General features: G+C 36.1%; 1 protein-coding gene across 1 annotated transcript; it reads right to left on the minus strand.

Moving 5' to 3' along the window:
* Window positions 1-34,755: 34,755 nt before the first annotated feature.
* Window positions 34,756-42,703, minus strand: LOC114264357 (valerianol synthase TPS8-like). Its single transcript, XM_082901363.1, has 7 exons — window positions 42,488-42,703; window positions 41,591-41,855; window positions 40,061-40,439; window positions 38,163-38,381; window positions 36,840-36,978; window positions 35,550-35,801; window positions 34,756-35,440 (listed from the first exon to the last, which is right to left on the minus strand). Exons 1-7 carry the CDS (start codon window positions 42,659-42,661, stop codon window positions 35,150-35,152), a joined length of 1,719 nt encoding a protein of 572 aa, XP_082757489.1. The 5' UTR covers window positions 42,662-42,703; the 3' UTR covers window positions 34,756-35,149.
* Window positions 42,704-72,089: the final 29,386 nt, after the last annotated feature.

Genomic DNA, 72,089 nt, shown 5'->3' on the forward strand with positions numbered 1-72,089 from the left:
TCATCTCCTTTTTGGCTCAAACTTCGAGGTAGGGATATCCTACTCCTCTCTATGGATTTTGTCTTTAAATTTTAGTATTTTGAGATGTTGGGGTTGGTTTGGTAATTTTGTGAAAGTTTGGGGCTTTTGTGTTAATTTACAGAAGTTGGGGTTTTATTCATAATAAACCTAGATGCATGTTTGGCATAGAGAAATGGAATAAATGTTGAATCATTGATGAAAATGGGACCCAAGGGTTGAAATGGTAATTATGGATAACGACCTAATTACATTGTTTGATTAAATGGGATAAGTAATTGTGAGAAATGAGGAAATGAAATGTTGATTGAATATCCATTGTGCATTTATTTTCTGTTTAGAAATAACTGCTTTGGGCTATCGGTGGAGGATAATCGTGATTGTTGTAGACAATGCATGATGATTAGGCAAACGGAAACTAATCAATGGAATGTGTCATGGAATTTGATGGTTGATAGAATACATTAACTGTATGTATTGAGTGATTGTATATAGAACCATTGTGTTTGTATACGTTATGTGTAGAGGAGGAGATGGGGGATGTACTCCGCGGTTTAGGGGAAGATGGGGGATGTACCTCTAAACCGAATAGTATTGGGAGAAGATAGGGGATGAACTCCGTAGATACAACTCATATGCTTGTCTAGAGAAGTGAAGATAGAGCTTATATGCTTATCTTTGTGAAGTGTGGATATAGCTCATATGCTTATCTGTGAATATGGGATATTGTTGTTATACATATCTGTTGAGAATGTGGATATAGCTTATATGCTTATCTGTGAATGTGGGATATAGTTTTTATATACATCTGTTGGGAATGTGGATAGAGCTTATATGTCTATCTGTTGAAAACGGGAAAATGAAAAGAAACTTGGACTCATAAGTCGTATGACATAAATATGTGATTTATGTGAATGTATCAGTGTTGGCCATCTATCAATTACTAATCTTTTAGTCATTGTTCATGGTTGGTTTAGTGTATTTCTGCTGGGCTGTGGCTCACCCTATATGGGAATATCATTTTCAGGTACAGGTAGCATGCCACCTCCAAGGACATAGCTTGGGAGGCTAGAGGCGGACATACTTTTGTCGTTTACTTTTTGATGTATTACATGTAATTCAAGCCAAGGGCTTAATGTGTAATGAGTTAGTACTCTTTTGTTGTAACCAAGTGTTAACTTGGAAAGCTGTAAGCCCATAGGGCATTTGCTTTTGTTGTTAACATGTAATACTTTTTGTAATGAAATTCTGATATATGGAAGAATGTGGAACTTTTACATATCAATGCATGTCTTATTTGATGGGTTTAATGTTATTATTTTGAGGGCGTTACAGCAGAGCCTGTGAGCATGGCCTCAAAGAGTTGATAGCACCTAGAAAGAGTTGAACCTGAGACATGGAGGGAGTATACCCCCAGGCCCCAAGCTGCTCCCACTAGCCCCAACCCATAGGGGTTGTCAAATGAATGACAAGCTGAAACATTTCGTCCTCATAATAAATGGAATTTGTTTGTTTTTGTGGTCAACATTTTAGAAATGGAATTTGTGCTCTCAACATTTTAGAATTGTGTTGTGCTCCCGATTGTTTTTGCGGTCAACATTGCTCTCGATTGGTTGCACAACAATTAGTTAGGAGCTAAAACATTTTAGATTTGTGCTCCTAACACTAGTTGCATGCGAAGAAAGAAATCATAGTTGTGCTCCCGATTGTTTCTTGCTTCTTTTGCTCATTTTCCCTGGTGATTGGTTCCATCCACTCCAATTTAAACTTTAGTGCCTTCTGTTGGAATGTGTCCCACATCACCTAGAGTTGTCCCATCTATGCTGGTTATAAGGCTCCAATTTCTCTCTCTTTGACACGTGTTTTAGAGAGAAGTGTGGGCTAAGCTTTTCAATTTGGTATCAGAGCTTGATTGGGCCTGTGATTGGTGTGTCGTTTGTTCGGCTACTGTATGTTGTGGTCCAGGAGGGTGTGTTGGAATGTGTTCCACATCGCCTAGAGTTGCCCTATCTATACTAGTTATAAAGCTCCGGTTTCTCTCTTTAACACCTGGGTTTTAAGGAGAAGTATGGGCTAGGCTGCAACCAAGAAACAATATATAGATAAGATGAGTGTGGCTGAGATACTGATGCTAAGGTGGATGTGCGGCAAGACTAGACAAGATAGAATTAGGAATGAGTGTATTCGGGAATGGGTAGGAGTAGCACCGATAGAAGATAAGTTGAGAGAGAATCGATTAAGATGGTTTGGTCATATTCAACAGAGACCAACAGAGGCAATAGTGAAGAGATGTGATGTTGTAACGGTAGATGGAAGTGTTAGGGAACGGGGTAGGCCTAGATTAACGTTAGTTAGTGTTGTAAATAGAGATATGGATCTACTTAATTTGACTAACAAAATGGCCTTTGATAAGGCCACGTGGAGAAGAAGGATTCATGTAGCCAACCCCATTTGATGGGACTTAAGACTTGGTTTGGTTTGGTGTGGGCTAGGCTGGGCTTTTTAATTCTTTTTTCTATTTAGAATTGGAGAGTTCTCTTTCTTGCAACAATTAAAGCTCTCACCTTCAAGGTATTGTAGTCATTCTATTTATCACAACAAATGGCATGCCTGTTTTTAGGCAGGTTTTTATGTGATGATGTAAGATGCAGTTAGACATTAGTAGACTTCGTTATATCTTGAGGCTATGTGCTTGGAATCAATTTTCTCAACAATCTAATAAGATTAGTGGGAGGATTTTATCATAAGGCGGCAATGTAGTGCGTCATGACGTTATTAAAATTGCTTTCTTTCTTTCTCCCCCCCCCATTTTTTTAAAATATTCATATTTTTTTATATATATATTTACTTCTTCACTCCATTGTTTTAGCATACTAAAGCCTTTGGTTGATGCTCAGATGAAGACACAATAACTAAACTGAAAATATGGTTAGTACTATGTTGCTTGGAATGCAGATTGGTTCAGTACAAGGAATGTTGATTGGAACATGTTGCACATGCTCTTAAATGTGGTACGTTTAGGGTAGGCTTGGATAGATCACACTATTAGAAGAAAACTTTCTAGGAGTATTGTGGATCTTTTTCTTCATTTTATTTGGCGAAAACCCTATTCTAAATTTTAGTCATTATATTTGATTTTTTCCTTGTAAAAAAAACATTCAGGAAATAAATAGGAATTTTTTTTGGATTGCTTTGGATTGGTAAATTTGTCACATGCAAGCTCATTATGACTAACCTTATGTAACTGAATAAACCTATACGGTTCTTCCCCTAATTTTATTTAATTTTTTTTAATGATTTTGACATTTTTTATTTTATTTTAAATATAAAGTTCCCGATTCCTATTATAATAAAATTTCCTTTTATAATACACACTAGAGTGCATTTTCCTCTAAGATGGATGGTTATGTAATCATCTAATTATCTTGTGTTATTTGTGTCGTTATTGTTATGTTCAATCGAGGTTGCCTCATGTCATTTTGCGTCATGTTATAATACTCATCCACATTGACTTGGCCAAATTGAAAACCACCAGTTCTTTTGTGGAATTGGGTGTGTCCTTGCTTGATATCTTATCTATGCAAAGCCACTAAGTTAATAGTAATGTTTAAAATATTCTCTAGCAAGCTTGCATTCCAAACCTGTACCCACTCCAAATCCAATTTAACTCAGCTTCTCTTATTCCCAAGCATACCCCACTTAACCTTATCTCATTCCTATCTTAATAGGGTAGGGCAGTTCAGGTCTGCCAGTTGATGCTTTCCTTGCCCTCCTTTGCATCTATATCTCTCTACATTTCTTGGAATTTAACGCCACATTTTTCTCATGTTGCTTGGAATTTAATAATTGCTCTTTTATATATATATATATTCATTTCAACCATTTACATTATTCTGTATAATTGTTGAGTGCAAGCACATACTAGCTTCATTTTTGTTAATTTCCGTGCCTGTTTACTACAACACAAATATCGTTTTTGAATTCCTACAATTATCAAATTTTGTCCCGCACTAATTATTGTGCATGGACTAAGTAGTTAACTTATATTATCAGATTGAATAAGTCAATACTGGCTTCATATATTATGCATGAGTGTAACACATTATTGCTCTGCATATCGCTATCTAATAATTAAATTTTTTGCACATATGTTTATATATTTTGATTTACTTTTATGTTTGTTTGTATTTTTATATATTTTGAGGTTAATGTGTATCATAAGGTCAAAAGCATTGATACGGTGCATGATATAGAAAGTCCCACATAGTTGCAAACATTTTGAGAAGTATTTTTAAGTTTGGAAAGCAGTTTCAGTGTGATTTGTACATTCACATTTGCTCTGTATATCACTATCTAATCATTAATTTTTTTTTTGCACATATGTTTATATATTTTGATTTACTTTTATGTTTGTTTCTGTTTTTATATATTTTGACGTTAACGTGTATCATAAGATCAAAAGCATTGATACAGTACATGATATAGAAAGTATCCAGAGTCACAAACATTTTGAGAAGTATTTTGAGTTTGGAAGTATGAGTATCAGTGTGATTTGTACATTAACGGACTACTGTATCTTTTCTTTCTCTTGGTATTTTATATTGTAGATCCTTATTAGCATTTTGAATCCACATCTTAACCAAACCTAATGTTTCCTTTCTTACAAGAGTGGGTTGATTGCATGATATTGGTGGTTTGACTTTTTGTAACTGTTTATCCACCATAGAATTTATCAGAAAATGGGACATTGCAGGAGTTCATTTATTTTTAATTTTAAAATTTGATGGAAAAAAAATGTAGTGTTGAGAAAGCTTTAGAGTTCAGAATATTTTTATCCTGTTGCTAACTGTTTATCTTCTGTTTTATTTTATTTTCTTTCTTTTTCAGTTGATTCAAAACTCTCCATTCCTTATGGTTTTTGTAATTGTTTCTGTGGTACTCTGTCAATTATATCCAAAATGTGTTTTAACATATCTGTCAATCCTAGTTTGGTCTTTGTATATATATTGACATACGAGGACCCACACAGACTGAACAAGTATGGAATCGCATTTGTATGCACATACAAATGTGTAATCGCAACTTTATGTATTTTTACTTTTTCTAGCTCCTTGCCCTCTCCTAAACCAGAATCAGTTTGTTCTATATCTTCATCTATTCATCACTTGCTTCTTTTTAGGAGGCTTGATTTTGCTAGAAATGGATTGATTTTCTAGAAACTTGTAGACAGTTGATGGTGCATAATATAAATATTTATTTGGAGATTCTTAATTGTTCGATAGTTCTTTCTATTTTACATTATCATCGATAAATGCACTATACATACATTAAATTCTTGCAAAATACTTCCTGTGAATATAATTAAATTAACGATGTTTCTTTTTTCATTTGAAGATATTCTTCTTATTCATTTATGATGTCCCAGGTACCTCAAATTGGGCCATCTGAAGAAGAGACGATTTAGCTGTCGTGTCCAGTACCTGAACCATAATTTCCAACAAGCTCAAAGAAGGCTGATCATCCGAGTCGAGTTTCAGTTTTGGAAGCTCTATTTATGGAAGATGTAAATGTAATATCACCCGGTTCAGAATGCTTTGAGAGAGTCAATGTTGATCTTCATGGTAACCCAAACAAAAACTTTTTATTCATTTACTAGTGTGTTGGAACTGTTGGAATTGTGGTCATTGCATCTAATTTGTTCTGTAGGTTGTGTTGGCTAGGCCCATATACAAAAGCCATGATGTTAACAAATGATAACAAAAAATTCATTGCAATATTGGGACATCATACAGTTATACACATGCTATAGGTGCAATGGGTTAGCATTTATCTTATACAGTTAATGAAATACCCTTCTGACTTTTAATGAGTAGTATAGTGTGAGCAACTTAGAATCTAGCCCAAAATGGTATGATTCACTAGCTTTATACCATTTATCTTGGATTAGGGTACATGAATCTTTGTAAGCTAAGTCAATTTTTGATCTCACATTTTTTTGGCTTTTAATAAGCATAGATCAAGTCCATTCCATATACTACATCGGTCATTGTACGATAAATTCCATATACTACATCAGTCATTGTATGATAAACTATAGTTTAACTACTCTGCTTTAATTTCTTTTTTTGTTCTTTGTTACTGGTAGGGCTTCCAATGCAGCTTAAGCTACTCAAGATGGAGTTTGGAGCAAATGCAGATGGACTAATGCTTACACCATGTGACAAAGATATTGGCCAAGATTTGTCTCGGTCTCCAAGGATAATGAAGTATTTAATGATGAGAGTTGGGAATCTATCTATCTAGCTGATGTGCTAATCTACGCTAGATATGATGATACTGACCCCGACACTTTCGTGTCAACATGGTACTCTCTTGATTGCCCTTTGGACCCTTGTTTATTTGACATCGTCGAGAAGAAGTATTCCAATGAGACAACGTCATTGAGGTTTGAAAGGAAGCTCCTGTTTGACCGCATTAATTACTTGCTTTTGAAATGTTCTATCAGTTTGTCGACCCACTCCCGTGGGTCAAGCAGCCAATAGGGAAGGTGGGCCTTACAAGGCAGAAACATGGGATTGGTTACGAGCTGCATAAGTTGTTAGCAAGTGAAGAGAAGAGCATGCATGAGGACGTGACAGAGAAGGTGTTGGATAGGAAGATGCAGTGGCTCGATTCTGGGGATGGCATGGACGCGATAGGTATGGAAATTGAGAAATTGTTGATGGATGACCTAATAGTGGAGGTTGCGAATATGTTAAGTATGGATTAGAACTTGATTTTAGGTAGAGCTACAGACAAATGAATGGAATTGAACGAAATGGAATAGTAGGTGGAGAAGATGGGAAATAAAAGATTGAGAAAAATACTCGATGTTCATACCATATATTATCATATGTTTCTTTTTTACTGTTAAGTTTAGCTGTTGTAACATTTGAGTTTAGTAAATCTTTATGATTGAGGATGTTTTAGGATGAAAATTGTGGATGAATATAGGGTCCTTGATCAAGTTTAGTTTTTTTTTTTTTCCAATAAATTCATAGATTCTAGCAGCTACCTTCATGTTTTAATAATTCTCAAATTTTTATTTTTGAAAAAAAGGGAAGAGAGACATGGCACACTCTATCTACTTTGTTTTTTTATGCAATTACATGTCAAATTGAATAATTTTGGGTTGAAAATCTACCATTGCTTTTAAAAATATTTTCTAAGTGGTTCACCAATTTTATATGATTCACTCTAAAATGCATTCAGTTGGTTGAAAATCTACCATGGCTTTGAAAAATATTTTCTAAGTGATTTACCAATTTTATATAATTCACCCTATAATGGATTCAGTAGTGAAGTCAATTGAAAATAACTTATGCATAAAAGAAACATTAGGTCTATGTTGGACTATTATGTCACATGATTGATTTAATACTAATTTGAGCCGGCATTCAAATGAAAAAAAGAAGTTAATTATACTTTTGATCCCTGTAGTTTGATTCAAATTTTACTTTGATTTTTTTATACTTTAAATCTAATTTTAATTTGGTTATTTTGCTTAAATTGGAAGTTAAAATGAATGATTTTGCATTTATCAATCGTACAAAACATTAACCAAATTTGAATAGAGGGATTAAATTGAAATTTGACTTAAAGTGTATGTTTCTTTGTTATTGTTTGTCTAATTAATTATTTATGCTTCTAGTGTTCACCTCACTATAAGCTAAAATTTTGATTAGAGTAATGCTATAAAATAAATAGATAAGAATAAATTTTAATAGTTGTGGATAACCTACTTGTTGTTGTGTTTTTAAATAAAAGGTTGCAATTGTAAAAAAAAAAAAGAAAAAAAAGAAAACAAAGAGCACTGTTCCAGACGTTCAGGTAGACGACAAGCCAATATTTGGTATTGGTATATATAGATGGGTTGAGGACACCTGAGAGCATTATAGGCATTTTAGTGTTTAGCTTTGATGACATCAGCAGGTTCTGTGAAGTGTGTAAACGACAGTCAAAAAATGAGAAAATCTTGACATTGTCAGATAAAGTAGGGGAGATTATTGTAATTATTGAAACTACAGGGGAGATCTCTGTATTTGTCAGAAACCTCAGGGGAGGTAAGTGTAACATACCCAATAAATTTTGTATATATACTTAAGGGTTAATTTCATCATTTAACTAACTAATTTAGAAGTTGGCTATGTCCTCCCATTTCTATCCCACACCTCCATGAGTTATCCCATATATTAGGGATTACTAGTTCGACCGGACTATTAGTTCGGCTTTCACTTTTTTAACCAAACTTTGGACTATCCACTTTGTTAGACATGGAGTCTAATCCCATACATTAATCACACCAAACAAACACCCCTTGAGATTGTTTGGTATAGTTTATGAAATTGTTTATATATATGTATGTATAATAATTTAAAAAATTTGCGTCAAAGTAATTAGTGCAACTTTTATAGTTTATGAGACAGAAATAAACTTGAATAATTTTTAAAAGAAGTTGATTATTACAAAGTAGTTGAACTTGCTAGAAATGTAACAAAGAGACTTATAGATAACATGGTGTAATGATCATAATTTGAGAGTATTGAGGTCTTTTAATCTACTAATTTGAACCTTTTTCAATCGATTAATTTTGTATTACATCCCCTCATGAGACTCAATAGTCTTCTTAAATATAGAGCATGAGAAAATTGTCAATTCAAAGACTCATTTTTATATCTGAAGTTGGAATTTAGAATTGACTCGACACAAGTCTATTTTGGAAAGTAAGTTAAAAATTAATTTTTTAATTTTTTTGACTTCTTTTAAAAAAAACATATATAAAAATTAGAAAAGTGATGCGATTTAAAAAAACCAAAAAATAAAAAAACTAACTTCCAATCAACTTCCCAAAATAGGCCATAGTTTAATCACTTGACTTTATACCCCAAACTAAATACAACAAATAGCTAAGTCTTTTCCAATTGAAGACTATTACTAGTCTGTTTGGTGTAGTTTTTAGCAAGTTGAATATTGAGAATCATATAGTAGAATTTAAATAGACATTTTTTTCTTACTTTTCAATATTCACACGCACACACACACACATACACACACACATACACACACATATATATAGGGAAAATGATCAGAAAATCCTATTCCAAGGTTTGTTACTCTATTTGGTCCTAGAGGTTTTCCAATACACGTGCAAGTCCTATTCGGGTGAACAATATTTACGTGGGGGTCCTATTTTAGTGGTTGGTATGTTTCCTTGACGGATGTGCCCTTTCTGAATTTGTAAACGACATAATAGGGATCACATAATATCGCATCCCCTTTCCGCGTGATTGTTTTTGGAAGGCGAATCCCAATATTGGTGCAGATGGACGTGAAAGGGAGGACTGGGTTTGTGGTGTGACAGGGTAGTTACGTCGCACAAAATCATTTATTCACATCAGATTCTGGCGACATCGTTCTTCCGTTTGCAACAGGTCAATTCGTTTTCCACATATGTTTTGTTCTTCCATGCTATTGTATGTATATGTTTGTGTTTGTGTTATTTTGGGTTGTTCATATCCACTGTGTATGTGTCGTCAGTTCATCCACTCACATATTCAGATTCTTAGGGTTGACTGACATTGTCGTTTTTCTGTAATGTAGTTTCAATTGTATTTCAGGAATGGAGGCCGATTTGATGTTATTGTGTTGTTATCGTGCAACAAATGTTGCATATAGCTTGCAATCTCCGTTTTCGTTTCACTGTTTGGTCAGTTATTTGTGTGGTAAGTTTGAAGGGATGACACCGGAGAAGGTTTGTTTGTCTTTCAAACTCCTAGGATATGACAACGTGGCATTACAGAATGATACCGATATGCATAATATGATGTGTCTTGCTCGCTCTTTCCGATTGCAAGTTGTCGACGTTTCTGTCGAACTACATAGTGGTGGGGGCCTAGTCCGTACGAGTTCTGTCAACGAACACAGTTTCGACGTCTATTTTAGAGAAGTAAAGCGGCCAGTCATTAGTAACGATGTACACGATGATGATGATTTGTTACCTAACTTCTGCCCCCACAATGACAAGGTGTTTCTGTCAGCCCCATGGGCTCATGGTATAACGCATGTTGGGCAAAGTTTTGTAGGCAGTGCATCCGAGTTTCAATCTGTCCTTTGTAAGTATGCGGTAGAGTCTGGGTTCAAGTTCAACTATTTAAAGAATGACACAGTTCGGGTTACCGCAGTGTGCAAGATGTGGGACACGACTAGATGTCAATGGTCATTGCATGCTCGGGCCTTAAACGTTAATGGATGCTTCTACCTTCGCAAGTGGGTGAGTGAACACACATGTGGGGTGGCAGTCCGAACAGCGAATAACCAGAGGCTTGGGTCAGATTTGGTTTCCTCTGTATTCTCGGACCGTATCCGTGACAAGCCACTCACCCAGCCAGCGGATGTTGTATTTGACTTGAAGAAAGATTATGGACTGGAAATCAGTTACCGCGTTGCGTGGTTGGGTGTTGAGAAGGCGTGAGGCGACCTATTTGGTGCACATTCCATTTCGTTTGACCAACTACATTGGTATAGCAATGCCGCCATGGAACACAACCCCGGGAGTTATATCAATATTGATTACGATGAACACACCCACCGCTTCCAAAGATATTTTATATCATTCAAGGCATGCATTGACGGTTTCAAACACTGTCATCCACTACTATTTTTGGATGGGACATTTTTGAAGGGGAGGTTCAAAGGAAATTTGCTAGCTGCCACTACTAAGGATGGTAACCAAGGTACGTGGTTCACAAACTTACAATGAATTTCCTATGCACTGCATTCGTTATAATTGTCAAAAGGTGTGCATCGTTTTATTACAAATACTTCACATTTGTAATTATTCGAATATGTAACAAGAAGTTTAATAATAACTTATTATCATGTAGGCTTGTTCCCTCTAGCCATTGCGATTGTCAACTCTGAAAACGAGGCAAACTGGTCTTGGTTTCTGCAACACTTACGGAATGTTGTTGGCAACGACCGCACGCTCACTTTCGTGTCCGATCGCCATGTGGGACTTGTTGAATCCATGCCTAACATCTTCTCCAGGGCTCACCATGCCTTTTGTCTACAACATCTTCAACGCAATCTGAAAGACAGATTGAAGTATGCGCATAATCTTCATCGGGTTGGGTTGGTATGTAAATTACACAAATGCGCATATGCGCCCACTGTAGCTACTTTCAACGAAAAGGTGGAAAATTTCATAAATTCCAGGAAAACGGTGGTTGTGGCATTCTTGCAAGACTTAGATCCGAGGCATTGGGCTAATGCGTATTTCAGGTGAGTCCATTTGTTTCTTGCACACCTGGTTTGTACACGACATCGAAACATGTCCACACTCGGAATTAAGTTTTCACAAACTGATGTTCGCTGTTTTCCCCAACGCAGAGGTAACCGGTACGGTAAGATGTGCTCCAACGCAGCGGAATCGTTCAACAATTGGATCAATGTGGTGTGACACCTATCGATCGCACGTTTGGTTGATAGTATATGAACCCAGATAATGCGTCAAAGATCAAAACGGCTTGCCAAATCGCACAAATGGGCTGGGAAGATATGCCCGAAAATGGAGTCTCGCCTTGAGGACGCATATAATAAAGGCAGATCATGGGTCGTAAGCCAATCCAATGTCGACGTTTATGAGGTCCATTCACACCTGTCAGTAGTTGTTGACATTGGCAGGCGGACATGTTCATTTTTCCAATGACAAATCAATGGGTTCCCATGCCCCCACGCGGTCACTGCAATCCACAAAAGTGGCCACAATCTTTCAAACCTCATAGAACTATTCTTCCATGTTACCGGCTCCAGCAGTCTTACGCCAACAACATTTTCCCAATCCCAACTGTCGCGCAACCATTATTTACCATGGAAGACTACGTTATAAGACTCCCCACTGTGAAACGACCACAGGGGCGACCCAAGAAAAAAAGGATTCCATCGCGCGGTGAAGAAGTGCAATAGATACGTTGCAGCAGGTGTGGGCGGATGGGGAATCACAACCGCAAGACATGTAAAGAACCCATTTAGATCCACACGACACGTACTACTCCGCCACACAACCAACCATTCAGACTACAAACTTTATTAGTTTACCTCATTCGAAATAAATTAATAACTACTACAATTTGTATGGCCCATTTTCCGGACCACTTATTATGCTTAATATTGTGGGATTCATAAGATCCATCATTTTTCCCTTCCAAGCTTGTTTTCGTTTTCTTTTGTGTTAATGTGAACGTTCCGAGTATGGTAATACATAGTTTGGCATGCTGAAACTGTACCTATTCAAATTACTTTTTACGCTTATGTTTGCATTTTAACCCATCGACACATCAACTAACACCCTTACAAACATGAAACAATTTCAGTGTAATCATGCCTAACATAGAAGTTCATGTGCACGAATGACCTTTTGTCTTCAAAATGTCCAACAACACTTTTCAAACATACAATGCTCACATATTTGCCAACACTCCAATGTCCATCAGCAACATCATATTAAGTTCTTCAAAAAGACTACAACAAATTGGGGTTCATCGTAATATGTATGCACACCCACTTACAAATTATTTATCAATCACTAATTCGCGTCATAAACATGCACACGTACATATTAACATTCACATTACCACCTACAGGGACTTACATTGCTATCACAGTTGTAACTGCATACTTCGCCACGCCATGCACCCAAACAACCCATCACACATACCGCGGAGCATACCACACACAAACAAATAATTCTAACACTACAAATTCAAACCCAGTACACAACACATAATCATTACCTCCATGCAACTTACAAAACGAAAACAGCCACATTTTTTATTTAAATAATGTGAGACTACCATGCCTGACATGATCCCAAAAACACCAAACATAATCGACCAAACCATGCACGCTACCTACCTGCTAAACATAACGATCTAAACATCCAGTCCATGTGGCGCAAAGCAAGACAAAACCAAAACCAAACAAAAAAAGTAGTTCAATTGTTGATCCAATGCCTGTCAATCAACACTCAGCTACATGTCGTCCACTAATCCCCTCACAGGGTCATTCATGAAGTCCTTAGCCAGGGTGCCACGTAGAACAATGCAATTTTCCCCTCGCAACGAACGTCTCACCTCTTCGTGATGCACATACTGTCGCATTATAGCACAGACAATAACAGCACAGTCCAACCTGCATACCCGAACATTTGATAAACACAACGTCACAACATATATCTTCACAATTAAGTAAATATATATTAAAGGTGTTTTGACTAATTAAATTAATCGGTGACACGATACGTACGAGCCCGCTTTCTGCTGGGGGCAATCTAGGCTTTCTTCCAGCTGCTACTCAAAATCCTCTGTTGATGTTACATCGCCACCGCCATGTGCATTGATACGCTGCCTAACTGCTGCAAGCACACAATTTTTCTGCAAGCATAACAAACACGACATATACGAATTAACGGGCTATAACTTTAAAATTATGTGAAACACCAATTACCAATATTAAACCATAGAGTCTTCCACATTACCACAAACTGTGCCTTCTTGAAGTGTGCATCCTCAGTCCCTTTACGCGGCCTTAATGGATTGTAATGCTTCCATGTCCCAACTTCAGTATCATACACAACGAGAGTCTAGTGCGCTTTGTGGCATATAGGGAAATGTATGTACCTGCTGCATTGTGCAACAGTCATGTTGTCCAATATATACCTCACATATGAACTCTCGTTGTTATTGCCAAACATCTCCTGCATTGTGCAACAGGTCCAATTACCATTCATTAAATTAATCCAAACACATAAAGGAAACAAACAGAATAGTGCAACACTTACAAGACTTATATTGCTAAAAAAGTACGATGTCTCCTGGTTTACAGTTATTGCCATTTGTTCTGTAAGCAATATCTTCGCGTAAGCATCGATCACCTAACACACACCACCATGTACATGACAAAAAACACACAACTCAGTTAAACCCCCACTATGTCACACTAACAAACTTACGCACAACAACTGACCCCAACTCACATTTCCACACACAGCAGCTTTCGTTATGAGCGCCTTCACGTCAGTGAAATACACCCGTAAATCGGTTTTCCCATCAGCCCACATGATGGCCCTACAAAGTGCAAACATAATCACAACACACAATGCATGCAAGCAACAAAACCACAGCCACTAAAAATCACAAACCAAAATGCACCTGTCGCCGTGTTACGTGTATGCTTTATTGATCTTCCCCTTCTCCTTCTCCGACATCATCTTCCAAACACCAAGTCGGTGGTTAATATCAAAACCAGACCACTTACCCTTTGATGGGACTGCCGCGTCTACGTCAATAACATTTTCTACACCACCACACCCCTTTACTGGCACGGGGACGCCCACAAGCTTGAAAGTTGGAACATTATTCACGCTTTCCCCAAACCTTCGCCCAACTCCATACTCAAATTCTAGCAGTTTCACTTCCTTTCGTACTTTCTGTTTAATGTTCCTTACAAGTGAATTTTGCCCATATTCAGTCAATGGTCCGTCCAAATTGGTTTTTCGAACGATATCCATTTCGTTGACACCCACAACGCAAGGATTGAACGCAACGTCCAATATTTTGGGCCGTGCGACCAACGTGCCCCCGCCAGTCGAATCCCATTCCAAACTAACACAGTGCACATCTGGCTCTAATGCAGCCTTCATGTCGGTCATACCCGGTTCCATACCACCCTCTGCTGCGCCATCGAATCCTCCTTTACCCGCCACAAAATCATAAGCTTGCGTTACAGCATGTACTTCCCGTTCAGCAAGTTGATCTTCAAGTTCAGACACCTTTCTCAACAACTCCAAATTTTCCTTCTCCAGCCTGCTAATCTCATCATCCTTTGCCTTCACGACTAATGTGAATCCACCAACAATGTGCATAGCTTGTGTTTCATTTGCATTCCTCAATGTGTCAATCTCCTCCTACATTTTCACGATCATTTTGTCCTTATTCTTGTTCTCCGTTTCAAGGACTGCAAAATTACGTAATGCTTCTGCATCATTAACGTCACTCCCACCCTTCGAACATCCTTCACCAACAACTCCAATATGTGCCTCATGTTCAACACCTAGAGTTTCAAAGTCACTACTTGTCCTACCCACTGTCACAACAACATTTGCATTATCACAACACTGTCCGACATCACCGCCACCTTTACGTCCCTTAATAGAACCTTTTTTCACGTTACGTTCCGCATTGCCACAACCGCCCAAGACATTCCCAACAAATTCATTTTCAGACTCGCTACCTGATACATGTGACGTATTTCTCTCAGTACGTACCCCCTTTGCCCCATTCCTTTCATCTACATCTTTTCCCTTCAGAATCACTCGTTCGTATGACTCTACGTGCAACCGCGCAGCCAAAACCTGTCATACATTACAGATTCACAATTATATAATATTTTAAACGCGCAACACAAAATACATTATGTACAAACTACGCAAACAACACCACACAAACCCCTTCTCTGGATACCTGGAACTTGACATTACTTGTAAACACAACAGATCACATTTTTGCATGCAGATCACTAACATTCCACCTCAGGAATCTAGGAAATGTTGTTACGGTTTCAGGTTCCATAATAGTCGAATGCTCACACAGCCAATACTGCAACACAATCACATACCAAATTAATAAACTCCGACATCAGACACACACAAACGTATCATCCCATACCAGCAAAGCAACAACACATTGAAATCATAAAACATTACAACTAACATAACAACGTACACATATACATTAACAAAAAATTTTACGTACCAACAATGCCACCATGCATCCAGTCACTCTTTGCGGCGTACGATAAAATTTCCTAATCGACCCCATAGGTGTGTTTAGCCCTGCTCCTGTCCAATCATATGTCCGCACTGTTTCCAAATTATCAAGAAATCGAACAAATGCCCAACTAATTGTCTCCCCCGAAGTAGAGAAAAACAATTTCGCACAAACATACAAACTAAGCAGTTTAGCTGTGTCCTCCGCATACCTTTCCGTATTCCCTTGCATAGCACCCTAGAGCAACATCTTAACCAGCTTTGCAGTCACACATCCAGGGTTGTCGCATCGGCGTTGGATGAAATCAGATATTGGCTTCGGTCCGAGTGTCAAGTCAAGGAATTGGCCTCCACATTGCAGGCCAAAAATCAACCTTAAGTCTCCTGTTCTTACCTTAACAGGCACACCCCCAATGACAAACACATTGTCTCTGTGACTGTACGATCGAATAATTTTCATCACAAGCTCATCACACTTTCTGAACTCGTGTTCCGGCTTGTTCATTAGTATCGCTTCAAACATAAGCCAGAATGGTGTCCATTATAAATGTGGGTAATAAACGTCACGCAGCCCAATAGTTGACACCATATTAACTACTCCAGCCATGTTAGACCTGAAATTTAATCTTTGTTTGACATTTTTCATCGCCTCATCCATACGCCCTCCATTTGTCTCTTGTTTGAAAAATACACGCCCAACTGGTCCTACCCCAATTTTTTTTTGTGACGAACTCGATGCCTCTTCACCCCCTTTCCGCTCGCTTGATCTCGTCCACGGGCAGACGCTCCTGCCAATTGCTACAATCGACAAAGAAAACACATTATTAGCAAAATGACACCATTACACGACACACCCACCAAACTCGCATGCACAAACACCAATCGACACATTGTTCAAAACCATATCCCCTAAATCTGATAGCCCAAACCTATGCCCACATGTCACACTAACCTGCCCTTCGTAAAACACACACCCGATGCACACACATACATTACCATAGTAACGATGCCGACAGGATTCCAAACTGTTCCATTCCCATTACAGCGTCCAAACACATACAATGTCCCACATATAAATCCATTACGACACACAATCACGAACACACCAGCACAACTCACAAACAAAAAAAAACCACACACGCAACAAATCATAAAACACAGTTCGATAACGACCTATAAACCCTAACAACCCACTACACAAATGATTCAAAACAAGCCCAAACCTATGCCCACAAGTCACACTAACATGCCCTTCGTAAAACACACATCCGATGCACACACATACATTACCATAGTAACGACGCCGACGGGATTCCAAACTGTTCCATTCACAATACAGTGTCCACACATACAGCGTCCCACATACAAATCCATTACGACACACAATCACGAACACACCAACACAACTAACAAACAAACCCAAAAAAAAAAAAAAAATGACACATCAACAAATCATAAAACACAGTTCGATAACGACCCATACACCCTAACAACCCACTACACAAATGATTCAAAATAATTGTAACGCCCTCAAAATAATAACATTAAACTTATCAAATAAGACATGCATTGATATGTAAAAGTTCCACATTTTTCCATATATCAGAATTTCATTACATAAGTATTACATGTTAAAAACAAAAGCAAATGCCCTATGGGCTTACAGCTTTCCAAGTTAACACTTGGTTACAACAAAAGAGTACTAACTCATTACACATTAAGCCCTTGGCTTGAATTACATGTAATACATCAAAAAGTAAACGACAAAAGTATGTCCGCCTCTAGCCTCCCAAGCTATGTCCTTGGAGGTGGCATGCTACCTGTACCTGAAAATGATATTCCCATATAGGGTGAGCCACAGCCCAGTAGAAATACACTAAACCAACCATGAACAATGACTAAAAGATTAGCAATTGATAGATGGCCAACACTGATACATTCACATAAATCACATATTTATGTCATACGACTTATGAGTCCAAGTTACTTTTCATTTTCCCCTTTTTCAACAGATAGGCTTATAAGCTCTATCCACATTCTCAACAGATATGTATAAAAACTATATCCCACATTCACAGATAAGCATATAAGTTATATCCACATTCTCAACAGATATGTATAACAACAATATCCCATATTCACAGATAAGCATATGAGCTATATCCACACTTCACAAAGATAAGCATATAAGCTCAATCTTCACTTCTCTAGACAAGCATATGAGCTGTATCTACGGAGTTCATCCCCTATCTTCTCCCAATACTATCCGGTTTAGAGGTACATCGCCCATCTTTCCCTAAATCGCGGAGTACATCCCCCATCTCCCCCTCTACACATAACGTATACAAACACAATGGTTCTATATACAATCACTCAATACATACAGTTAATGTATTCTATCAACCGTCAAGTTCCATGACACATTCCATTGATTAGTTTCCGTTTGCCTAATCATCATGCATTGTCTACAACAATCACGACTATCCTCCACCGATAGCCCAAAGCAGTTATTTCTAAACAGAAAATAAATGCACAATGGATATTCAATCAACATTTCATTTCCTCATTTCTCACAATTAATTATCCCAATTAATCAAACAATGTAATTAGGTCGTTATCCATAATTACCATTTCAACCCTTAGGTCCCATTTTCATCAATGATTCAACATTTATTCCATTTCTCTATGCCAAACATGCATCTAGGTTTATTATGAATAAAACCCCAACTTTTGTAAAATAACACAAAAGCCCCAAACTTTCACAAAATTACCAAACCAACCCCAACATCTCAAAATACTAAAATTTAAAGACAAAATCCATAGAGAAGAGTAGGATATCCCTACCTCGAAGTTTGAGCCAAAAAGGAGATGAAGACTCGAAGATCAACGTGTTCCAAATCCAAACTTTTTCAGATTAAGTCGAAGCTCTCAACGCCCTCTATCTTTTTAACAAAGGCTCTAGGCTAGATTCACACTCTAGGGAGATCAAATCTTAGAGAGAGTGTAAGTTTAGAGAGAGAGAGTCTCGGATCTAGGGTTTGATCAAAAAAAGAAAGTGAAAAACTGAAGTTCAAAATCGCTACTATCCGCTGATATAAAACACGCTCAGTCGAGCGAAGACTTCGTCGCTCGAGCGACCAGACACAGAAAACTCTCACTCGAGCCAAGAAGTTCTCGCTCGAGCCAAAAACTCAGAAGTGCGCTCGAGCGAAAGAATGCTTGCTCGAGCCAATAACTCAAACCCTCAGGTCTGCCACCAGCACGCTCGAGCGACAGACTTCTCGCTCGAGCGAAGAACAACCAGACCGCTCGAGCGAAGAAAGCTCGCTCGAGCCAAGAAATGCAACTCTCAGGTCCAGAACCAGACGCAATCGCTCGCTCGAGCGAAGCCACTCTGGCTCGATCCACCAGACACGAACTCAACTCTCGCTCGAGCGACCAACTCCTCGCTCGAGCGAAGGTCTAAAAATCTGGGCAGCAGCACTAGGCTCCCAAACACAACCAACCTGTAACAAACCTGCCCAACACATCCTATAACTCAATATACAAAGTAAAGAGGATGCAAACAAGATAATAAACAACTACCAACATCCACGGACACATGTCCGGATCACTGTACAACAAGGGTAAACCCGGGATCGCTATAATAATAGTGTTATTGTTACTTACGTTTGGGTCCCATGGATGCAGCCGATACACAGATGAACTCTGACGCCTTTAAACCTTTACCACCGGACTCCCACTCGATCACGTCGACAACACCGCCACCTACCCAAATGTCACAGACGATTGTTTAGGGTTTCAACGTTGCATAAGATGTCTCAAACCCAGACGAACATGAATTTGAAAATACTACCAGAGGGTTTCAAATTAGGCAAGAATTCCCCCAAATAATATGACAACACAATATCCCAACAATCACACTTATCTGAGTTTCAAATTACTAGTTTCTAGAACACAACCCAATCGTCCCACACATGTGGCGTGATGTCACATTTTTCCATTCACGTCCGTCACACACCCCACCACACGCCCAAGCAAAATGAAGAATAATTTTCTCACTAAACAACACGGCACATAAAACACAAACACACGTGTGTTGATGCAAATCCCAAACACGTGATATCCAAATGTCACACATGACATACCCCACTAACAGGTTACTAAACTCTTGCTAATGTCACACCTAAACAAACCCCCAAAAAAGGTACTAGTAAACTTTGCGTAAACGTTACACTCAAACAAACACGCCTAAACTAGTGGCAGTCTCGTCTTTACGCATCAAATGGGACTAAATGGATCACATAAAATAATATGGGACTATTTGGAACATATTTTGAACATATAGGATTTATTGGTAACTCACCCATATATATATATATATATTAATTTATTTAAGCTATTTTTCCTTAACAAACCTATATTCATGAGACTCAATAATAAGAGTGGTGCTACATCCCCCAATATATCACCCCATGTTGACCTCTAATTCGTGAGACTCAATAATAAGAGTGGTGTTACATCCTCTAATATATCATCTCCATATTGACCTCTAATGGGATGGAAGAGAGAGAATATAGAGAGATAGAGAGCAGAGGAATGAGGAGTGTGAGTCCCTTTTCATATGGTCATTCCATGTCATTGTGGGTGGATTAGGAATGCTCAATTAGAGCTTTCAAATATTTTTCTTATAATAATAATAATGAGAAAAGGAAAGAGAAAAACATGGCACCCCATATCTACTTTCATTTTTATGCAATATTTTGTCAAACTTAATAATTTTGGGTTGAAAATCTACCAATTCTTTGAGAAAAATTTTCTAAATGATTTACCGATTTTAAATAATTCTACTAACAAATAGATTTGGTAAAAAGTCAATTGAAAATAATTTTAAGCATATAATTAAATTGTGTGCCTATGTTATATTATTTTATACTTGTCGGATTACCAATTTATTACAAATCAATGATATTGTAGGCACTCAAATGAAAAAAAAAAAAAATAAGAGGGAACCTCAATAGTTATCCTTATGAGATGGTCTGCTTAGAAAAAAAAAATATTTAAAAAATTACTAAGAATTTAAAATGTGTTGAGTTTTAATTTTTAGGTATATTTTTATAATTTATTATACAAAACATTTTCACATCAAAAATATTTAGAAAAATGACATTATTTGAGGATAGAGAGAGGAAAATAAAAAAGTGATCAAAGATAGATATCAAACTATCAATTTAGGTGAATTAATGTACAGTACAATAATTTTTTTAAAGACAAAACTATCTTTTTACTCTTTTCTTTTTTAGAAAATATATCATCCGTCACAACAAATACAAAAGACGAGAAACAAAGAATATTTTTAGAATAGAAATAAATTAGATGATATTATGACATATTATTACATCTTAACATGACAGTTGTTAATTGTAATGTTGTGACATTAAATGTATTAATCAATTTTCATTTGAGTTGCACTGTGGAAGGTGGCTGCGAAGGTAGTGGCATTTGAGCTGTAGGTAGAGAACCTGATCACATTAGATGACGTGAATGTGAATGTTCACATCAGATGACGTAGTGATAAAATGTGATGTTAAGGTTCACATCAATATTGCATCAAATTACACAACCACAAGCCTCAACTTTCATTTGAATATAAACATGACTATACGTGATGATGTGAATGTTCACATTAGATGATGTGAATGTGAATGTTCACACTAGATAATGTTGTGATAAAGGTGATGTTAAGGTTCATATCAGCATTGCATCAAATTACATAACCACAAGCCTCAACTTTCATTTGAATATAAACATGATGTGTGAATGTTCACATTAGATAACGTTGTGATAAAGGTGATGTTAAGATTCACATCAGCATTGCATCAAATTACACAACCACAATCCTCAACTTTCATTTGAATATAAACATGATGTGAATATTCATAATAAAAATGGGGCAGTTACATTATGTGTTGTCAATTATATGATGTTGATATTTAACGTTGATTGTCATTATCAATAGTAATCACCAATAGTAATCACAATCACAAAAGGGAAGAATATAACATATTATCACTGTTTAAAAATAAGAATGTTCATATGTTGTGAACGTTCACATCACTATATTAGATGAGAGAGAATTTTCCGGAAATGTGTTGTGAACGTTTACATCAGATGAGAGAGAATTCTCAGGGCGTTGAAACCATTAAAGAACTTTCCGAAAATGTGCCCATTTTATAAGATTATCAAATTTTTAATAAGTTTGATGAAAATGGAGCTTTTTTAGTTTAGGGTTTAGGGACATTAAATATCAACATTTTAGGGACATTGGTCTAAAAAATGACATAAATATGCAATACTACTGAATAAAGCATTAAATAACTTTTCGTCAACAAAGTTGGCTAATATTATCACACTCATAAAATTTTAGCTAATAAGAATTTAGGGTTTAAATCACTCTTTAGCCACCACGACAGATTATTGCATAAAAGATTATTATAGAAAAATCTTATTTGTTGATTTTAATAACACCCACAGTAAGTATCATAAAATTATGAGAAATCACTACAACAAAATGCATATTTGGCAACTAAAATTGTTTTGACAATTTTAGTCACCAAAAACATCAGATTAGGCGACTAAAAACCTGATTTAGTCGGCATTGATTGAATCTTTTAGCTACTAAATTATTTTAGTCGCCATATAGTATTATTGGCGACCAAATTTAGTTTTGGTCGTTGTTTGTTACAATTTTAGGTTACTAAAATTTGATTTTGTTGCTGTATAATTTCATTTTGCGACAAAACATTTTTGTCGCCCAAAAATGGGCATATTTTTGATGAATTTTTGACGACCAAACCTGGGTTAGTCATTGTATATTCAATATTGCCAACAAAAAAATTGAATTAAGTAGCCAAAGAAGTAGCTTTTGGCGACCAATTTTTAGTCGCTGTTATGGATATTTGGCGACAAATAGTCATTTAGTCGCTAAAGCTTCGAATTTTTTTTACAGGGAAACTAATTAATATTGGCGCCCATGTGTATATATTACACAGACACACTTTTTTCTTCCCTTTTGTCTCAACACACTAACATCAACACAGAGTAGTCGATACCAAACCCGTCGCTCACCACCGCTGATCATCACCATCGCAGGTGTAGACACCCCATTTTTGACCGACCTTGAGACTCAGACGTCACCAGTTGAGCGCTTGGTGATAGTGCATAATGTGCTCGTTCAGAAGTTTCAGAGTCTTAGCCGTGAGCCCTGCCTCCGGATTTCCGAACCCTCTTCTGTGTCTTGCCTCGGTTTGCGAACCAGACTCGATTTTCTCTGTTTCTTTTCCTGAGGGGAGGGAGAGGTCCCGTAGACCATCTTTTGTGGCTGTAGGCCATTTTGCCCATTTCGGAGCCCGGTTCCCGATTTTTCGGAGCCGTTGGCCGTGTGCCTCGGTTCGGGACCGCTTAACCACCTCCATTTGCTTCGATTTTTGGCATACTTTTTATTTTCTCCCTTTTGAGGGACACTGAGGTCTGAGAGACCCAGTTCGTGGTCGAATGCCACTTTCGGTGCTTAACAGGCAGTTTTCGGGGCCCCGAACTGCGCGTTCTGGCCCCCGAACATTCGTTTTGCATCGGTTTTCGTTCATTTTTGGCAGGTACCTCTGTTTCATCACCAGGAAGGCCGTAGAAGGGTGGGAGGCCAGCAATTGTTTTAGCAACCAGTTATATTCCTCCGGCGCCGTCCGACGCCTGTTTTTCTCACTTCCAAGCCAATGTTGACCACCCTAGGACCACTTTCTTGCACCCAAAACCACATATTTGTGATGTACACACCTGGGAGGCCACCAATATCATATGGCCGGCCACTAATGTTGCTTGACCCTTTTGAACCCCACCTAAAAGTGGGTTGTTCTCTCTCCTGGGTCACTTTCTCCAGTTTTTGACCACATGGTTGTGTTGTGCACACCTGGGAGGCCACCAATATCATATGGTCGGCTACTAATTCTCATTGACCTTTTTGACCCTTGGCCGGCCGGCCATAAGAGGTGGCCGGCCGGCCACCTGCAACTTGGAAAACTGGCTGGCCATGATCCTCAGGTTTGGTACATTACAAATATGTATTCATTTTCCCCGAATTTGGTATCCGGGAGGGCGTTGCCATTTTGGAGGGAAACTTGGTTGGTTTCCCCCCACTTTTTCCCTCCTTTTCTCCCCCTCTTTGGTCTATATAACTGGCCTCCAGCATTGGTCTTGAGGGTTGGAAAAATTACCTAAAAGCCTTGTATACACATCTCCTTCCATCTCTCTCTTTCAAGCTCAAACAACCAAGTTCTACCCCTTTTTCTTCATCACTACCTAGCATCACCTCCACTACTCCATTTCCAGAAGCTTGGGGAGCTTTCCAGAAGCTAGGAGGCATCACTTCTCAAGCCAAGAGGCAACCAAGGGTTGGTCTTCAAGGGTAAATATCAATTCCCTCTTTTTGAGCTTAATTTTGCAACATTTTTCTAGCTATTTTGCTTGCTGTTTTGAGCTCCGACCAAAACTGAAAGTACCCTTTATTTGAGCTTTATTTCATGTTTCATTAAGGGAATTTTGTCATTTGAGGTCCCCATCTTGCACTTCCTTCTTTATCCCTCCTTTAGGCCCTAATCTTGCATGTTATTTTTGGCCTATGTGTAATCTGTTTTGGGGCATGTCATAAACTGTAAGTGAGCTTATTTTGAGCCCTTATTCAACATTTAAGAAGGTCTCATCATTGTTTGGGACCTCCATGTGCCACTTGTCATTATACCCCTCTTTGGTCCCCATTTTTGCATGATTTGTTAGCCTATTGTGCTTCTATTTTTGGGCTCTTTTCAGAACTGAAAACAGTCTTATTTTGACCCATTCTTCATGTTTCATTAATGGTCTTTCATGGTTTGAGGCATATTTTATATACTTTGTGTTATATCTCTCTTTTTGGCCTCATCTTGTATAGCATTTTGGACATATTTTCATACCGTTTTGGGTCCGGACATCAACTGTAAAATGCCTTATTTTTGGCCCCTATTCAACATTGTTGAAGGGTCCCTTTGTGTTTAAGGCCAGCAACCTTCACTTGCTTCTTTGTCCATCTTTTGGCCCATTTCTTGCATGAGAGCTTAGCCATACTTGTGTTTGTTTTTGGGCTCTTTTCAGAACTGTAAAAGATCATATTTTGGGCCCCTCTTCAACATTGTTGAAGGGCCCTAATCTGTTTGGGGTCAGCAGCTGTGATTTGCTTCTTTATCTCACATTTAGGGCCATTTTTGCATGCTAGTTTTGCCCTATTTGTGTTTGCTTTTTGGCCTCGCTTAGAACTGAAAACATACTTTTTTTGGGGCTTCCTTGAATCTTTCTTCACATGTAATGATCAAATAATGCATGCATTGCATAGCTATAGGCCATTTCATGCGCCAAAATTCATGTTTCGGGACTCGTTCCATGCATCGGGTGTCATTTCACCTTGTTTCGGGGCTGTTTTGCCCCTCATTTTGCTACTGATTTTTGCATGTTTGCATATCATATTCCATGTGTTTGCCATGTCTCATTAGAGTGGCATTTCGGTACCTGAGGGTCGGTCCTCGGTTTGCGTGCACGCGTGCACGCATTTCGAGTTGTCTTGTTTTCATCTGATGGCCTCCTATGTGAGTGTGGCTGAGGCTCTCTCATGTTGGTGTAAGCCCATTATTGCATTGTGTATGCCATTTCATCCATAGCATTGTGCATGCTCGGTTGTGTATTACCTCGTGCAGCGTGTATGCCATTCCATAACATTGTGTATGTTAGGATTGTATCTTAGTTTCATTTCATGCATGTCATGCATATTGTATCGTGTTCGGGATAGGAGTTAGCCTGGGCACGGGAAACGAGGTATGTTTTGTACTCCGAGTGACGGAACGTGTCCCAATTCCAAGTCACCGACACTCCGGATTATCCATGATGGAGTTAGGTTTTAGTTTTGCTTTCATGTGCATTCATTCTACATTGAGTTGCACATTTCGACCCCTCGGCCATCATGCATCGATATGTGTGATTGGTGGCACGAGGATTGAGGCATGCATATATCTGTGAAAATACATTGCCATGCCTCTTTCCTGCTCTCTGTTGCAGCAAAAATGAAGAAACAATAACCTTTTCGGAGTTTGGCACGTATTTCAAGAATAGGCGCAAACAGAGGCTAATTGGGGCATCGTCATGGATTTCCGCGCAAAGGCAACCCGGGCATGCATCATTCATCATCCGGAATGGAATCAAGGCAGTCCCTGGCTTGCATGCCAGTTTATTTATTTTCTTAGTTAATTTGTTAATTAATTAGGAATTTGTACATTATTTGGATTGTAACATTTAGACTGTATTATTCTTTCATTTGGGACTGTATTATTTATTCAGACCCTCTGCGCGAGGGCAATGTTGTAATAAGTGTGCGTGAGTGTGGTGTATGTCTTCCAACCTCACGTCTTTCTTCCCTTTTATTTACCTGCTTATGATGGTTAGATTAGGGTATGTTTCAATTAGCATATACAGTATGACAGCATGTTTGCATCATTCATCTGTTTTGCATGCACCGGGCTCGGCGCATCATACTAACTGTATTGTATTTTCAATTCCAAGTTGAATACTTGTTAGCTGTAGCATTCCATATGCCATGTTTAGAATAGCCGAGCCTGCTATAGTTTGTATTTTTGCATGTGTTGCATTAGGCATTTCTGTATACTTAGGATCATGCATGATTTCTAATGTAGTTTCTGTTTTGGCTTGGAGTACTCGGTGAGTTTTTATACTTTAGCATCCTTGCATGCGTGTGAGTGACTGCCATGAATAGCATGCTTACCATGAGGCTATATGCTTATGTGATATAACTGCTTGAATGCCTGTGGGTGAAGGTTGGGTCAGTTGGATTGGGACAATTCATCAAATGTTTGTTTTAAGCCCACTAGATAGTGGCAAAACCATCTTTTCTTAAGTCCACCTGCGGGTGGCAAAATCTGCATTTTAAGCCTACTTGCGAGTAGCAAACCATCTTTCAAAAATAAACATGAAATGTTTTGTTCCAATTCAGGCGACCTAGTCTATACTTGTATGCTGTGCGCATCACATAGTACCTAGGCTAATAACCGGAATAAGAACACACAATGTTTTCAAAACTTGATATCATGGTTAGTAGAGGCTGATCTTTGATCGGGCGAGCGGGGGTGCTCACGAAGTGACCTTCCCCAATCGTACCCAAGTTCCCGAGCCGAGGCAACTTTGGTGATGACGGACACGTGGCCTTAGGCAAACGAGTCAGGGTTTCATAAATTTCCCAAAAATAAAATATTTAGGTGGCGACTCTGTATCTGGCAAAGCAGTCCATGTTTGGCACTTCTTTTCAAAAATCTGTTTCTCAAAAACGATTTGCCGGATTTGGACTCTTTGGTTCAGATTTAGAACCGTGACAATTTGAGAGTTCTGAGCTGTAGTGACCCCAAATGAACAGAACGGGAGCTCGTCCCTCCCGGGGCGTTCGGGGACGTCTACAGCAGGCCACCGGCGCTTGCCACCACGACCACTGCAAATCGGCCCCACCACTGATTACAGGTATGTGTCTGTCGTCTCTCTCCCTCTCTGACGATCTGGGTTTGTCTGGTTGTATCTGTTTCTCGCTGTCTCTCCCATCCCTTTCTCTTATGATGCAAGTAGGGTTTTGACATGTTTTTTTTTTTTCTTTCATTTTCCATTTATTTCATAACACAATTTTTTAGGGCTTTTTCTAATTTCGTGAATGGGTTTGGTTGAAATTTCGGATTGTGGATTTGGATTCTCGATTTTGGATTGTTGAACTATATCACCAAATGTGCCTCTGTTTCTTACCTATGCTAAACAGCATAATAAGCAAACAATTTGGTGCATGTTGTATCTTTTAATGCTCCAGTTCTGAACTCTTTACAGAATTTCTAAATTATTATTTTTTATTTGGAGCATTTTTTTTAATTAGATTTTGGGGCTATCTTATAGTGCTCGACAGTTTGGGCATCTAACATATCTCTATCTCTATTTTTGCCTTTGGTTAATACTGCAGCATGTTATTTTGGGAAGACATTTACATGAAAATGAAGCAGAGAAAATGTAAAACTTGAAGAATTCCTAGACACCATAAGTAATCAAAGATTGTTCCTAAGTCATCAGCGGTGAAAAATATGATAATGCAATTTTGACCTTTAGCCCTAGGGGACTCCATTTGTGCATCTTGTTCAATGCCTTCCCAAACAAGCTATTAAAACCATATACAAATTTATTTATATATATAAAAAAATAAGAAAAAAATAAAAACAAGTAGGAGTCTAATACAATTATATAAGTCATCATCAAAAGCCACTCAACATTTGTCTCTATTAACCCCATGAAAGAAGACCAATGAATTTAAAAGCTATGGGAAAATCATGTACTACATTAACCCCATGAAAGAAGAAATGATTTTAAAAAGTGATTATAAGACTCTAATATGTATAAAGTCGTGATTGAAAGAATGGTTACAAATTTTGTCAAGCTTTTTGTGTCCAAGTTCAACGAAATATTAAGGTCAAAGGAAATATAATGCATAAGTTTGATTACATACAAATAAATTCAAAAAATAAAGAACTACCTTCGATGACCGCAATGGAGAAACATATACATTATGAACACATACCCCATGACGGCGTGCTGATGACCAATCAACAAACACACTACGAAAAATTTGAGGTTTACACTGTGGTTGTTTTCTATAGTTTAAAATAATTTCTTTAAAAGTCAGCCTCAGTTGAGAAATCTGTGGCCAACACATAAGAAATTAGGATTAGAAAGTGTGATTAATCAATAGCCTAAATACTCTCATATCTTTCTAGTGTAAACCTTTGGAACTCCATAGAAACAATAGAGGATAATTTGGTCAATATGATGATTAAAGAACATGGTCGCCCTTTCACTCAGAATTTGTTGAAAAAAGACGATTTGGCTGATTTTCCCACAATCTGTGGCAGATTTGCACATCTGCTCTGTCTCTGTTTGCTGACTTGGACAGTTCGCTGCTGTTTTTGTCCATTTTGGCTGCTTGATGCTTGACTGCTATGCTTTGGTGCTAGCTAATGGTCGGATGGTTAGTTGGCTGAGTTGGGATGTTGTCTTGGTTGCTTAAATGTATTCATGCTTCTCTGGTGAGGCCTTGTTTTGTTGTTTTGTGTGCTGCTGTTTGGTTGTTAATCGGTTTGGTTGTTATTCATGTTGTGTTGGTCAGTAATGGTCAATTTTTTTACTATCACTAATCATGAAAGCTTTATGTGCCAGATCTCCTATGTTTTAGATACGGAAGACTATTTATTTCGCTTGAAAAGGAGAAGGAATTTGTTAGCTAGCAGATCGTCGTGCCATTATCAGACAAGAATAGAGCGTTTTCACAAAATTTTCACATCCTTATAATAATAATGCCTTTTAATTGATGAAGGTAGATATGATCTTTCCTTTGTCTACTGATTTTATTTATCAAATTAGATCTGATTATTCCAATGATATTTTATGTTTATTGTCACAAGCATGACCGAACAACATGCTTGTTGCATTCTGCATTCACTGAAATAGCCAAACAGAGACTCAGACAAAGGGTATGGCTCTGAATCTACTATCTCATATACTTATTTGGGGCATTAATGTTCTGTAAATAGGTTGATCCATAATGTTACTGTAGAGTTGTGTGAACACTTATTTGTTTTCTGCTTCATATAACTTATTTATTTATTTATTTATTTTAATGGTGCCTATTGGTGGCACCAAGTTCTGTAGTAGCACAAATTTGTAAGATTATGTAATTTAAAAGGGATTAAATAGGGAGAAAATAATATACCACAGGAGCTTTACATTTGAAACTTGCATCATCATTTCTTGACTCTTATGAATTTGAATATGGTGGCATATCTTATGAATTTGAAAAAAGGCCTTTGAGGGCCAAAAATAGAAAGCAGCCACCGAACCACTGTACGGTTGGCACGGGTAGCTTCCTTGTGTCAAATAGGACCTATAGGGACAGACGGGACGTAATTAGCACGTGTACGTTGGGAGTTGGCGTGAAAAACGTCATAAAATTAGCCGAAAAAGACCTTCGAGAGCCAAAAATTGAAAGCAGCCCCTGAACCAATGCGGAGATGGTATGGGTAGCTTCCTTGTGCCAAATAGGACCTGTGGGGATAGACGGGACGTAATTAGCACGTGTACATTGGGAGTTGGCATGAAAAACACCATAAACTTAGCCGAAAAAAGGCCTTCGAGGGCCGAAAATTGAAAGCAGCCCCCAAACCATTGCGGGGATGGCACGGGTAGCTTCCTTGTGTCAAATAGGTCCTGTGGGGACAGACGAGATGTAATTAGAACGTGTATATTGGGAGTTGGAGTGAAAAACGCCATAAACTTAGCCGACAATTGAAAGCAGCCCCCGAACCACTGTAGGGATGGCACGGGTAGCTTTCTCGTGTCAAATAGGATCTGTGGGGACAAACGGGACATAATTAACACGTGTACATTGGGAGTTGGTGTGAAAAACGTCATAAACTTAGCCGAAAAAAGGCCTTCGAGGGCCGAAAATTGAAAGTAGCCCCCGAACCACTGTATCATTGGCATGAGTAGCTTCCTCGTGTCAAATAGGACCTATAGGGATAGACGAGACGTAATTAGCACGTGTACGTTGGGAGTTGGCATGACAAATGCCATAAAATTAGCCGAAAAAGACATTCGAGGGTCGAAAATTGAAAGCAGCCCCCGAACCACTACGGGGATGGCATGGGTAGCTTCCTCGTGTCAAATAAGACCTGCGGGGATAGATGGGACGTAATTAGCACGTGTACATTGGGAGTTGGCGTGAAAAACGTCATAAACTTAGCTGAAAAAAGGCCTTCAAGGGCCGAAAATTGAAAGCAGCCCCCGAAACACTGTAGGGATGGCACATGTAGTTTCCTTGTGTCAAATAGGACTTGTAGGGACAGACGGGACATAATTAGCACGTGTACGTTGGAAGTTGGCATGAAAAACACCATAAAGCTTATAAAAATATATTAAAGCTTATATATTAAAACTTACAAATATTTATGTTCTATAAGCATCTCTATATATGTACATTTATGAATAAAATATATATATGTTTACACATTAGACTAAACTTGACTTGGGGCTGACTTGGAAATTTCTTTGCACTTTAAATTTACACTTTAAATTCAATTCACTACAAGAAAAAACACTTTTCGTGACCAACATTTTGGTCGCGAAAAGTACCATATTTGGTCGCTAAAACCTTTTCGCGACCAAAATATGTTGGTCGCTAAAGCCTCGTCACAGATAGTTTTCTGCGACCAAAAAAACCTTTGGTCACTAAAAGTGACCATTCGCGACCAACTTTTTTGGTCGCGAAAAGTCCAGTTCATATTAGCCAAAAGGAAACTTTTAGCGACCAAAAAAAGTGACCATTGGCGACCAACTTTTTTGGTCACGGAAAGTCCAATTCATATTAGCCAAAAGTAAACTTTTAGCGACCAAAGATAAGTTGGTCGCCAAAAGTCAACGCCTTGACCCAAAAAAAATAATTCTTTTGTGCTGCCTGGGACTTGAACTCCTAACCAAGGACTCACCATGCACCCAATCCACTCTACCAATAACATGCTTCTTGTTCATATTCGGCAAAAAAAATATATAACCCATAAATATTGGGTTATATATTATTTTATAAAACTTTGAATGCCTAAACAGAAAAATAGCATGTAATTACAATAGTGTCCTTTTTTTTAAAATTTATCCCGCCATAACTTTCCGTGACCAACTTTTTTTTTGGTTGCCAATAGTATACTTTTCGCGACCAACTTTATTTTTTGGTCGCGAAAGGGTGATTTTCCGCGAGCAAAAAAGCCTTTGGTCACCAATAGTATACTTTCCGTGACTAACTTTTTTTTTTGGTCGCCAAAAGGTGATCTTCCGCGACCAAAAAAGCCTTTGGTCGCCAATAGTATACTTTCCGTGACCAACTTTTTTTTTTGGTTGCCAAAAGGTGATCTTCCGCGACAAAAAAAGCCTTTGGTCGCCAATAGTATACTTTCCGTGACAAACTTTTTTTTTTGGTCGCCAAAAGGTGATTTTCCGCGACCAAAAAAGCCTTTGGTCGCCATTAGTATACTTTCCGCGACCACCTTTTTTTTTTGGTCGCCAAAGGGTGATCTTCCGTGACCAAAAAAGCCTTTGGTCGCCAATAGGTATACTTTCTGCTACCAACTTTTTTTTTGGTCGCCAAAATGGTATTTTCTGCGACCAAAAACTTGTGGTCGCCAAAAGTTAAATTTTAGTCGCAGAAAGTGGACTATTTGCGACCAAAAAAAAATAGGTGGTCGCCAAAAGTGTTTTTTCTTGTAGTGATTTAAAGTGTAAAGAAACTATATTCAAATTCCTAAATTCAAACTATATTTAAATACAATTTCAATTAAATTGACATCCTTGCAATTTGTGTTTTGTAGATGGCTATAACTTTTTGTTTACAATTTTTGTTTACAATGGAACTAATGGGTGTAATTTTTGTTGTGTAGATGGCTTTTGGCATTGACATGTGGATCTTCTATTTTTTTGCCCGGAAGATAATTCACACTTATGCAAAGTTGGGAAGTTTTTTGTCGTCCTATACTTTTTGTGTGGACTGTGGATGCATCGTACATATAATTTTTGGCGGGGTACATAGTATTTTTGGAGCTTGTATTAATTGCTCTGGTGGTATAGAATCAATGAACCGTGGAATTTGGATGCATCGTACATATAATTTCTAGTGGGGTACATAGTATTTTTGGAGCTTGTATTAATGGTTCTAGTGGTATATATAGATTACCTTTTGTCGTGATACATATTACCATGGTAATTTGTACCTTGTCAAATCGTCATTACAATGCATAGGATAGTAAAAATGTTGTGCATAGAGGACATTGTTTTGGTAACGTATTTGGAATGTATGGCGTTAATATTTGTAATTGGAATATATATAGTTGGTTTGTACATAAGTTTACATTATTATTTGTAGTTGGAATATATATAGCAGGTGTTCTTTTTTGTTTCATGGTTGTAAGTGAAACATGCATTACGGAATAGGTGATAATATATATAGGTTGTATACGTATTACAGGTTGCAGTGGATACGTACAGGTTCAGGCGAAATTTAGTAAAATGAAACAAACAAAACAATAATATAAAATGATGTTTTTGGTGACAAAACAATTGGTAGCCAAAAAGAAATAAATCTTTTGATGACTAAATATTTAGTAACCAAAACAAATCGAAAACAGTTATGGCAACTAAATGTTTAGTAGTTAAAACTCAAAACACTTTTGGCGACTAAATATTTAGTAGCCAAAACAAATCGAAAACAGTTATGGCGACTAACTGTTTATTAGCTAAAATCCAAAACACTTTTGGCGACTAACTTTTTAGTCGCCAAAACATAATAAAAGAATCATAGCCGACTAACCTGTGTAGTAGTTAAACAAGAATCAACCTTTCCGCGACTAAACATTTAGTAGCTGAAATAGCACTATTGGCGACTACTAATTTCGTCGCCGTAGATATTTTAATTTTTCGCGACAAAAGATTTAGTAGCTAAAGATGTGAGTTAAACGAATTAATGTACACTTTGGGCTACTAATATGTTAGTCGCTAATGTCAATTATCAGTGACTAAGGCTCTTTTCGTCGCTAATACTTGTTAGTTTTGCCAACTATTGCTTTTGCCAACTAGAATATTAGTCGGTATTCTTGTACTACTTTTGGCGACTAAATGTCTTTTAGTTGCCAATACCTTCGGCGACGATGTATCCCCGACAAAGCCAGTGACCAAAATATTTGGCCGGCAAAGTGTTTCGGCAACTAAAATCAATACTTCTGGCAACTAATTTTTTAGTCGCCAAAAGTGTATTTTCTTGTAGTGAATTGAGCTAAAATTCCTCCATTAAACCCTTATTTGATAAAAATAACAGTCTAATTTATTTTACTTTATAAACCTCTTAATGCTTTGTTTGGTTGGGAGATTTGAGAATAGATTTGGAAAAAGAAAGGGAAAATGTGGGTGAAACTAGGTGAAATATATATATATATATATATATTTTATTCATATTTCACTTTTCTTTTCCATTTTCCTTTTCAAATCATTCTTCAAATCTCCCAACCAAACATAATGTAAGGAGAAAACACATAATTGAGCAAGGACAATGTAAATTATCCTTTTTTTTCTTGGACAATATTGTCAGAATAACATGTTACTGTTACTGTCAAATAAAGTAACATCTTATTATGAGAAAGAGTAGTATGTTATTGTCAAATAGAGTAACATGTTACTATTACTGTTTACATCAATTTCAACGATAATAATTTTTTTAAAAAGAATTTCATAGTCAATATGGATCTTATTTGATAGATCTTGATGAGAGAATTCTTAAAATACTAATTTTATTAAATTACATTAAAAGTTATATTATTTTAAAATTTAATATTTTGATAATAGTGATATGTGGTAGACTTTTTAAAGAAATTTTTTTGCATTCGTCTTTAATGTATTAAAGTTTGATTATGAGAGGGTTTTGACTAAATTCCTTAAAATTATTACAGATTATCATAATCACTACTCATATCATACTTATGTCACTTCACCCATTAAACTATCAATTTAAACAATTAAAATTTTAAATTATTGATATTAAAGTTAGAAAGTCAACTAAAATATCAATTTTCAAACAGAATTTAATTTACTTTAATCTAATTATTAACCAGCTTGATACATTACCCTATTATAAAATATAGTTTATAATAAAAAAAAATGGTAGATACGTGTTGTGCGGCAAAGAGTGTCGTACACAAGTAGATCACATTAATAGAAAGTACCTAAATTTTCTTTGAGCACAATAGTATGGGTTGCACAACAGGACAGCCCTCCCATACCCACCACAGGTCATTTATTTGAGGAGGTTATTTCTCCAAATCTATCTGCTCTGTCTTTCAAAACACAAATGTCGAGATTATAGTATCTTGACATTTGTAAATTTATTATATTGAGAAACAGAGACAGAATAATTTAAAAACAGAAAATCTTCTGTCTTTCACACTACTAAAGATAGAAGTACAGAATACAATACCCAAAAACAAATTAACTATCCAAGGCCAAGTCCAAGAGTACACCCGCACACATTAGTTTGCCATTAGGAGGGAAAAAGCAGTGAACCGTGCTCACTCAAATGGGAATTGGATCTTCGAACAAAGAGATGACATGGTCTTTGATTATTTCCGGATGAGTATAGCCATCCACATACTTGTAAACCACATCCGAGATGCGCGAAAGGTTGAGAACACGGATCAGGAGTTTCATTGAGATGGCAGTTGGCTTAAGCATTTCTTCATTGATATCCCTCCATGCATTCTCAATCATTTTATACAACTCCACAATCGCCTCTTGCTTTGAAACACCATGCTGCTTCATGTAGCAGTCAAGCCCTGTAGCTACATGTCCCCTCTCTTGTTCTTCCTTCATTTGTTCAAAAAAAAAAAAAAAAAAGAGTTAGATTTCATCATCATCATCATCATCACAAAAATAAATAAACATTATAAGCTCTTTAAGAATGGCATAGTCGTACATCGTGGCTCATTACGTCATCAATGAGTCGGCCAATAGCACCAGAGGCAGCCACCATTTTAGGTTTAGTTAGAATCCATTCAAATGCCTCAGTGGTAGCAACATCTGCCTCTAAGCCCATGAAGCATGATGTTGTGTGCAGTCGACCTGTGCTGGTTACTAAGGCATTCTTCATATACTCTTCAAATGACGCTACATATTCTTCCTTGAACCACTCTGCCTCAATTTCATAACTTCTCACTATTTCTTTGAACTGGTTAATTATAAGTCACACACACAAAAAAAAAACAAAATTAATTAATCAAAGTTCCCTTTTGCTGATAGAATTGAAGTCTAAGGGTTGTTTTGGAAAATTGGTTAAAAGCTACTTTCTTTTTTTTTCTTTTTTCTTTTCTTTCTTTTTTTGTTGCATTTTTTGGCTGTTTTTTGAAAAAACGAGTACAAAAATAGGGAAGTGATGTGATCTAAAATAAATTAAAAATCAAAAATTAGCTTTTAACCATGTTCCCAAATTGACCCTAATTATCATGAAGAAGAAGATAAAAAATCACTCCTGATTTTGCCTCAATTGATCAAGATTTATGACTCAATAGTACAAATACACATAAGAAAATTACAAAATAAGATACACGTGTCTCGCAAAAGGATTTTCATCTCTACACTTAATCTCTATCACTCACTCTATATTGAAAACTTATGGTTCGAACCCCACGAGGGTGGACCAATATAATATAAAAGTTTGGACAAAACTTACCCGTAGTCCCCCATAAATTGTTTATTTGGTCAATATGGCTATATAATTTTAATTGCATCAATTTTATTTTTTAATTTTTCACATTGTATTGATTCAGTTCAATTGATAAACATTCATAAGAAGAGTAAATAGAAATTAAGAGCAAAATGGTCCATCCAAAATGGAATGGATCATTTTAAATTGGACAATAATTCTCAATCACTTTTGAGGAAAATGAATGAACTATTTTATCTTGATTTTAGTCTAATTTCTAAAGAAATATTATCAATTTGACTATATCGACAAATATGAAAAATTCAAAGATAAATTGACACAATTATAACTGCAAGAGCCAAATGAAAACAAAAGGCAAACTATAGGAACTACAAGTGTAATTTGTTCTTAAAAATTTTATTCTCTACTCTCCTCGTGCCCCCAACCTAGGACTTGAATCCAATAATTACTAATATTTGTGAGACGAGAGAACTATAAATAAAGATTAATCGTGGTGTCATAAGCAAGAATATATATATACACAGGACATTGAAAAAACCATACTGCTTCTTTTGAATGATGAACACCAAAAGCTCTCCCTTGCTTTGCCAAGTCCCTTTCTACTTCATCGTAGACGTTTAGGAGAGCTCTATAGAGTGCCTTCATGTAGTCTGGGAGCTCATCCATGGCACTCACATCCCACCTAAGAATTAACCACTTCAAGTCATAACATACTAATACAACCAATAATGACTAAAATTTGACTATTAAATATTGATTAATATGTGGTTTGTCCCCTAAAAAATACATTTGTTTAATGAATTTCACCTTTCATGTCTCCTATCAATACATTGTCAACATATAAAAAACTGGAGTATTCAAAATTTGATAAAAAGAAATTTAATCACAATAGCATTTGTATAATTCCATTTTGGGACTTTAATTAAAGAAAGTAGGGAATACCTAATAATATTTAATGTGGAAATCTTACTATGATCTTATTTATAACATTAGTTGAGGAAACTAGGGACTACCTATTCATAATATTTAATGAGGGAATCTAATAATAACAGTGTTTTGAAACAATAAAAGTTTGGAAAAATTACAAAAAAAAATCTTTAAAACTTGACCATTGTAACAAAATAAATTCTAAATTTTTTATTTTATCAATTTAAATCTTAATTTTTTGTTTTATTTTCAATTAAAATACCTTTTTTTTTTAGTTTAATAACTAAGATATTATTTATTTTTATTAGTTTTACTTAATGAAAATAGACATATGATTTAAATTAAAAACAAATCAAAAGTTAAAGATTTAAATTAAGAAACTCTAGAGTTTTTTTTTATTTTCTAACTTTCCCTTAATTCTTTTATTTTATTCTATTTTAACACTAGATAAGGATGCGTCTCGAACTACTAGGCCAACTCTTTGGTTATTTTAGAATAATAATGTTATAAATACAAAAAATATATCGATGAACAGAATAATTTTTTTAAAAAAAATTAATGATGAATAAAAAAGATAAAGGGATAATTATTAAAAAAAAATTCCAATATTTGATCTTTATAACAAAACAAACTCTGAGTTATTAATTTTATTAATTTAAATACTAATCTTTTGATTTTTTCAATCTAAACCATTTACCTATTTTTGTCAAGTAAAACTGAAAGAAAAATAGTATTTTAATTAATAATCTCAATATACGTGTACATAAAATGTCTAAAATATTTTTTTTTCTGTGTGTTAATTTTACTTAGCAAACATAGCCAGATGGTTTAAATTGAAAACAAATAAAAAAATTAAATTAAAATTAATAAAAGTAAAAACCTGAGATTTTTTTTTTAAATACCCAAGATAAATAAATTGATTGGTATAGAAAATTGTACCTTTGGACTGCATTAGTGTAAAGTTTGAGTTCATCATAGGTACCATATGCATCATAAGTATCGTCGGTAACAGATAACAAAAGCATTATTTTGGTGAGCACCGCACGTCCAAGAGAGTGTTGAGGTTCGTAATATGCACATGTTGACCAAAAAAAGCACTCCACTGCTCTATCCCTCGCATATGGAACTTTCGATATTAAATCCAACTCTTTCCACCACCTACATAAACAAATAAAAATTTTATTTTATTTGTTTATTGTTTTTAACCAAAAATAATAATAATAATCACAAAACAAAGGATTACGTATTTAAAAATTAAGATTAATTACAGTTTTTACCCTAAAGTTTGATCTTAATTTCACTTTAATCCCTATTATTCAATTTAAATAATTTTGTCCTTACACTTTAAATGGTCGTTTGAGAATATATTCTTTTAATGACTTTTTGATTTTTTTACTAAAATATGAGATAAAAAAAAGTTTAATATATGTTCAGGATGAATTTTTTTTTAATTTTTTACGAAAAAATATGCAAAAAGTAGAGTGAATAAAAAGGAATCTTTGACTTTTTAATAGTTATTAACTTTTTAACTTTTTTAGTCACCTTTTCACTTTTAAGCTAAAATTTGATGATTCCAAACGATTCCCTAGATCTAGTTTCAATTTGGTCCCTATAATTTTAATTTAATATGAGCCTAGACTTTAAGTTTAATTTCATTTTTTTTTTTTTTTGTCTAATTTACAATTAAGGGGGTGTCTGCAATTATCTAAATAAGTACATTTTTTAATTTTTTTTTTTATAAAAAATGTAAAAAATAAATAAAAATGTGATGTGATGTGACTCAAAAAAATAAAATCATAAAAAAAGTACACTTTTGTAGTGCACCCCAAACACTCTCTGTGATTGCCAAAGTGTTAGAAAGTCATGCGTTTCAACATCTAACTTTGAAAGGATGGATCAAATTAAAACCAAACTTAAAATCACGAGAGTACACATAATTTGAATTGATATAATAATGACCTAAATGAAATTTAGATTAAATTATAAAGATTAAAATTTTAAGGGTTAAATACACTATGACCCATAGCGAATATCACTTTTATAGTTTAAAAGATAAAAATATATTAGTTCATAAATAAAGAAGAATAACGTGATATTCGCTAATAGTTGAGAATGTTTTTGTCCTAAATAACCCAAATTGTAATCTATCCTAAAATAATTATAGGTGTTTGTTCTACTTATAAAAATAATAAAAAAAAAAAAAAAAAGAAACCGCACAAGAGAGATACATTAAGAATATAAGGCCCAGTTTGTTTTGGGTTATAGCAAGGGGATTAGGATTACTAGTACCTTGGGATTAGTATATGGGGTGTTTGTTTTGAGAGATAGCCTTGGGACTATTAATACCTTGGGACTAACTAATACCTTGGTATTACTAATACCTTGTTTGTTTTGAGAGATAGGGAGGGTATTACTAATACCTTGGTATTACTAACACCCTTGGGGAGGGGATTCATAGTGAGGAGGTAGAGATGGTATTAGAAAAATAGTGAGGGGATTAGAAATTTTTTTTATTTTTTATATATTGGAAATTTTTTTTAAAATATAATTTTTAATTTTTTATATTTTTTTATTTGTTTTATTATTTTATATAAAAATAATTTAACAATTCCTCACTACTAATCCCCTCACTATCAATCCCCTCACTACTAATCCCCTCACTATCAATCCCCTCACTAACAATCCCCTCATTATTAATCCCCTCACTATCAATCCCCTCCATTTTATCTCTGAAAACAAACGACCCTCACTAACAATCCCCTCACTATTAATCCCCTCACTATCAATCCCCTCCATTCCATCTCTGGAAACAAACGGGGCCTAAATGATCATATTACCTAGAGATGTGGCCCAATTCTTCCCTGTGCGACGACTGTAACTGATTGAAATCTAACTTTGCAAGCCTCAATAGGGTTTCATTCCTAGAAGCATCTTTTTCATAGAAAGAGATGAAATGTTTTGCCTCTAGTCTTGGAAAGCCCCTGTGGATTGACTGCTTGAGGGCATGCATCACTTGTTCAGAAAGATCAGAGCTTAAATGTGGCCCTCCCACCAGAGACTCAAGTTGGGCTATTGTGAAAGCATGAGCTTCATCTAGAAAACCTTCTCCACGGATCTTCAAATATGTAGCTTCATATAAGCTTAACATACCCAGTACATCATTGCTCACTGTTTCCTTGAATTCACCATTGTTGTCTCTAAATTTGTTGAACACATCTGATTCATAAGCCATCATATTATTGCATGTCAGTAATTAGAAAGTGGACATCTATTGAGTCTGGTTAAAATTACACTATATATATGTATATATTTATCATATCATGCTTAGCAGAGACAAAATCAAGATTTTATTAATTGAGAGGTCAAAAGAATTTTTTTTTCACCATATACTCAAACATACATGTATGTACAATATGCTATATAATTATATATACATGGAAAAAAAAAATTAAATGCCACAGAAGTAATTTCTAATATGATGAAATTTTATTTTGTTTTTTGCAAAACAGAAAAAGAATGCAAGATGAGAGAATGATAAGACATATTTTTTATACTGGGAGATCATTTTATGTATAAAATAATATATATATATATATATATATATTTAAAGTTATGTAGCATACAATATTCTTTACAGAAACAAGAGGGTCATGACGCTCCATAGTCTTCTCTTAATTCCGTCCCAGATGCTAAGTTATGTCTAGTGTCATGATTAATTTAACTATCAGAAGAGTTTAAATTTGAAATCTGACCACTTAACCTGATATATAAGAGTTATTATTTATAATTATTTATTAAAGATTTTAAAGGACTATTAAATGAATTTGACCCTTTGAAAATATTTTGAATTTTGCCCATCAAACAAAATTCAATCATAAATGATTTTGAGGCTTTTGACAATGTTTGAAAGCCTTCGAGAGAAGCATGTATATATATATATATATATATAGTTTACATATGTATATGTTGTAAGGTGTATGTTATGTTTAATTTGTGGGACGGTGATTATGTATTGCTTTAAGGTTTCTTGGTTGAAGAGGTAAATAAGTAGGAAGTATTTCCTTTTGCAAATCACAAAGCATGGGTAATTATTATTTTTACAGAATTAGTGTAATGGGTTAGCCAATAGTTTTTTTAAAAAATATTTTTAAATGTAAAAAAATTAATATATAGTATTGGAGCTCTTCTTATTGAAATATTATTTTGTTATAATATATAGTATAAATAAATGTCACTGCTAATGGAATGAAGATTGCCCTACAATAAAAGAACAATTTATGTTTAAAATAAATAATAAATAATAAATAAATAAAATAAAAATAAAAACGAGGTGTCAGTTTTGGATATGTGGTGAGGATGTAAATTACCACATGACATTTTATAGCCATGTTGTCTGAATATGCGAAAGTGTAGTGCAATGGTGAACAAATCATAGTCCTCATTATCTTCAAACTTAGCAAACAATTGCTCCAATTGCTCTTCAATCTCTTTCTCGAAGTGATACGACACACCAAGGCGTTCGAGCACGTTGATCAAATTTATTTGTTCTGCTGCTTTACGTCCACCGGCTACTACCATGCTCCTCACTTGTTCTTTCAACACTTCAATCTCATTACCATACTTGTCCCATAGCTGCTCACAACAACCCACCACATTCATTAATTACAACAACTTCACAATAAAAATTTGTTAATGCTGTGTTTAGTTCAAATTTGGACAAGGAAAGAGAAAAAATATATAAAAGATCACTTTTTATTTTTTATTTTTTTTTTTCAATTTTCAAATCTCTCACTAAAACTATAAATCGAACGTAGCCTCATAGAAATTTATTATCAAGAACAAGTGCCTAGAATTTTAACCTATAATGTAATAAAGTAGATATATAAATTTAGTGTGGTGTCTTAGACCAAATACCACATAAGGTATAATCAAATAATAATCATAATAAGTCATATCTAATACCACAATGAGTCGTATCCAAGCCATAACTAATACTATAATAAATCACCGTCGGTCACCCTCCTCCGCGTTTTGCCTCCGCCTTTCTGTTTGTGTTTCTCTCTCAAAGACAGGTTAGGGTTATGAAACAAATGAGATAGAAAAAAGAAAAAAAAAATTAACAAAATGATGTCACTTTGAAATTATCACAGGAAACACGCCTGAAAATCATGGTAAAAGACCTAAACTCAATTTCTGAATTGATAAGGATATAAAATTGATAAGAGTGAATTTGTAGTATTTTGCAATGGAGATGTAATAATTACCAGTTTATCTAAAGTGAATGAAGTGAATCTATCACCCCATAAACTAGGGGGAAATTTGGCCAAGTGGCGAGTAGGCTCGGCGTTGCCATTCACCATATCACCAACTTGAGATGAAGCCATTTTTAGATGAGAAAATAAATTAGCTTTATCTATCTTGGTTGGAGGATGATACATTTGGGATCTATAACTATATATAGTGTAGTGATTCGGGTGTTTACTCTCCCACCTATCAGTTGCTTTACTAACAAAGAATTAAAAATTGGTTAAAGTAATAATATTCATACTTGAGGCCCCATTTTGAAAGAGATGCCAAATTTGGTTTGTCCAAAAATATAAAGGCATTTTGAAAGAGATGCCAAATTGGGTTTGTCCAAAAGTATAATGAGGCATTTAGGTTAGTTTGGGAAGCGATTTTTTAATTAAAATATAAGATAAAATAAATTAAAATATTCAGAATTGATTGTTTTACTGTGTAGAAAAAAAGTAAAAAAAAAAAAAGTATGTAAAGAGAAGGGAAATAAATATTTGACTTTTTTAAACGATTTTTGATATTTTTAATAATTTTTTTGACTAAAATATATATTTTATAAAAGAATAAATTACACTTTGCTTCCCATATATTAAGTTACTTTCTCACTTTGACATTTAAAGTTTTTTTTTTTTTTAATTTTTTATTTTACTTTGACCTTTCATGTTTTAAATTTTTTATTTTATTTTACTCTTAAAGTAAATTTTTGTTCAAAATTAGACAAAATGATACATTGACAGTCACGTGGCAAAAAAATATTTTATTATATATAATTCACACATCTGCCTTACATTTAAACTTTAATATAATAATATATTTTGTATGTTATGTGACAGGTATTGTTATTTTTTTTTGTTTAATTTTAAACATAAATTAATTTTAAGAGTAAAATAGGAAAAACTTAAAATATAAAAAAATAAAAAAATAAAAATTAAGACCTCGTTTGGGAAGCGACCGTTTTAGCCGAAAAGTTACTAAAAAAATCAAAAAACCAACAACTCATATCAAAAAGTTAAATATTTCATTTTTTCTCTACTTTTTACACATATTTTCATAAAAAATCAAAAAATTATTCTAAACATATTAATTTTTTTTACATTATATTTTAATTAAAAAATTAAAAAATTACTAAAAAAATCTATTTTCAATGTAGGCCTAAATCCTAAAAGTCAAAGTAAAAAGAATAACCAAATATAAAAAGAGTTACTCTTTACAAAATTGTTGAAGGCTAGGTCCTCCCCCAACAGATTTTGTGCCAACAAGTGCTGCTAATTTTATTATTTTATTATTTTTTTATTTTTTCCATAAATACGCGCGCACATCCAAATATGCGCGTCTAGTCACGATAACAAATGCTCCACGTGTATTGTGTGACAATATCATCTATTAATTATTGATTATCATGTACTTTCAATATAAAATCGTAATTCACTTCCTCTTATTGTAAGAAACTGAAACTACTCAATTTCTAATTTTTTTCAATTTTAAAATTAATAAATTTCATAATTTTGCGCAACAATATTTCTTATAGTTGCTCCACATTTTTTTTGATATTATTTTATATTTAAAGTTATGATATTTTAAAGTTTAAGATACAAAAAAAAAAAATATTACTTTCGTCACAAAATATTATTTTTTTATTTTATTTTATTTTTTTCCATAAATACGCGCGCACATCCAAATATGCGCGTCTAGTCACAATAACAAGTGCTCCACGTATTGTATGACAATATCATCTATTAATTATTAAATATCATATACTTTCAATATAAAATCGTAATTCACTTCCTGTCTTGTTGTATGAAACTGAAACTTCTCAATTTCTAATTTTTTTCAATTTTAAAACTAATAAACTTCTTAGTTTTGCGCAACAATGTTTCTTATGGTTGCTCCACATTTTTTTTGGGGTATTATTTTATATTTAAAGTTGTGATATTTTAAAGTTTAAGATACAAAAAAGATACTACTTTCGTCACAAAATATTATTCATTTATTTTATTTTTTATTATTTCAAAATATTAGTCTATTTTCAAAAATCAAAGACTAAAATAATATTCCCTCTCTTCCAAAATGATAGTCTATTTTGAGAAATTTAGGCCTTGTTTGGTTTGACTTTGAGAAATAAGCTTTCAAAAAATATTTTGAAAAGAGAGTTTAGAAATTTTTGTAGTTTGTTTAGTTGTATATTTTGAAAATAATTTTGGAGGTTGGAAGTTTGGAATGATTTGATATTTTGTTATAATTGAGTATGTGTACGAGAGAGAAAAAGTGATTGAAAATGAGAAATGAGAGAGAAAAAGTGATTGATTGATGTGTAGGATAGAAAAAGTGATTTCGAAAATTTTTTAAGAAAAATTACAAATCAAACAAAATTTTCAAAAATTTTCTCCGAAATCTTTTTCCAACGCCAAACCAAACATGGCCTTAACTTTTTTGATAGTACAATTATTACATTTTAAAATTATTAATTTTTCAAAATTATTCTTTAATAGTATTTTTTGTGATAATATCAATTGTCATAATTGTATTTTTTATGTTATTAATAAATTTAAAAAAATGACAAAGTAGTAAATTCATATTATTTTATTCCTTGATTTTTGAAAATGGATTAATATTTTGGAACAATAAAAAATGAAATAAGGGACTAATATTTTGGGATGGAAGGAGTATAAATTTTCTATTTTGCCATTCTTTTAAATTCATTAATAATACAAAAAGTATAATTATGACAATTGATATTTTCAAAAAAATATATTATTAAAAGGTAATTTTAAAAAAATAATATTTTTAAAGTGCAATAATTATATTATTAAAAAAATTAAATTCTAAAAAAAAAAACTATTATTTTAAAACACAAGAGATTAAAGGGATTGTTTGGGGTATCCTAAATAAGTACACTTTTTGTCTTTTTGAACTAAAAAGTTAAGGGAAAAAATATGGATGTTTGGGTTAACTTTTTGACTTTTTATGAAAAAATGTATATTAAAATATTGTATAAATAAGTGTGTAAGGGAAAATAAGAAAAATGCCTCATACACCCACTGGGGGTCGACCCCCAGTGAGGTGGCACTCCATTATTGGTCAAAAAAAAATTATTATTTTTTTTTTTTTTTTAAGTTTCAACCAGTGGGGGCACGACACCTCACTGGAGTGCGACCCCCACTGGGGTATGCAGCACTACTGGGGAAAATAATTAATGAATCCGTACGGTTCGGTAGTGCCTCGGCCGAAAAGAATATGGGAAAGATTGCTTACTTTTCGGCATTTGTTTGGACGGTGTTGTTCTGCCTCATAGGGGCCACCACATGTCCCGTTTTTCTAATTGGAACCGTTCAATGTGTAAAAATCGTCGAGTACTTTATTGTTATAAAAAATCACATTCATTGGATATCGATAGCTATCTGATCGTGTTAGTTGTTTTTTGTCACATGTTAACTATAATACCATCTATTTTTTATACAAAACTTATTTGATCATATAGTTAGCGATATCCGATAGACGTGTTTTTTTACAAATATATATTGCTCAACGAGTTCTACACATTGAACGGTTCCGATTAGAAAAACAGGACCCGTGCCCAAATTTACCATCTAATTAATGAAAATACACATGTACTATTTTATTTTTTTCCTTTCACTCCTATGCTTTCAGGTCTGTATATAGGATGTCGTGAAGTTGATTCTATTTAATATTATGTATATTAATTTTTTTATATATATATTTTTATGAATAGTAATAATTTTTTAATTTTTTTAATAACTATTAACTTTTTTACTTTTTTTTGAGTTGCCAACCCAGCCCTAAATTTTGCTATCAGCAAGCATGTGCTCGCATGTCAGCCCATTCACGCCGGAGCTTCTTCCCCTATTAATTGAGGACAAAATCGTCTAACAATAAAAACAGTTAAAAAATAACCTTAGCACAGCTTTTACCAAATAGAACTTGCAATTCAAAGTATAATATATATAAATCTATACTATATATATATATAACCAAATATAGTTGTTAAGTCGAAAGACTCTAAAACTTAAATCTTAAATTTTCATAATTTTGAAAAAAAAAAATATTACGTGGCACTTCTCTTTATCTCGCTTTCCACTCTTCAAGCCTTCTCACTCCTTCTAATAATACTTATTCCAAAATAATAAAATATTCATCTATATCCATCACTCACAATAATATCTATCTCACTCTCAACCTCAATTTGAAAAAAAAAAAAAAAGAAATCGACAACTCCTACAACTTCCACACACACATTTCTCTATTCAGTTTATTCCAGTCATCTTTTATTTTCTCATAATAACTCATCTTCTCCATTGTTACATTTTGCAAGTTTGATTATTTGCAAAAAATCATTACAAGGTCAGTATAATATTATTTTTTACTTTATATGCATTTTTTCAGTGTTTGTTACTTTGTGTGCATATATATTTTTAAATTTTTTTAGATCATCTGCATATCTTTTCATTTTCTTCATTTTTATGCTCATAATATTATTTCTTACTTTATATGTATTTTTTCAGTGTTTATTACTTTTGTGTATCTATATATTTCTTTTTTCCATTATTTTTCAGTTTATCTACATATCTTTTCATCTTCTTCATTATTACATTTCGCACGATTTGGGCTTGCTTACTTTTTAATTTGTAATTTTCTTTTGTTTTTCAATTTAATCAGATTCGAAACTCATCAAGTCTTGAATTTAATTTAATTTACTTTATTTCATGTCTATCACACCATCACACCTGTTAATGGCTTTGCGTAAACTCTCGAAATCAAGAAGATCAGCTCTGCATAAAGTTAATCTCACTTTTGCTCCTTCAAGCTCCCTCAAATAAGAGTTCTTCGGATCATCTACAACCAATATGCACCCACTTAACAACACAAACACACACAACAGCTTCAAACCTTAAATACAATTTCTCAATTTTAAAATTTTTGAAAACAAAATTATATTTGGCTTAAAGTGATTGGTACATCTAACAATATTTAATCTTTAAATTTTAATATCTTTAAATTTTATCTTTAAAATTTTAAAATCTTTAAATTTTATCTAAACATATCTAATTTAAAATTTTGGATTTTTTTTTTTTACAATATTAGAAAAAAAATGACTCAAATCTATTAGTGTATTATCTAAATTTTGAATTATTACACATGGCATAATATTACTGGATTTAACATTTAAATTTTAAAATTAATTAAAATATTTAACTATATGATTTGTGGAATTCCAATACTTTTTTTCTGAATTTTCCATTTTTTTTTTAAATTTTTACAAAATTTAAGTTGCTAAGTATTGATTTTTTATTGGCTATCTATGATTTTATCCAAAATTATTGGTTAATGATTGACCACTATTAAATTCTTTTTGGCTATAATGATAACAATTGACTACCATCAATTTTAAAATTTTCTATCAATGTATTTTAAAAAAAAAAAATTATCATCAAGCATGCAATTTAAAAATTAAATATATTTTATTCTATTACAACTTTATTAAAAAAATAAATTTATTTTGCTACTATTCAAGAAAATATATATGCCTTTATTTCGATATAACAAAAATTAAATTATCTTATACTCATACATAATCTCTCATAAATATCTTATCTTTTTAAAATTTTTGATTATCAACAACTGAATTCTCACATTTCTCTCTCTCTCTTTTTTTTTTTTTTTAAAGATGTTTATTTTACGTTTATCTTTTTCAAATTAGATTTGATATCTATCTTTTTGCCTATATATTTATATCTATCTATCTATCTATCTATACTATCTATAAAAGCAAATGTAGTGGAAGCTCATAAGCTATCAATTATTTAATCCTAATTTCTCAAAACTTTGAGAGATTAAAAAAATGAGGTGGCACTTCTTCCTCTCTCACCCTGTTTTTTCTAGCCAAAATATAGGAGAGACAAAAATCCACATGAAATATGTAAGAAAAAATATATATTTATCACTTTAGATAAATTAAAAATTTTAAAACTCTCTTATCACCTCTTTCCTTTATCTCAATTAAAGTAACCTCCTTTCACATGACTTCCTCTCTCACATGTCTCTCTTCCCTCCTTATATATAGTTACATTTTTGTTTCAATCTCACACTGCTTCTTATAAAAAAAATAAAAATATGACTATATCTCTCTCCCAAAAAACTTGCCGTTATTAGTCACCATCACCTCCATAGTCATTTCATAAGAAAGTGAGATTGGTATTGCCTAGATGGTCATTCCGTAAGAAAGTTAGAGATTGGTATATATGATACAACAGAGGTTGCCATTGCTTTATTTTTATTTATTTTTTAAGCCCCTTTCCAAGTTTTTGAGTTATATGTTTCACTTATTATATAGGCAAAACAATTGCTTTACATAGAATTTTTATGTGTTTGTATTCCATATCAATAAAGCAATCTGTCAATTTTTTTTTTCTTTTTTTTGTATATGTTTTTCTTTTTCTTATATTTGAGAAAATTTAGTATTTTACAAGTTACAATAATGCTGAAGTTCAAACAATATACCTAAGTCACAAAGAGAACAAACAACAATAAATGAGAAAGATAATCGAGAATTACTGGAACGATCAAATAGATGGCTTTTATAGAGGAATTAGAAAGTTTTACCATAAGGAAGAAATTGTAGTTTGGAAGCACATATGGCCAACGAGTCTTAAAACAATATGTCAATAGGAAACTTATCAAAGATTACTATGTAAAGAGGACACTTCTGTTTTTGTTGCCCTTTTCTTTCTTTCCATTTTTGTTTTTTTGTTTTTGTTTTTGTTTTTGTGTTTTTTTTTTTTTTTTTTTTGTGTGTGTGTATAACTAGAATCTTGAATCATAAAAATGGTGTGTATGGGATGGAGAGTTTTTCTATTTGAGTGTTCACGGTTGTTAATTGTATTTCAATTTTTTTTGGCACAATTTTTTCATAGTCCAATAGATATGAGCACACCATTGTTTTTTCTTTCTTGCTAAAGTTTTAGCTTGAGGTCATGTGTGACAAATGGTTAAAACATTAATCTTAGATGATAATAATAATAATAATAATAATAATAATAATAATAATAATAATAATAATAATAATAATAATAATAATAATAATAAATAAATAAATAACTAAGGACGAAATAAGAAAGAAAAAATTACTTATATTAATGTGTGATTTTGGTACATTTATAAGATGTTCAGTCCCTTCCTTTCCTTTTATCATCTTATATATTATAAGAATGTAATATGAAACATGAAAGGCCTTCAAACCCTTAATACTAACTCTTCACCTTCTTTCCTACTGGTATTCTATCAAGCCCCCTTTACTAATTTTTCTAATTTCTATTTTTTTAAATAAATGTAAAAAAAAAATTGATATACAAATAGATAAAGTTAACAAATTTGATCTATCTCGCTTCTGTTAAAATCTTTCGTAATTAAAAAATTTGATCCTATATGTTCAGTTAAAATCTTTATTTTATCTCTCAATATCTAATTTTAATTTTTTTTTTAAAGTCTATCTAAACAAATCTAATTTAAAATTTTGATTTTTTTATTTGAATTTTTATTTTTTTACAAGAGCTTCAAGCATTAAATAGAAATTTTCAATTTTATAATTTTTAAAAATAAAAAATATATTTGGCATAAAGTGATAAAAAAATTACAAACCCACAAATATTTATAACCATATATATAAATTAAAAATATATATAAACCCATAACAAATATAGATAGATAGATTTATGGCATTCAGTTTATTAGTAATTCTTTTTAGCATATATATGTTTTAGACATTAGGGTTATTGAGAAACATCTTATTTATTGTTAGTATTATTTCATTAGTTAGAAATCAAGTTTATTATTTCAAGAAAAATAGATCAGTTGAATTATAATACCATTTTGTGCATATCTGCTTTTTAAATTATTGTCTTTACTTATGAAATTTGAGATGATGATCTTTATTCATTATGATTATAATTTTATGACAGAATTTAGAACTTGATGCATTATTAAAAAATTTATATACTATAAATCAGTCTCGTGCGTAGCACGGGTTAACCACTAGTATATATATATAGTAATGTTGTAATGACTATATTTACGGATCATATTTTGTTTAGTATTTCACTACAACATTTTCTTAGTTTAGTGATATTTGAAAGTGCCACAAAACTATTCTTCTAATGACATTTTTTGGTCTTGTGGTATTTTGAACAAGTGCCACTTCTATCGGTGCCACGGTAGATACGAGTGCCACGGTAGATACTTGCAAGTGCCACTGCACCATCATGGCTGAAAACTTTCAATGACATTTTAATGTCATGGTAGATATTATTTGTGGCACTATCAAGTGCCATTAAAAAAAGAGTTAGTGATACTTGTAAGTGTCATTACACCATCAAGACTAAAACTTTTTAGTGACACTTTAATGTCATGGTAGACACTATTCGTGACGCTATCAAGTACCATTCATGACAATAATTCGTTGTAAAACAATTTGATCCGCTCTTGCGGAGACTCGAACCGCCAACCTTCCGCACCATAAACCTTATACACCACACTCTTCCCACTACACCTCTATAGAACCACATGATTATATATGCAACATATATTATTTAGATAGTGCATACATCCATATTAATATAAAAGTATATGTATAAACATAATTATTTTGTTGAACATAATTTATGTAAAATAAACTATTTACTACCAAAATAAAAAAAGACCACTTTTGGCGGCTAAAAATATTTTTTAGTCGCCAATTCTATACTTTTGGCTACTAATTATTTTTTAGTTGCTAAAAAACTTAACTTTTGTCGACCAAAATCGGATTTGGTCGCCGAAGATGCACTTTCAGCTACCAAAATTTTGGTCACCAAAAAATTTTATTCTCGCCTTAGGATTTTAGTTCTCCCGCGCTAAAAATGACCACTTTTGGCGACTAAACTTATTTTTTAGTCGCCAATTGTAGACTTTTGGCTACTAAAAATTTTTTTGGCACCAAAAAGCTTTACTTTTGGCTACTAAAATTTTTTTAGTCGGTAAAACCCATATAATCAGCGACCAAACTTATTTTTAGTCACCAATTGTAGACTTTTGGCCACTAAATTTTTTAGTCGCCAAAAAGCTTTACTTTGGGCTACTAAAAATTTTTTAGTCACTAAAACCCAAACTTAGTTTTTGTCGCCAATTGTAGACTTTTGGCTACTAAAATTGTTTAGTCGCCAAAAAGCTTTACTTTTGGCAACTAATGCTGTTTTGGCTTTCAGCGACCAAATTTTTTTGGTCAAGAAATTTAGTCACCGAATATGCTTTTTCCTGTAGTGTATATTGAGTTTAATTCATTTATTTTAAATCATTTACTGCATTTTAAAAATTTAGAAAATATATTGGCATTTTTTGTTTTTTCAAAAATGTCATTATAAGCTTGGAAAGTTTTTGGCTTAGTGGCATTTCTCAAAATGCTATAAAATATTTGTTTATGACACTTTTCACCTAAGTGCCATAAAAAGTAATTTGCACCTACCTAGTGTCCTGACATTTTTTAAAAAATGCCATTGCAAATATTCATAAAAAGTTTTTGTAGTGACATTTTTGTTGTAGTGAAGTGACACTTTTTTTAATTGAAATGCCACTAGAGCCTTGTATGTTTGTGGCTCTATGACATTTTTCTAAAAAATGCCACCAAATATTCTTTTTGTGACATTTTTTAAAAACATGCCACTAGTATGGTGTCACTAAAATATGTTTTTGTTGTAGTGTTGTGACACTTGTTCATTGAAATGTCACTAGAGCCTTTTATGTTTGTCGTTTTGTGACATTTTTCAAAAACGTGCCACTAAATATCATTTTTTGTGGCATTTTCTAAAAATATGCCACTAGTGTAGTGCCACTAAAGTATGTTTTTGTTATAGTGTTTCATATGTCAATATTATATTAGTTTAATGGATGTTATAACTTTTATTTGTTACCAATGTAACGTTGACACATGAAGTAATAAATAAAAGGGTTCTCCTATACACTCTATATGTATGCTATTATAAAATGTGTAATTTTATCACAAAATTTTTTAATTTTAACCATAAAATGTCTAAATTTTTGTGATTGCTGTTGCAAAAGTTTTTGACTTGGTTATAATATTTTTTGTTTTGTTAATTTATAACGAGATTATGCATTTTGTGATTGATGTTATCAAAACTTTTGGTGGATAGGGACTGGGTTGGAGTATATGAAGATTTTATTATAAAGTGTCTTGAATTTTATTATTTTTTGTATTTAATAAATTTTTATGTTCTTTTCATAAATATTTTATTTTTTGGTATATCTTGATTAAGGACATTTAAAAAGTTAAAAATAAATATTGATTAAAACATTAAAAAAACATTACTAAAATATGAAAAACAAAAAAAGTCGAAAATTATATGTGAAAACTCAAAACCAAATTTTGTTCCCACCTTGGCCTTTAATGGGAGTGTTTGGTCTAGTTTTTTTGGACCAACCTATAGCTTTTAGCTTTGAAAAGCAATTTTGGACTGTTTGTTTCAATTTTGAAAAAAACTGATTCTACTTCTAAGAGCTTTTTTTAGAGGAAAATAAGTTGAGAATCGGAAGTTGCTCCTGGCAGCTTCCGCAATTGAGATTATGTGGAGGAGTGTGCAATTACTTAAATGCCCTTCACAATTTCTAGTTATTACAAGTGTGCCATGTATACAAACCAAAAATACTCATTCTCTCACTCTCTCTCTCTCTCTCTCTCTCTCTCTCTCTCTCGCACAAACGGGAAAGGCGATTTCGGCAGACCAGGGCGATTTTCGACAACCAGAGCTCTCTCTCTCTCTCTCTCTTCGGTGTTCTCCGATCGCTCACAGTGAGCAATCTGAACCAGAGCTTAAACCCTAACCATCGCGATCTCTCTCTTCATGATTGCTCAAAGTGATGATCGTGATCTCTCTCGTTTGCAATCTCTCTTCGCAATCGATCTGAAACCCTAGCGTTGTCGGTAACGATCTCAACTCGTAGCCTGATCGCGATCTCTTCTCTCTCTCCCTCCCTCTCTCTCTCTCTTTCTCTCTCTTCTGCAGTTTCACACTAATTGCAATTAAGGCTAGGGTTTGACGATTGAAGGTTGCCGACAGTGGAATGAGGAGGAAGAGAAAAAGAGGTTGCCGGCAGTAGTAGTAGGAAGAGGAAAATGAGAGAGCTACCGGCAACTCCCGGCGGTGGGATTAGGGTTTGTAATAAAAGAAATTAATAAATTAAAAAATAAATATAAGGGCAATCTTCCATTAATGAATATTAAGTGCAATATTAATTGGTACTTGTGTAACGAAATTTTTTTTATTAATGAATAATTGGTATTTAATGAATAATTTTTATAATAAATTATTTAATTATTTAATTTTTATATAAGGGCCAACTTCCATTAACAATTTTTATATTATTAATTGGTATTGTGTAATAAAAAAATTTAATTGAAAAAAATACAATTTACTTCCATTAATGAAAAGAAATTAAGCAAAATTAACAAAGAAAGAAAGAAAAAAAAAAGAGAGAAAAGAAAAGAAAATAAGGGGAAAAAGAAAATAAAATAAAATGAAGAAAAAGTAAAAAATGTATTATAAATGAAATCACAAATTTTATATCTTATAAGGGCAAAAAGAACATTACACAGCAAAAAGTTATTTTACAGCTTATTCAACGAAACACTACTCTGCTGATTAAAACTATAATCTCACAGTTACATCAAACAATTTAACAACTTATGTTTAAAATTATAATCTATAATCTGTTAAGTTATAATCTATAATCACTTTCCCACAGATACACCAAACGGGGCCAATATATTATTACTTAATTGTATTATATTCCAAATTAAGTTACGCGAATTCGAGTCTTGTTTGGTTCGTTAAAAGTTTATTCGAGTTTAACTTGTTATGTAAATAGGTCAAATTTTAACACAATTTTAAACTCATGCAATTTTTAAGTGAAATTTGAACAACTTACTATTCAGCTTAATAATGCTACTCATGTTCTACTCATTAAAAATTCATCCGAAGAAAACCTCAGCCTAATAATGCTACTTATGTTCTACTTACACATATTTTAAATCAAATTTAAACAAAAACAATCAAGCTTGTTTTCATATCAGGTCAAAACTTATTACTAGACTCGATTGCGCTAATTTTTCTTTAGCTCCCTATTTGATAGTGGACTACAATTGCTAGTCTATGTTAGGATTCGACTCACTTAATCAAAATTGATAAAATACAAAAACATAAAAATGAAGAAACGCACAACAACAACAACAACAACAAAAAGTAAACACACATACGAAGAACATAAAATTTTTGTAATTCATTCCAAAGTATAGTTACATTCACAATTGTTGCAGCTGACTATAATCTAAAGGAGAGTCATCTCCCCTCAATTATAAATATATAAAAATTAGAATAACAACTATTCACTAGCTATTTAAATTTTGACAAATGCTAATAAATGCCTCATAAGTATTGTTTAAGAAAAATTTTATAATACACACTTCAAAAAATGTATGTACTTATGCTTCAATTATAATATTTGGTTTTGACATGTTATAAAATTTATTATGACTTTATTATGACTCATTGTGGTGTTGTAATTTAGTTATAACATCTTATGTATGTTATTTTAGTTATTGAGAGGGTAATTTGTGTAAAACACAATTGGGCCGAGCTAGGTGAAATGGATTGCACATGTTGGGCCATTTATTGGGCCGAGATAACCCCAGTAAGTGGCCTGGTTTTGGGTCGAGCCTATTGCAGACCGGTCGGAAGTGATCGCTGGATCTTGAACTGGGTTACCTGTAGAGTCTACGGCAGAACCGTGGTGTTCTATTCCTAGATGGTCGAGCTATGTGTAGCTCGGTAAAACACTGTGTGTGTGTTGGTGCGGTTCAGAGTAGGATATCTCTGTTGGGCATCAACAGCTGAACAGAGTGTGGCAATCTCACTTGGCTTTGCAGTGATTAAGGTGTTATCAGGATAGGCATTATCCTTGGGAGTGTGATTCCTAGGAGGACTCTTGTAAGGAGAGTTTGAGTCCTACTAAGATTGTACCCAGTGAAATCTATAAAAGCTCATGACAAGACCTATGTACATGTATCACAATTTTAACTCTCAAATACACAGAACTTTTGTGTCTATTGTCTATTTGCTGACTTAGGCATCAGAGAGGTTTCCGGCACACACCCGCTGGCTAGCTCACGTTTGTGTTTTTAGGTAGTAAAGCGACGACGTTTGGAGGAGTGCAGACTTGATCAACAGGATTATATGAGAAGATTACTTCGTGCTCGTACAATTGGTGTTGTCTGTGGGAAACATACAGACAACAAACCTTTTGATTCAGTTTTCCTTTGATTAATGTCAATAGTGCATAACGAAGACCTGCCACATTCTGCTATCGATGGATAGACCCCCGAAGGGGATGGGAGGTGCGAAAGTTTGCCTTTTGTTCCGCCTATGATAGAATTGGATCCCCAGCGGCGGAACCCACAGAGAGACGCAAAAGAAAGACGAGGCTTAAGTCCATGCCGCTCTCAAAGCCTTAATAGGCAAAGGTGGATGATGGATCCTTAGGTTATGGAAAATTGTGTAAGGGAGCAAGACGAAGTAATAAGGAGAATGGCGGCTGACATGGAGACGATGAAGCCCCAGATAAAAGGCAAAGGGGTGGTAGAAGAAAAGATGGGCAAAGACAGAACACACTCTCGCCACTCAAGAGATCGTGACAGGCAAGTCACACCATCACAGACTGAAAAAAGAAGCCTCAGGACAAGGGATACGCAGTCAAGGACCTCTAGGACTTGTTATTCTAGGTCTCAGAGAACAAGGACTGAAAGGTCTTGTATGAAGAGAAACAATTATAGGCCCTCGCATACGTACTAGACGACATTAAGGCATGCGGGGTTGCCTAGGTTAGCGGACTTGCAGACAGTACTAGAAGAGAGGGCTCAAATGAGAGAAGACACTTAGGTACACAACTCCCCAAGGGTCTTTGCTCTGTAACGGTTGGCTCCTCGGACACATGGAAGTGTCGAGGTTGGAATGCCAGTACCGTGTCTTGCCTGCGAACTAGAATACAAAGTGCTAGCTAGGTTACAAAGCTCGCTGTTCATTCCTGTAATAGAGAACGCACTATTACCCTTGGGCTTCCACTAGCCTAAGTTCACCTTATGAGGGGAAGTCAGATCCTTACATGTACTTAAGCCACTTCTGCCAGGTTATGGCTGTATATCGACGAAACGAGACTGTAATGTGTATCTTGTTTCCCTCAAGCTTAGGTGATTTGGGCTTGACGTGGTTAGAAAGGTTGCCAGAAGGCAGTATGCAGCTTGCAGAGGCGTTTATTACTAGGTTTAAGACAAACACCAAGATGCCGGTGGAGATAGACCAGCTGCTCTCCATCGACATGGGCGAGAAAGAAACACTAAAATCTTACAACAACAAGTATTGGGAGACTTTCAATCAAATTAGAGATCATCCCACAAACCTAGCTATCACATAGTACAAACAAGGTCTACCAGCGGGCAATAAATTGAGGGATTCAATGACAATGACGTCACCCCTCACATGAAGATGGCGCTCACGCCAAGGCAAAGTCTGGCACAATAGCGATGTCGAACAAAAAACCTACGACAAAAGTTAACACCGTCGGCTGGAAAAAACGACTGAACAAAAATGATCAGGACAGACGAGAAAATGGTGAGTACTCCCAGGCAAAGAGGTTGAGAGTCCGCATCGCCATCACCACGGTGTTCAATAAGCCTATCTACCAGATTCTTAGCAAGATACGCGACGAACCCTTCATTCGGCGGCCAGCCAAGTTAGGAGAAGGGCAGAGGGGCTACGATGATAAGTACCGTTGCACCTTCCATGATGAAAAGGGCACCAAACTGAAAGGAGTTAGTGGCTGCATGCCACCTGGACCAATATATTGAAAGGAGAACGCGACCAGCCCCCTAAGACCGCAATGGGCCTGATGGGACGCCAGCTGACGGTCCGCCCTAAGGCATAATCAAATGTGATACATGGGATCATCGAGCCTAAATGAGTATGTGAACTCAGAGGGATGATCAAGAAGGCTGAGCATATGAGAGAGGTACAGAGTGCATAGCCTATCATGAAAAATGGGAAGATAGAAGCGACTAACGCCACTCCTTTTTGACAGGGACTTGGCAAGGTTGTAAAACCCCCACAATGACGCGCTAGTGGTTACTCTGTGCGTGAAGAACTTTGACATCAAGTGGATCTTGATAGACCAAGGGAGCTTGTGCAAGATAATATACTATGAGACCTTTAAGCAACTCAAGTTGGAGGACAAAGATTTAACACCTGCGACATCTCCCTTGTCGGCTTTAACTCAATGCCAGAATGCTCGGTTGGCAAGATAATTTTACTTGTCAACACTGGAACAATGACAAAACAAGTGAAATTCTGAGTGTTGAAAGTCCCTTCCACATACAACATAATCTTAGGGAGAACATGGTTACACGCCATGCAAGCGGTGACATCAACCTACTACCAAGTAATGCGATTCCCTAATGAAGCTGGAATAATCGAAGAGGTCTTAGGAGAGCAAATCATGTCCAAGCAATGCTTCATGACAGTAAACGGAGGCCAAGCGACCAAAGGGTTTGTGCAAATGGGAGAGGAATCAGAAAATAATAAGTTATTCGTTGACATCGGCAAAGTAGCCGAGCAGAAGGCAGTAGAAGATCTAGTGGAGGTGAAGATAGACGAGAAAATCCCAGAGAAATTCTTTTTGCTTGGCTCATCTCTATCCAACACCGAGAGAATAGAGATCATGGACTTCTTGATCTCTAACATCGAGGTGTTTGCCTAGACACCATATGATATGCCAGGTATTGATCCAACTTTCATCTACCATCAAGTTAATGTCCACCTAACCGCCAGACCAATTATACAGTGAACGCGCCGATCGGTACTTCACTACGCCGAGATAGTAGTTGGAAAAGTGGGAAACTTGCTGGAAGCAGGGACAATTTGAGAATTCCATTATCCCAAGTGGATCTCCAACACCGTAGCGGTGCCAAAGAAGAACGGCAAGTGGCGTATATGTGTAGACTACAAGAAGGTCAACAAAACATGCCCAAAAGACAGTTTTTCCTTACCACGGATAGACCAACTGGTGGACCTAACTCTAGGTCACAACTGACTTAACTTTCTCGATGCATATCATGGATCAAATCGCTATGTATGAACCGGACCAGGAGGTTACATCCTTTACAACACCTAAGAGACTGCATTGTTATAAGGTCATGCCCATTAGCCTAAAAAATGCAGGGGTAACATTCCAGCAAATGATCACTAAAATGTTTGAGCCGTTGTTGGGTAGAAAAATGGAAGCATACATAGACAACATGCTGGTCAAGAGTAAGAATGAAGGAGACCATCTCAAGGACCTAGTTAAGATGTTTCACATTTTGAAGGCCCACAATCTGCGATTGAACGCAAACAAATGCGCATTTGGTGTAGGGTCAGGTAAATTTCTTGGCTTTCTAGTGACCAATTGAGGTATAGAAGCCGATCATTCTCAGATCAAAGCCATTTAAGATCTCGAGAGGCCCAACACGGTCGAGGAAGTACAGCATCTCATGGGCCTAGCGGCCGCGCTAAACTAGTTCATAAGTAGGTTGTCAGACAAATGTCGACCGTTCTTCCAGACACTAAAGGCCAAGTTTGAGTGGGATGACGATTGCCACTGCACTCTGGAAAGCTGGAAAGAATACATGACCTCTCCGCCGTTATTGGTAACCCCAATATTAGGAGAGGAATTTTTTTTATACTTGGTAGTTTCCCAGCATGTAGTTAGCGCAGTATTGGTATAAGCTGAAAGAGTACAGCACCTGCTTATCTTTTGTGTTAGCAAGACATTACTGGACACCAAAACGAAGTATTTGCCATTGAAGAAGTTGGCCTTAGCTTTAATAATGGCTTCAAGAAAATTGTCACATTACTTCCATGCCCACACCGTGATCGTCTTAGCAGCCTTCCCCTTAAAAGCTTTGTTTGAAAGGGTAGACTTTTCTAGGCCAATTTTGAAGTGGGTCGTGGAGTTAGGGCAGTTCGACATTAAGTTTCAACCAAGAACCCTGATAAAGGCCCAAATTTTGACAGACTTCGTGGCCGAGTTTGTGCCAGGCAATCATCATGTTTGCCCGATCGACTTGACCGAGGCAACCGAGCAAAAAGGAAAAAATGCCGCAGGGATAGCACAACCTCCACAACAGGTCGCTCAACTGCGTAGCAAACCATTCAGTCCTGTAAAAAAGAAAGAAGGAACAAACCTCACTACTACAAGCAAGGACTCACCCAAAAGTGAAGTCCTAAGACAGTTAGACAGTAAAGATCAAAACCTAATGACAGACAACAACTTAGAAGAAGACATCGTCAACGCCCTTGATCCCAAGACATCATCAGATCCCTCCACTTGTTGGAAGCTGTTTGTAGGAGAGATATAGAAGCTCTTCGTGGATGGAGCATCCAACAGGCACGGTGCAAGACTTGACATTGTCCTCATCTTGCCAAATGGCCTGACAATTAAACAGGCAATCAACCTTGGATTTCTAGCATCCAATAACGAGGCTGAGTATGAAGCAATGTTAGCTGGTTTGAGGTCTGCATTCCGCATGGAAGCCATCAAACTGATGGTGTACAATGACTCCCAACTAGTAGTTAACCAAATATCGAGCAACTATGAAGCAAAAGACGATAGAATGGCCAAGTATCAAGAGTTGGTCAGAAAGGAGATCATGAAGTTTGAAGTGGTGATGATAGAGCAAAAAGGCGGAGAAGAAAATAGCAAGGCAGATAAACTGGCTGGTTTTGCGTCAATGGCAGACACATCTGTCCCACACCCATTGCTACTGGACTACTTGCCAAGACCAAGTATTGAAGAACCTGAAGCAACTGAGATATGCTGCGCCGAACTAGGTCCCTCCTTGATGGACCCTATAGTGGTGTTCCTAGTGTTCCTAAAAGATGGTATTCTGCTAGAGGGGAAGAAGGAATCCAACAAAATTAGGGCAAAGTCACAGTGATTTTGGCTCTCCCCATCGCTAACATTGTACAAAAAGTCCTTCACAGGACCGTATTTGAAATGTGTCCATCCTAGCAAGGTCGAAACATTCTTGTTTGAAATCCATGAGGACATTTGTGGAAGTCACCAAGGAGGAAGATCTCTGGCCCACCGAGCTATTTCACAGGGGTATTGGTAGCCACACATACAAGCAGACGTAGAGAAGTATGTCAAGAAATGCAATAAATGTCAAAAGTTTGCACATCAAATCCATCAACCAGCTAGAGAGCTCTTACCTTTGACCGCCTTTGGCCTTCTACAATGTGGGGCTTAGACATAGTGGGACCACTCCCAACCATGCTGGGCAAAATAAAGTTTTTTATCGCGGGAACGGACTACTGCACAAAATGGGTAGAGGCTGAGGCACTTGCATCCATCAAAGAAAAGGACGTAAAAAAGTTTGTCTGGCAAAATATCATAACTTGGTTTGGAATTCCCAAGGCCTTGATATCTGACAACGACACTCAATTCGATGGACAAATCTTTAGGGGTTTTTACGAAGAGCACTAGATCGAATTTTACAACTCTACACTGGCATACCCCTACGCTAATGGCCAGGCCAAGGCCTCCAACAAAGTAGTCTTAGACGGTCTGAAAAAGAGGCTGGAAAAAGCAAAAGGGAAATGGGTTGAAGAACTCCCTCACGTCTTATGGGCATACCGAACTATACCTAGATGGTCGACGGGCGAAACGTCTTTTTCCTTAGCTTATGGCATGGAGGTATTGATCCCCTTGGAAATTGGCCTCTCTATTATTAGAAGCGAAAATTTTGATCCTGATGTGAATGGAGAGGCCATAGCCTTCGAGTTAGATTTGGTTGACGAACGAAGAGAAATGGCATTAGTCCACATCGCCTAGTATCAACAAGAATTGTCTAGAAAATACAACAAACTAGTGCATCCAAGGAAATTCAAGATTGGAAATTGGGTGCTACGCAAAGTAATGGGAAACATTTTGGTCCTTGGAGATAGTAAATTAGGACCCAATTGGGAAAGATCGTATAGAGTGATTGGTTTGGCAGGAAAATGGGCATATCACCTCGAAGATGTGGACGACCGAGCTATCCCAAGGCCTCAGAACACTGCAAATCTCAAAGTATTTTATTTTTAGCTCTTTAGACACTTGTAATTTTTCCTTTTGACATTCAATAAAACAAGTAGGCATTTTTTCAAGTATAGTTCTTTTAGTACTAGTATCCCTCTGTTTGTAAAATTATTTGTACTCATTGCCTGACTGGGGGGGCAATATAGGTTGGCAAGTTTGACCAATATAAAATTTTTGCACTCTTTAATCGAGATAAGGATCTAGGCTAAAGAAGGTTGGCAACATAATTTCTTGCACTCTTTAGCCGAGATAAGGATCTAGGCTAAAGAAGGTTGGTAGGTTTGACCAACACAACTTTTTACACTCTTTAGCAAAGATAAGGATCTAGGCTAAAGAAGGTTGGTAGGTTTGACCAACAAAACTTTTTGCACTCTTTAGCCGAGATAAGGATTTAGGCTAAAGAAGGTTGGCAGGTTTGACCAACAAAACTTTTTGCACTCTTTAGCCGAAATAATGATCTGGCTAAAGAAGGTTGACAGGTTTTACAAATAATTTTTTGTACTCTTTAGCCGAGATAAGGATCTAGGCTAAAGTAGGGTTAGTAGGTTTTACTAACACTTTTTGTATTCTTCAGCCTAGATAAGTATCTAAGCTAAAAAAAAAGGTAAGCAAGATTGACCAAGACAAGCTCACCTTTTTATACCTTTCACATTTATGCCAAAGGAGGTCGGTCGGGTGGACCAACACAACCTTTTGGCACTTTAAGGCCAAGATAGAGATCTCGACCAAAAAAAGGTTGCAGGATAAGGCAAGGCCGAGCCATTTAGTTTGGCTAGGCATGCAATTAAAATAGTGTACAACAATGAAGAAACAAAGTGATCGAGCGAAAATATTAGAATTTTTCATTGGATAAAAGGTGCTTTCAAAAGGTGGGGCATGTAGCCCGGTTACAAAAGGAAAATAGGTAAAAGCAAAAAGAAAAACATAAACAGAAAAGTGAAAGAAGTGCCATTGTGGTCAGGCAAATATGTCATCAAAATCTGTATCCAGGTCATCGCGGACTTCATCACTGGACAGGCCGACTTCGGCTTTAACTTCATCTGTTAGATTGGTCATAGCCATTCCGTCGATCACACTTGTCACGGTTTGGCTTGGCAGATCAACCTAGGCAAGCAATGAAAACTGGCGACCGAGCTCAGTGTTTGCGGGGAGTGCATCAACTAGGTCTAGGATCTCCTCTTCCTCTTTCTCCTCCCCCTCTTAAAGGAACTTTTGCTAGACGGCGTTTGCGTAGTCCGTCATATAGATTGGTATGAATTGGGGAGGATGGTTCAGGAAAACTTCAGAGTCATACCCCTGATCGAGCTTTTCAGCCGCAGCCTTCCAGCCGCACTTAAAGAAAATGTCTTTTGCCGCTCCACACTGTTGGACGTAGGTTTTTTCACCCTCTTTGAAACCCCGGTCCTCCGCGTCCTCCATCTTTTTCTTTAACTCCTGGATCTCAGCGTCCTTTTTCTTTTCTATCTTAGCAAGTCCACACAGGTAGCGGTCCTTTTTCTCGGCTAGGGCTTTTTGCTTATCAGCCTCAGTCGTGCTAACTAGCTCAGTCAGCCATTTATTTTCAACAGCAGCCTCAGCCAGCTTCGCCTTAGCCACCTTCAGCTCGGCCGCTTTGGCGTCTACATCAGCTACGGCCGACCGCACTGTTTTTCGCAGGTCAAGTACGCGTTTGTGGGCTACATGGTTTTTTAGCAAGGCCTGCAGTTCAAGTAAGAGTGGTTAAGATAAATCGAGCAAAAAGTCGAGAAAATATGGATGTAATTAAGCGGGTGAAAAACTTACAAGCACCATTGACTTGGCAGCCGACCGAATGGCCTTCAGTTCGGTCAAGTGGTTGTGATGTTCCATGTCAGCCGGTAGACAAAGGCTTTTGGAGAGATTAAAAGCTAGCATGTGGTCCTTCTTACCAACCACTGAATCCTTGGTGGACACAACGCGGTTTTTGTATGACACGGTTGGTGCCCATATTAGAGGAGAAGAAGGGCCTGCTCAGCTAGAACGGACAGGCTTGGGGTTCGACAGCACTGGATCAGGAAGTGCGGTCTCCTCCTCATCCACTAAACGTTGTGGTTCGATTGACGAGGTGCGAGCATGCTTGCTTTGCTGAGACGTTGTTGCCCTGGTTGTTGAAAGGACGACAATAGTCTCGTGTGGTTGACCGGACGGTGCTTATTCAGTTTGAAATTCAGTAGAGGTCTGTTCGGTGATAAGAGCTCACAGGGCCCTCTTTTTTGCCATCTCTTGCTCTTCTGTAAGAGGAATAAGGTTGATCTGGGGTAGGCTGGGATTTGGTTCAGGTAAAGACTCAAGCAAGAAATTTGTAACTTTGCTTTTTCTCTTACTGCTATAGCGATATGATGATACTACTCCTAATAGCTCGGTCCAGTCGTGGTGGTGATATCGTAAGGCAGCACGTAGTACGGCTTGGTTGGTGTAGGCATAGTCTGTTTTCAATCGGTTCAGATCTGCAGAATAACCAAGTATTAGCACAGTTACGTAACGGTATAATTTTTCAGAATAACCGAGTTATGCTCACTAAGAGTCCCTTTATTCCAGTTGATATTATAGCCCAGTATTTAGGCCTCTTGGTCTTCGAAATTGCCAGAGACCCAGAGAAAATCGTCGTCGTTTAGATCCTTGTCTGGTGTATGCTTGACGATTTTCTCTCGGCCCAATCCGTAGGACCGAGCTAGTCTTTTAATTTAGTCAGATTGGGCATTTCTTAGCTTGGTTAAAGGTAAGTAATCCCAATCATGGTTCGTGGATGGAATTAAGGGGCAATTAAGAAGGTAATTTATGTAAACCACAATCGGGCTGAGCTAGGTGAAATGGATTGCACACGTTGGGCTGTTTATTAGGGTGAGATAACCCCAGTAAGTGGCCCGATTTTGGATCGAGCCTGTTGCAGACCGGTCGGAGGTGATTGCTGGATCTTGAACTGGGTTACCTGTAGAGTCCACGGCAAAACCGTGGTGTTTTATTCCTAGATAATCGAGCTATGTGCAGCTCAGTAAAACATTGTATATGTGTTAGTGCAGTTCAGAGCAGGATATCTCTGTTGCTCATCAACAGTCGAACAGAGTGTGGCCATCTCACTTGGCTTGCAGTGATTAAGGTGTTATCAGAATAGGCATTATCCTTGGGAGTGTGATTCCTAGGAGGACTCTTTTAAGGAGAGTTGGAGTCCTAATAGGATTGTGCTACGTGGAATCTATAAAAGCTCGTGATAGGATCTATGTACAGGTATCACAATTCTAACTCTCAAATACATAGAGCTTTTGTGTCTATTGGTTATTTGCTGACTTAGGCATCGGAGAGGTTTCCGGGACACACTCGCCAACTAGCTCACGCTTGTGTTTTCAGGTAGTAAAGCGATGACGTTTGGAAGAGTGCAGACTTGATCAACACGACTATACGAGAAGATTATTTCATGCTCGTACAGTTATGATCAAAGAGGTTTTTGATTATATCTCAAGTAATTTGATTATGACTCATTGTAATATTAGTTATGATTTAATTACGACTTATTGTGATTGTTATTTTGGTTATGACCAAAAAAATCTTTAGTTATACTTCAAATAGTGTTTGATTATGATTTATTGTGGTCTTTTTAACTATGACTGAACATATCATAACTTGTATATAATACTACTTTTGAGGAAGGAATATAATATAATATAATGACTTATTATTTAATATTGGAATTGAAATAAGAATTGTCTTCAAAATAGATGAAATAGTTAAAAAGTGCATTTTTAAAACATATAGGGTAAATCATATAATGTAAAATTTAAACTTACACAAAGAATAGGTTGCTTTTAATAAAATATATATGTATATATAATTTATTTATTTAAGCCCATTTATAACACGATTGATTGATTGTTCATTTTTTATTTAATTGAAAAGACCTGCTCTATCCAAGAGGTGTGGTCGACTAATAAAGTCACAGGGTATACATTTTGAGATCTCAGGATGTAGTGAGTGTGGGGACGCATTTTGTGAATGACAGCACGTGGCTAAACGGACGCCGAAGTGTCAACCGAGGTGTCACGTGGCTTGGTTATGCACCGAGGTGGTTTCGACTAGGCCTAGGTTATCTGCGGAGATACCGGAATTCAAGATGAGCAGATAAAGGACAAGAGTCCTAGAACATGGGAGGATCTCAGTCTGGATAAAGATAAGGCTCAAGAAGAGTTTATCTCTATCTAAGATGAAGTTCCAAGATGAGCATTGAGCTTGAGTCCATTGAAGTGAGGCTCCAAAAGAAATAAGGTCACTGCTGGTTATAAAAACAAGGCACCCTCGTAGGTCTAAGGTAAGTTTTTTCTTATAAGTTTAAGCACGATTTGCTATCTGTGAGAGATATTGATTATTGACTTGATCGTCGAAGTACCCCCGGGTGGACGAACCACTGCATTCTTATCTTCTTGTGCAGGTTGTTAGGCTTAATCTATTCTGCATGTACTCTCTAGCTTAGTTCCTTTGTTTGGTTGTGTGGTCAGAAATCAACACCCACAATTTGGCGTCGGCTATGGGAACTTAAGGAGAATAGATGGCCAACAATGGGTAGGGAAAAAGATCAGGAACGATGTTCTAAGTGGGAGTAGTAAACATGCCGATCCTAACATTGAGGAAGAAAACCATAATGAAAGAGCACGGGATCAGAATCCCGGGGAGAAAGATATCGGCAAAGAAGGAGAGGCCCCGAAGAAAGCAAGCCGAGATGAGTGTTACAATAACAGTGACCTCTAGGTATGAAAGGATAGATGCCTGAGGAGGGACGGCGAGATGAAGGAGATAGCAAACAAGTTGGCAGACCTGCAATCAATTATCAACTTCATGATGCAGAACAACATGATGCAACCACCGTACCCATTGTAGGACACGTCGATACTAGTGGCCAAGACCGACGTCCAGAAATGAGGGCACAAAGCAATCCAGTAGTCCCTCAACATGACAAGGAAAATGAACGTTCACATCGGCCTTCACGAGATGTCGGACGAGCAGAGTCAGTGAGACGTGAGTCTTAGAGGATGCCTCGTACCAAGGAAACTTATGTCAAAGAACATCGGTACGTCTAGGGGAAAGGACTTTGCTTTGATACAGTGAATGAAGAAAAATCCAAGAGGACACACCACGACACCAGCAGCAGTGCGCCAAAAAGGCTGAAATCTGTTGATATTTGAGCTCCTGGATGAACGAAGGAGGATTTAAGGAACTATATCCAGAGGAAACAACAAACGCTGAGGACACATCCCTCGCCAAGCCAAGAACGTTGTTCTCAGTGGATTTGGATAGGTTTGAGGCCCCAAAGAGGTTCCATATGCCGAGGTTCCAAATTTATAATGGTAAGTCTGATCTAAACTTTTATGTCAGCTTATATCTGAATTCAATGGCTTTGTATACCGGGATCGAGCAGTTGCTGTGCAAGGTGTTCCCCTCGTCCTTTGGGCAAATCACATTGGATTGGTTCCACAAGTTATCGAAAGGAACTATGAAGAGTTGGGAAGGCCTGGCCGAGATGTTTGTGGCCAGGTTTGTTACAAACAAGTTAATGGCTTTGAAAATTGGTGAGGGTGAAAGTCTCAGGGCATATGCCAAAAGGTATTATGAGGTGTTCAACTGAATAATAGGATACAACCAGAAGCTGGGCGGTCACGTCTTTTAAGAACAGCCTGAAGGATGAATGCCCTCTCTGGAAGTCGCTAGCAAAAACTTTACCAAAAAGTATGGAGGAGCTTCTGGCTCAGATTGAAAAATACGGCAGCGTAGAAGAGGATACGTCGGGAACAGAGGCACCAAATCCGGAGAAGAGAAATGGCTTGCTAAAGTGAGGTTGAGGTAACATAGGTTTTAACAGGTAGGAGATAAGCTTGAAGGCTGCACAGACAGTCATCACTGTGTTCCGAATCCCGGTTTACAAAGTTTTAGAAAGAATCAGGAACCAACCGTATTATAGAGCGCCAGAGAAGGTTCTTGGTGAGTTTATGGGAAGGAGCCTTGGGAAGCACTGTGCCTACCATAATAAGGATGGGCACTTGACTCAGGGGTGCAGGGCTCTGAAGACGCACTTGAAGGATCTAGTCAGTCAAGGTCATCTGCAAGACCTAGTAGATGAGGCCAGAACAAGGGAAGAGCAGGCAATGATGCACGAAGCACCGGCAACACCACCTCTGCCACCGCCACCACCATCACAGTAAGCAGATAGACCTCGGGTGATCAATGTTATTCACTCAAAGGTCAATGAGAATGAGGTGCGTATAGAGACTCAAAGAGTGAGGCACTTGTAGCATGTGTATCAGGTCCAGCAGAAGAAGCCTAGGACTAATGAGTACCAAGAACCAATAGTCTCTTTTACCAAGGCAGACCTAGATATGGTACAACATCCACACAATGATGCCTTAGTGATAACGCTGAAGATTAGGGATTGCTAGGTAAGGCGCATACTGGTTGATCAAGGTAGTTCTTGTGACATCATGTATGTTAGATGTTACAAGGAGCTTAGCCTTTACCCAGATAATCTGGAACAATCCAACAGCCCGCTGGTTGGATTCAACGGAACGCCAGTGTGGCCTCTAGGAGCCATGAATTTGGAAGTGCAGTTAGGCACAAAGAAGGTAAGCATAGAGTTTATAGTAATCGACACTCCCTCCCCTTACAATGTTATCTTGGGAAGACCATGGTTGCACGCAATGAGGGTTGTTCCCTCAACATTGCACCAGCTGTTGCAGTTCCTAACGGAGCATGGAATTGTGGAGGTTAGAGAGGATCAAGTGCAGGCAAAAAATTGCTCCATGGCAGTAATGAAATCCACCTGCAATGTGCGAGAGGCAAACACAGTAGAAATTGAAGATAAGAGCATGGAGGTCCTGGATGACGTCGGCAAAAAGCTGGTCAACAAGAGTGATAAAACCTTGAAGAAGATTCTAGTAAAAGAAGATAATGTAGAGCGCTTCTTCCTTCTCAACTCAGGCTTTGCCGAGGAGGAGGAAAGAGAGTTTGAGGTTTTCTTGCAAGCAAACATAAAAGTGTTTGCCTAGACGTCATACGACATGCCTAGCATTGACCCTGAGGTCACTTGCCATAGGCTCAATGTAGATAGGTTGGCTAAATATGTCATTCAACGGGTAAGGAGGCCGACGTTGATTCATGTGGAGGTAATAAAGGAGGAAGTAGACAAGTTATTGGAAGCCAAGGCTATTCGGGAGGTGAACTACCCAACCTGGCTCTCCAATACAGTAGTTATGAAAAAGAAGAATGGGAAGTGGAAGGTCTGTGTGGACTTCACCAGCCTAAATAAGGCTTGTCCTAAAGATAGTTTCCCTCTGCCCAAAATTGATCAGCTGGTGGATGCCACTTCAAGGCATGGAAGGATGAGCTTCCTGGATGCTTACAAGGGATACCACCAGATAGCAATGTATCCCCCCTGACGAGGAGAAGACTGCATTCATCACCCCAAAAGGGTTGTACTACTACAAAGTGATGCCTTTCAGGTTGAAAAATGCAAGAGCAACCTACCAGAGGTTAGTGACCAAGATGTTCAGATATCTGATTGGCAAGACAGTAGAAGTATACATTGACGACGTGGTCATGAAGACCAAAGAACCTGGAAATCATCTCGCCGACTTGAAGGCAGTTTTTGATATCCTAAGAACATATCGGCTCCGAATCAATTCTTCGAAATGTGCATTTAGAGTTGGGTCTGGTAAGTTCCTGGGATACCTAGTCACCAAAAGGGGTATCAAGGCAAGCCCAGATCAAATCAAGGCCATTTTTGACTTAAAGAGCCCGACATCAGCCAAACTAGTCCAGATTTTGACCGGCAAGGCAACAGCCCTGAACAAGTTCATTAGCCAAAGTTTAGATAAGTGTAAACCATTTTTTAGTTTGTTAAAGAAGGCCACATATTTTTTGTGGACAAAAGAATGTGAAGTCGCCTTGGCCCACTTAAAAAAGTGCCTGACAACAGCTCCAGTTCTGTCAAATCCAGTACCAAAAGAAGAATGGTTCCTATAATTGGCAGTTTCAGAATACGCAATCAGCCCGGTAGTAATCCGAGAAGAGGAAGGAGAACAAAAGGTGGTATACTATGCAAGTAAGACCCTAGCAAGTGCAGAAACCAGGTACCTGCCCTTAGAGAAATTGACACTAGTCCTGGTGATGGCTTCTAAAAAACTAAATCACTACTTCTAAGCCCATCAGATTGTGCTGTTGACTGAGTATCCTTTGAAGTCCCTATTGCAGCAAGGAGATTTGACAAGCAGGGTAGCCAGATGGACAGTAGTGTTGGGCCAATATGACTTGGAGTTTAGGCCTAGAATAGCAATTAAGGGCCAGGTTCTGGCCGACTTTGTGGCCGAGTTCACCCCTGGTGCCATCTTACGTCGGACTCTAGTGAGTTGCGGCTTGGGATGCCTAGGGGAGCAGGAAGAAACCCAACTAGGGCCTAAGAACCTCACTCTAGCAAAATAGAAGAAAGAAGAGAAACCAAAGCCCTGCAACATCTACATCGGTGACTCATTTCGCCTGTTTGTTGATGGAAGTTTAAATCATCAAGGAGCGGGGGCAGGAGTAGTGTTAGTATCACCAGATGGGCGAATGTTGGAGTAATCTATTCGTTTGGGGTTCAAGGCCTTAAACAATGAAGCAGAGTATGAGACACTAATTGCAGGGTTGAAGTTAGCAGCAACAATGGAAGCCGATGGGGTGGTAGTCTTCTGCGACTTCCAACTTATTATAAATCAGACTGTCACATCCCAAACCCGAGTATGACCGGCAGTGGCCCATAGGGCCTTAGCCCAAGGCACACATAGGCCTAAACACGAATCCATAATCACATTGAACAACTATACAATATTCCAATAATAAATAACCAAACTCAATCCAGTGACATACCGCAAATATAAACCGCAAAACCAACCTTAATCAATACCATCCAAACTTATGGGATATAAACAGCCCACATATCAAAATAATCATAAATGAACCTCAATAAAAATAAAAATAAATATGCACAAACTTGACATAACAATCTAAAACAAAATAAATGAATGTCCTAGAAGTCCATGCAATTGAGTCCCCGTTACACCATGAGTCCACTCTAAATCCTTTTAACACTTAGAAGTGATAAACAACTAAGTCTGCTGATAGCTCAGTGAGTGGCAACGTGGATAGTAAATACAGTTTGGAAAAGAAGGTTCAATTCTAAAGTAAGATATATATCATAGAAACTACATTGACATACAGTTTTGGTAAAGATAATTTATTTCGAAAAGAAAGTTCCACAGTTCAACAATTAAAATACTCATGTGTCTCAAGAACATGATAAATGACATTTTCCACTTAAAACAGATTATAATGTGAACACCAATAATTTTTTGCGTACCAAGAAATAACAAGTAATATGCCACACAATTCTCAAGGCTATAAGCCCCATTGGATCCAATACCGAACTAAGAGTCATCCTCAGGGTGGCAACCCGAGCCTTTTCTTTAAGACGATCCGATTGAAGGTCACCTAGCCTAACCTAGGTCTTTTCCTTACAATCGTTGAGCACTAGAGTCATCACGGCCCAACCTGGATCTATTCCCTAGTGGCCAGAGTCATCACACACATTGGAATAAATTTCCTTGGACTAAAATATACCATTGGTCCCAATAATCAATACACACCAGTTTCGCAAAATATGGTAGTTCACCATTATAAACATGAGGCCAAAACAAATAGTTTACAGTATGCCAAGTTCACACATGTTTCAGAAATAATTTGATTCCATTGATAATATAACAATTTATTAAAACAGTTTAGTCCTAACACAACAATTTAATTTTCCAACAGTTCAGGGTAGGGGAACATTTACAAAAATATGTAGCATGAAACTACTCACTTGAAAACGAAATAATATAATCCTCGAATAGAGTATGAAAGTCCAACTAGTGTCCTGAACCAAGTATGAAGACTACATGCTACTAATTTAAAAATACTAAAGAGAATAATAAACTAAGCACCCCACTCTAAAGCGCACTAACACAGCTCAACCCCATTCATCGTTACTCTTAAATAATACCTAAGTTCATGTTCTTCAAGGTCTAAAATTACCCAAGACATGGGTTCTTATCGAAACTTAACTAAAAGTAACTTCAAGATAAAATAGAGTTTTAAACAAGTTTTCCCAATCTATTCGCTAACTTTGAAAATTAAAAACCCACTCCATGCTGTTCGAAAAATTCCAAAACCCTCCAGATATCAATTAATATATCCTAAGTTTCAACCTAATTGGTTTCACTTGATTTTCTTATCAAAATAATTATTTACAATTAATTATATCCAAACAGGGTTTTTTCT

The sequence above is a fragment of the Camellia sinensis genome, chromosome 13 (assembly GCF_055761805.1).
Source record: "Camellia sinensis isolate YWXY chromosome 13, ASM5576180v1, whole genome shotgun sequence".
Classification (NCBI taxonomy): domain Eukaryota; kingdom Viridiplantae; phylum Streptophyta; class Magnoliopsida; order Ericales; family Theaceae; genus Camellia; species Camellia sinensis.

Excerpts from the sequence above, each read along its gene's own strand:
- LOC114264357 (XM_082901363.1), bottom strand. The coding sequence starts at position 42,661 with ATGTATCATCCTCCAACCAAGATAGATAAAGCTAATTTATTTTCTCAT. Across the intron at positions 41,856-42,487 it reads CATTCACTTTAGATAAACTG|CTATGGGACAAGTATGGTAA; the intron begins GTAATTATTACA and ends TGTTGTGAGCAG. Across the intron at positions 35,441-35,549 it reads ATGACGTAATGAGCCACGAT|GAAGAACAAGAGAGGGGACA; the intron begins GTACGACTATGC and ends GAACAAATGAAG.